This window comes from Spermophilus citellus (genome assembly GCF_964194105.1).
Source record: "Spermophilus citellus genome assembly, chromosome: 8".
Taxonomy (NCBI): domain Eukaryota; kingdom Metazoa; phylum Chordata; class Mammalia; order Rodentia; family Sciuridae; genus Spermophilus; species Spermophilus citellus.
Window position 1 is genome coordinate 72,428,847 of NC_138189.1, and position 72,089 is coordinate 72,500,935.

The window sequence follows — 72,089 nt, forward strand, 5'->3', positions numbered from 1 at the left end:
TTTGTAAATATGTATATAATTAAGGACAAAATCACATAATCATCTCAATATGTGCTTTGGGTTTCTCATGCACAAGTTTTATGATGTTGAGCTAAGTTATTTCTATCCCTAGTTTCTTCAGATTTCTTAACAGAAATGCATAACTACATTTAGTTAGTCTTTTTATACATTTATTGAGATTATCATATTACTTTTGTCCTTAATTCTATTTATTTGCTATATTGTATTTATTGATTTTCACATGTTGAACAATACTTGCATCCCTACAGTGAAACCCACTTGATTAAGGTGTAGTATCTTCTGAATATGTTTCTGAAAACAGTTTGCTAATATTGTATTAAAGGTTTTTGGTATCAATGTTCAATAGGGATATTAATCTGTACTTTCCTTGTAACATCTTTACCTATTTTTGGCATCAGGTGATATGGCTTCAAAGAGTGAATTTGGGGGTCTTCTTTATCTTTCTATTTTATGGAATCATTCAAGAAGAATTGACATGAGTTCTTTAAAAGACTGGTAGAATTCAGCTAAGAATTCATCTGGTCCTGGGCTTTTCTACTACTACTTCAATAGTTTTGCTTGAGATTGGTTTAGGTTTTTTTATATCCTCCTAGTAGGGTACAAAAATTGTGGTAGGTCCTATATGTCTAGGAATTTATCAATATCTTCTAGATTCTCCAATTTAGTGGAGTATGTGTTTCCAAAATACTATTTAATAATCCTCTGAATTTCAGAGATATCTGTGGTAATATCTCAGTTTTCTTCTCTCATTTTATTAATTTGGATATTCTCTTTCCTTGTTTTGATTAATTTGGCTAATCAAAACAAGGAAACAGATAACCAGGTTGCCAAGTAGAGCAGCCTGGAACTGAAGCTGTTTGAAATAGTTCTTAGCTTCCCTTCTCTCCAGTATAAATCAGAATAGAATGTGAAGTACTGTCCACAGGGGTTTAGTCCAGACAGACTAGATTGATGTACACCTAGGGTGGAGCTGATGCAAATTTCTAAGTGGTAATTTCCAACAGTTGGGGTTAAGCTCTGATCAGACCTTTGAAATTTTGTCAGGTGCTATCTCCTAGGACCAAGCAGATTTCTATCTCTGCTGAATGTCTCAATCTCAGAGGCCTCTTGAGAACTCCACTCACAGGATGAGATAACCAAATTTCTACAACTCTTACAGACTTCACCACCCATAAACATGGCCTTCCCAGGCTCAGATCCTATTGTAATCATGCCTGCCTGTTTAGCTTCCCAACTCTCTTCAGCTGGTTACATAAACCAGCCGGATTCAGAGGGAAAATGAGCCACATTCCCCTCCATATCCCTAACCTGAGTCCCCTTGGGAACAATCTTCTCTAGGCCAGTTTCAATCCCACTCCAATGGACACACCCTAGGCCACACTCTAGGTACTTGCCAGCACAGTATTGCAATATTTGCTATGACCTGGGTTCCTGTGGCAGCATGCTGCAACATGACATCTTCAAGATGACTGCCTACCTCAGCTCTTCCAGTTGAGAAACACAGAGCACTTTTAAACACCAGCTCTGGGAGTTTGGCTAAGTTCAGACTGCTTTGGTTTTCCACAGTTTTTCTCATGCTGAATTTGTGTGCCTCACTTCTGTCTTTCTGTTTGTGTTTTCCCTCCACTCTGTGGGGAACTCACTGTGCTGCCACCACTGCCTTGGCTCTAATGCACACTTTCTTGTCCTCTGTTACAAGAAACAAAATTTCTGGATTTTTATGATTCTCTGACTTTCCAGTATCAAATTTCAGTGAATTCCTTTTGTCACAGAGCTTTGTGAGGAGCAGAACTCCTGCTTCTTGAAGCCCAAGCTATGGAGCAACTAAAAAGTGCAACCCTCTTCTAATCCACCATCTTTGATCTCTCTCTGGCATGATTCCAGACTCATGCTTATATTAAAATTTCACTCCTTTTTCTGGCTGAAAAATATGCCATTATATGTCTATACCACTAGGTTTTTCCAATCTTTTTTTTTATGTCTTCCCTCTTTACAGTTCTTCAAATTCCAACTTTAACATGACCATGAGTCTGCCATGACTGTCTAGAAGTGCCAAAGATATGCCCAGTTAATATTCCACACCTTCTATGCTCAGGTTGCTGACTTCAGTGTTTATATAATAAAGAAGAAAATATTTAATGTGAGATCATGTCCTTTTCAAGGATGAAGAAATATTCATGGTTGCCACTTGGTCACTATGAAATGTTAAAAATTGTCCCTCAAAAAGGGACCCACAAATGCAAAGAAGTCAATCCATTATTAAATGTTGATGTCTATGCTACCTGCCTTTGCACATTGAGATATAATGAAACAGTTATAGAAAACCAGCACTATTCCATAGACCAAGGTCTTTTTAGCACCTAGTTTGGACTGGAGTCTCTGAAAAGACATCCCTGTATAGGTTCATTCCTGTTGAAAATTGTTGTCATATACTTAGAACTTAAACTTATTTAATAAGAGAAAAGATGTTTCTAATATTTTAGACAAAACTTAGAACTTCTTTTATCTTTTTTTCAAAGTTCCCATACATGCAAAAAACAAAATAGAACAAAAGAAAACTAGCCAGCATCAGAATTCTGTCTCCTGTATGAAGGAGTTAGTAGTTAGTAAAGGAGAGGACTCCTATGATAATTCATTGATAGGGCTTTTAGTGTATGTGGGCAGAGTTATCTCTAGTTAATTACTGTTTGATAAAATCAGAAATTGAAATGATTTATGAAAACCTGACCCTGGAAATACAAATCCACTTTTATCTCACTTTGAGTGATGAAAATATTAGATTTTTGAACATATGCAATTCTGGTAATTCTTTAAAATTTTTTGTTTTTCTTTTAAGAAATTCAAATTTTCAGATCCAGAGTAACCATTGTAAAAAAATGAGTTATCCTGGTTTACCCAGATTGTACATGGATTCACAGAGCCACATCAATTAATAATAATTGTTTTTCATATTAATCGAAGGGAAATAACAGGTAGAAAGAAAACATATTATCCTTCCAGAAGACTTCAATTGCTGTCAAAAGTAGCAAGACTTTTTCAATAATATTGACATTTTTATTATTTGGCAGCTCTCCACAACTGCCACAACTGCCTGAAATGTGAAATCATCTTTAAGAAATGTTACATTAACAGCTGGGTATTCTTCAGTATTGTATTCTGATGTTTTGCTTTGTTTTTATATCTTCTCTCAGTTCTGCATCTTTTGGTATATCAACTTGGCAGAGTTTAGGAAGTTAATAAAGTTTCAGAACCACTGTATTTTACTACATTTGTACTTCATTCTTGAGTATGTACACTATTGTTTATAGTGTGGTGATATAGGTTCCATGTTTATAAATGAGCATCTTTTTTTCTCACACTTTACTTCCCATCATGGCAAAGAGCAGACAAAATTGATTTTAAAAAATTCATGTTATTTTCCATTGCAGACCTTAATCAAATATTATCTTTATGGTCTTTAATTTATCCATTTAAGTGTGTTTAATAAAAAAAAATTAGAGCAAGTACAAATTTATAATTACCCCAAATAGTACTTTATCTCAATAATAGAATATTCCCACATGCTTTTTTTTAACTTTAATGTCAGCACCTTCACAGTCACTCACTAGCATAAAACTTTGTGTATTTTCTCTGTACTGTGGATTGGACCCTTAGGCATTCTACCTCCAAGCCACAACCCCTATCTTATTTATATATTTATTTGACAGGATCTTGCTAAATTTCTCATGCTTTCCTTAAACTTTTGATCCTCCTTCCTTAGCTTCCTGAGTAACTGGGTTTATATGCATGTGTCAACAAGCCTACCTATAGCTAATTTTTAACCCTCTGAAATGTCCTCTCCCTTTTACATTTTAAAGAAACACTAGGGGAAGTTTAATTCTTTGTTACCCTGTAACATTGGTAGTATTAGGACTTGGAGACACCGGAATGTATCTTAAAGAGCCACAATCCAGGAACTGAGAGTCCTTCAGTGGATCCTTCAGTTGACCCTGGCCTTCTAGTTTTCAGTTTATCAGTCCCCTACATGAGGAACATAACTGTGGTGACTTGAACTGCTCAAATGAGGTCTCATTTGAATGTTGTGCCTTAATAGGCAGAACCTTCCAGGTTATTCAATTCGTTTTATCAGATCAAATATCACAACATGAAAATAAAACCTTGTTTTTTATATTAAAATAATTTTATACTACTGCACAAGAAGAGATTGCTTTTCTTGAAGTCCTCACATAAAGATAGATGATAGATATATAATTGATAGATGGATAGATGAATGATAGATAATAGATAAGATATAGAAGCTACTTTCAATACAAAAATCATTTTTTAGCCAATGAGAAGCAAACTGTAGGGTGCATTCATCCCATCCTCCATTTAAAAATAACCCACAGGGGTGTGAAATGACTGAGATAGAAATGACTACCACCACACACAGAGGAAAAGACCTCCTAGTACAGAGACACTTATGTGACACTTGCATTATTGAATGGGGAGTAAGTAGGCAAGCTTCATCTTGCCACCATTTTGAAATCCTGTCTCAGCCCCTGTCTGCTATTAAAAGCCTGCTCAGATGACCCACCCTTTAACCATTTCAGCAGAGACATGGGTATGCATCAATTAGCAATTTGGAAACCAATATAAAATGTTAGGTGCCTCTGTTGGGAAAGAGAAGTTGGACAACATTCCAACTGAAATTATCAGTCCTGAAAATGGAGCCTTTGGCCAGGAACTTATATGTATTCTATGTTCTGTTCTCATATCTGCTATAGAATATTAAGATTCTCCCTTAATTGATAAAGATTTATTAGTCTTTCAGAATAAGATATCCCTAATGTTCAAATAGATACTCCACCATTATATCTCCATAAATATTTTATATTGTGTATACTATATATTATAATATATAATGTATACTATACTTATATCATACAGTGTGAGACGTGGTAGATGCTGAGGATACCATGGCAAATAAAGCAGATCCTAACCCCACTGTGATGATGATTCTATGAACTTGTGGAGAAATGTCACTAAATACACCACTCTAGAGTTATAAGGCACAATTACATGTCATTGGGGTAATTATTGGTCAGTGCCTAGGAAGGCTTGTTGTTCATGATGGTGAGATAAAAAGAGCTTCAAGGAATGTGATTATTCCGGTAAAGGGGATCGAAACTGGCCACTTCCCTTGTCTCCAATCTGTAGGTGGGAATCTTCATTATATAGTAAAGAAATGTACTCATAAAACATCTGAAGAAATTGATCTGCCACAAAGTGGGAATTCAGTCTCTCATATATATCACACAAATGATAGCTAATCTAGGAGAGAGAGAAAGATTGTAGCAGAAAATGGAGTCCCATTAAATCCATCTAAAATTGGGAAGGACTACTTCAGTTCTCCTGTGAACAGATTTGGGTAGAATTAATACAAACAAGAGTGGAGGAAAAGAAAATAGATAAGCAACCTAATGCCACTATGGTACAATCTGGAAGCAACTACCCATATCTTCCAAGAAGGAAAAGAAAGAGGAGATAGTCATGAATAAAAAAATAACTCCTGCTCCCCAAAGAGGCAAAGACAAATTCCTGCTATTAAGAGGTATAATAGGGGCTGGGGATGTGGCTGAAGCAGTAGCACGCTTGCCTGGCATGCCTGGGCCACTGGGTTCAATCCTCAGCACCACATAAAGATGTTATGTCCGCAGAAAACTAAAAAGTAAATATTAAAAAAATTCTCTCTCTCTTTAAAAAAAAATAAAATTTAAAAAGAGTTATAATAAAAGCACCATGAACTTGCCTGATGAATTTTTGGCTGTTTGCTTAAAGGATGAGTAAGTTGGGGGTCAAGGTTCAGGCATCTGAATTGTGTATCTGGACTGGAGGCCATATATAAAATTAGCAGTACATTGGTCTTCAAAAATATTGAAATTAACAGTATTGGTGGATATGGAAGCTGAATATGCATTGATATACTATATTCCTGACAAAGTCTTGGGCAAGTTAACTGCTATTGATGGGTGTGATGGGAAAAACAGTAAGGGTTCAAGCTGTCAACAAATATGCTTCAGTTTAGACACCTGCTGCCTAACCACTACCTGGTGTTCATAGCTCCCATTTTTTAATATGTAATTGATATCCTTATCTTATGGGTATATTTCCATAAAACATAGTAAGGGAGTTTCATTTTATTGTCAAGAGATTAAACATGTGAGCTGTAAAGCCAATATTAAGGAGGCATGCTAAACACTCAACCATTTTCCTGAGCTTCTCTGTATAGTCACCACTAAACAGTGCCAGCTCACAAATTGTTATCAAGAGATAAGGGACACCAAACATGAATTGACTAAAATAAACTGTGCTCAACCCACAGGCCTTAACTACCCTATGTGGCCAATAAGAAATCTGGACAGGACTTGGTGCATCTCAATTGGTCTCTAGAAGGAAAACAAATCCTCTGATTAAAACAGAATGTATTTTGCCAGTGTAATAAGTCAAAATGGCATCAATTTTGCAATTCCTAAAGGATTGTTATATGAATCATCTATAGGTTTTTTCTTTGATGAACTGATATTTTTAATGATTCTAGGGATTTAACCCAGGTCCTTGAGCATTCTGTGTAAATACTCTACAACTAAGCTTCATTCCCAGCTCAACTGCTGGTTCTTGTACTAACTAAAGGATATATTAATATTATTGGGCCACAGATACACTCAAGATGAAATTAAGGTGACTATTAGAATTTTATTACACAATATTAGCACTACAAAGACAAGGGCATTTCATTGAAATATTGGTATTAGCCACTTGTGCTGTATGCATTCAGAGGATTGAAAAAAAGGGAATATATGCCACTTTTCACTATGAACCAACAAATGCCATAATGATTGGGACTCAGTAAGTTACCCAGAAAATTAAAGGATTATGGTTAAGAGTTGTTATCAAAAATAAGCTATGTACCTTTTGTAAGTTACACTTAAAAGCTCTCAAGTGGTTTAGAAAACTAAAAAGCTTTGAGAAATGCAATGTACATTAACCATTGGAGGCAGTGTTCCCAGAAAATCTAATGCCTATGAACTTCAACTCTAAAGAGATGTAGTGAATGAATTAATGCTATGAATATAAATTTACTACTAATCCTAGTCACTCTTGTAGTTAAATATAAGCATACTGCATAATAGAATATGCAACTGCAAATAAAGTTGTTATTTTTGTCTATTATCTTAGTCCAGACTTTTTTAGAAAAAAATAATTTAGAAAGACATTTGAAATAACATGTTCTAATGGCTCTTCTTTACCTGAAGAAAACACATTTGTTTTCCACTAAATCAAAGTATAAGATTATAAAGGTTTCAAAAGCAAATTTCCATGTCTCAATTTGAATCCCAACTAAAACTATTTTTAGTAAAGCCATAGTAAATGACCTATTTTATCTTGATAGTTTATTTGCATATGACCAAGCAAATTTTCCAAAGTCTTTAAGTAAACTAAACAGTTTCTTGGTCAGTTACTCTGTTTTCTACCTCTAAGATTTCTAGGAAAATGCATCCTGTGCATTAACAAAAACAAAATTCTCTACTGGATATTGAACCCTCATTTAGTCTAGGGAAGTGCTCTACAATTGAATTAATCCTCAGCCTTTTTTTAAGACAGGTTTAAGATAGGTTTCCCAGCTGGCCCTGGAAATTGTAATCCTCTTGCTTGTCTTCCCAATAATTGTGATTACAGTTGTGCACCCCATGCCTGGCTAATGATTTCGATTTTTGTTGGATGTAGTGTCATGTGTTTCTCATATCAAACCCAATAAATATTTTAGCCATTTTATCTTATGCACTGCTATTATATTTTCCTCTCCATTTGTATACTGTTCCATTACTGTAATTTCTCCCAAAATGGGCCCCTCTGATGATTTTGGATATGTAGAAAAATATTTTGTTTGTGTTATAATTAAAGAGGTTTTACTACTATAAGTAAGTGAATTTATACTATAATATAGGATCTTGTCTTTCTTTATATATTACTAATGTAGTATTCATGTCTTAATTATTACAGTATATTTCTTCTGTATTATGTAAATCCAGTAAGTTGTTCTGATATTTGTGTAGTATTTACTAGTATGAAGCCACCATATTTTACTTATGCATTCCTATAGTGAATGTTTGGTTCTATTGCCATCATTTCAAAATCTTTGCATGAACATAATTCCCTTGTTAACTTTTCATGTGTTCCTCTCTGGATGTATGATAAGGGTTTGAGTAATAAGAGTGAAGTGAATAAATATTTTACCCAGGACTATCAGGCTGCCCACCAGAATGACTGCCCAGGATAATCTAATTATGTGCACTAGGACTCCAGTTTAAGCCATAACCTCACCAGCACTGGTACCATATACTTCCTGATAGAATGAGTTGAGATTGAGCCCTTTTATTCCCTGATTCCTGGTAACATTGAATATATACTCTAGAGTTGTTACATAATTGAGTTTCCCTTTCTGTATATTTCTGATTCAAACCTTTAAAATTTTATATTTTGACTTAATGGGAAATGAGTATGTTTTGTTCATTGCCTGTTTTTTCAGTTAGGTTGATTACAGTTTTGCACCCCATGCCTGGCTAAAAGATGCATTTGAATGAATTAATGCTATGAATATAAATTTTATTATTAATCCTAGTCAGTCTTGTAGTTAAATATAAGCATACTGCAAGCTCTATTGGTTTAATGTAGATATTTGCAAAGTTATACAAAGGAATAGATAGTGTTATGTTTTGTATGAGAGGTGCCCCCCCCGCAACCAAGCTCACATTTGAGACAATGCAAGAAGTTTCAGAGGAGAAACGATTGGGTTGTAAGAGTCTTAAGCCAATCGGTAATTTAATCCAATGATAGGGATAAACTGAGTGGTAACTGAAGTGGTAGGAGTGTGGCTGGAGGAGGTGGGAATTGGGGTGTGGCTTTGGGTGTATATTTGTATCTTGTGAGTAGAGTCTTTTTCTCTGCCTCCTGGTCACTGTGATGTGAGCTGCCTTTCTCCACTATCCTTTCCCATCATCATGTTCAGGCTTAGGTTGAGCCTTGAGGAATGGAGCCAGCCTTCTATGGACTAAGAGCTCTGAAAGTGTGAGCCCTCAAATAAACTTTTTCTCCTCCACAATTGTTCTGGTCAAATCCTTTAGTCACAGCAGCAAAAAAAAAAAAAAATTACTGAAACAGATAGTAAATACTTAGGCTTTATTGGTGACAATGGTCTTTGTCATAACTATTTTGCCATGAAAGGTCAAAAACAGATAATACAAAAACATTTCTGCAAAGTTAATGCCTGTATTAGGACCTAAAGCCCAAGACATGATCACCACTTATGTTAGGGACGATCACTCAACTATTGCACACTATCATCTTGACACCCATTTGCTGAATCATCTGCTCTCCTACAATGTCATAAACATACCAAGAGCCCAGCATCAGCTCCTGCTGCTGACAGCTCTAGCACCAGCAGTGCTGTCAGTACCTCAGCCTTTGTGACAGCCCCAGCTGTTGTAGGACCAGTTGAGAGCTCCATTCCTGCCACCTTGAAGATTTTCTTCTAATGCCTACTGAGCAAGCACTGGAATAGTGAAAAACATTTCATAAATGAGTAATCCCACTTTTCCAATGTATATTTGCTATGGATGTTAATAAAATTCAAATCTAAATATATATAGGATGACTTCAAAGGCAGGAGAAGAAGAATATATTCTTCTTTAACATCCCTCTCCAAACTACTCACTTTTTCTCCCCTTTTTTCCTCCCTCCCCAACTTACCAAGTAGCCTTCCATAGCCACAGGCTTTTTATAATCTTGGTTGACTGTCTGAAAAAGTAATTGGAGTATAAATAGAAACAGAAATTCATTTATTTCCATGGTTCCTTTTAGTTTAAACCAAATTAATTGGTCCTATCCATTATAGATTAATTCCGACATCCAAGAACAAAAAAACATTTTATAAAGATTATAGTCATATTCTTAAATATCCAAAACTAACATTTTTCTTTCTACTTCATAGAAAAATAAATTCATAATTTAAAAATGCACCATAATTAAAATATAGAGATGATAAATTTTATGTTATATGTTTCTTATCACAATGAAACACTATACAAAAAGTCAATAATAATGCAAAAGGGTGATAAACATAATAATTTATTTGTAGATGCTATTAAGTTCTTATTAAAATGTATATGTTAGTAATTTTGACTGTTCTCTTTCTTCTGGAAGTTATATTTTGAGCACAAGGTATAGATATGCATTTCTCTGTATAATAAGGAAGTCTGTACTTAGTAAAACATAGTTACATAAAAAGCTGGAATTGTAGTCAACACCCAAAAAATTCATTGGCCTTGATGTTCACATAGTAACAAGAATATGACATTATTGGTAGAATGAAGATGGTATGTGGAAATCAATGAGGTATATAGGGGGATCCTGTGTAGGCCCAGATATAACAGTCATTGAATCATAATTCCAAAGTTTTCTGAGCTGAAAGGACCTTGGAAATGACCAAATCCAGCCCTGGTGTTTTTCAGGGAGTTGGCTCTGCATGTGTTGCTGTGGTGTGGCAAGCAGGGTCAGGCATCTGTGTCTTAACAAGAGCTCTCAGGAGAATCTGATGCATATACCACTGACTCAACCAGGGAAGTAAAGTGACTTCTGAGTAGAGTGTCTCAGAAATGGCACAGGAGTTACATCCCCAAACCTTTGGTCTCTATTCTAACTATGATCCAAAGCCCCCAGCTGAGACTCCTGAGGTTTTACAATTTCACTAGAGAAGTATCACTAACTTCCAACATCATCAATAACCTCATCAAGATGTGTTTTTATATCATCATAGATTTTTGTCCCCTAGAAATAACACAGGTTATTACAACACATTTTAGATTTCATATTTTAATACAGCATTAATATATATATATATATATGTTATTTATTGTAGAATGGCAGATCATGGACTCATCACCTATTAAAACTAGAGGTCTACTAACCTCCCATGCATTTTGAAGGTGAGAAAACTCATACTAGAGATATTATTAACTTTCTAAGCGTTTCAGTAATTTAATTCTACTTTTCAGATCAATAAATTAGACTGGACTTCTTTACTGTTTGATGAGATGAGCTAATATAACAGGTCAGTTGTTTTGGCTTGGGTTCTTTCACGTGTAATTCAGTTTGTTGTGATTTTTGTGAATATTTTCTATTAAAAATATATATTTTTTTCTGAACAACAGTATGCAGGCTACTGAGCAATGGCAAAAATATCTGCATTGGTGAAATAAATTACAGTGTTCCTTTTTAATATTAGGGTAATTCATGGTAAATTAAAGGGGATTTTAAGAATCTTTTTTTTAAGAAGTAACAATTTTAGGTAGGTAATTTCAAGAAGGATAGTAGTTATACAAGCCAAAGCCAGGTGATTCTTCCACAAGCTCCACGGAGATGGATCAATGCCTTGGAGTGTCAAGTATTCTTCACCAGTACATCTAAAATTCAACACAAAATTTCTGATTACATTTGTAGCATCTGTCATGGTTTACTCAATATATTCACTATTTCTTTCTTAGAAGCCAATAAGTAACCAAATAGTATGAAATCATCACTTCATATATAATACTTATCATGGAGTGCTTAAAATTTTTCTAAATACTGTGCTAAGCACCTTGCACTAGTAAGTTAAGGAATTCCTAAAATAACCCAAGGGGATATAGGTATTACACATATTTCAAAGAGGAGGATCCATTAATAAGGATTAATGAAGTTGGCCAAGTTTACAGTCACACAATGAACCAAGTTCTAGTCTCCTCAGATTCATTCCATTTCAAATTTATAATGCTACTCTTCTCAAAGGAAGTATTGATGAAGGAACTTTTCACCACTCCTAGTGGGTAAAAGCTCAGCTTTAACTGATGACACCTATAGACCCTACTGAGAGCATCAAAAGTTCCTTCTGGTTTGGCTCACCCACAGAATAGTTATCCAAAAAACACAGGCAAGAATTCTACAAATACAGATAGAGGGAACAAATGCTTCTAGGCAGTCAGGATCTGTCAGCTCTTGTACCATGATGGTAATAATCATCACAGACACTCCACTACAGAAAGATACCCAGGAATCAGACTTAGGTAGCACCTGGAACAGAGCAAGATGGAGAATTCCTTCCACATGGTAGAAAAGTGGCTCTTAATAAAAAAACACCTTGTGCAGTCATAATTATTGCCTGCTGCCATTCTTGTGCATCTCTTGGAATTCAGCCATTTCAAAAATATCCTTGACCTCTCTGTGCTATTAGAGGAGCTTCTTATTTTCTCTTATGTGAAGGAGGCTTCTGTGAGCATGAAGCCTGTGGTAGCTTCTCCTTATGTGGTCTAATGTTTCCCATCCATTTTATCCTAACTAATAACCTGGCACTAACTTTTTGTCACAAAGACTATGCCCAGCTCAAAACAAAAAGAGTGGGTAAGGAAAACTCCTCTAAGTAGAGGCTTTATCAATCATTAACAATAGGGTTTGTGTTTTTACAAAGACTAAATTCTATATATTTGAAAAATCTAGGAGAGATTGAACATGCCAGATTCTCTTTTCCCTTGGTAATTTATCTGTTAAAGTCAAAGATAACAGCAATCATAGAAAACAAAAGTAGTATTAAAAATTAAAAATGAGATGTTATAAATTGATTGAAATTTGCACTTCAGTTTTAATGACATTATGCAAAAATAAATTTTCTTGTCAACAAACTGAAATATGTATTTCTTTCTCTAGAGGATATAGCCTTTGATAAGGAGTATACTGAGTCAATGTATAGACATGTACACACACAAACACACACACAACTGTGCAGGCTTTGATTTCCCATAAGTGTGAACAAAGAGAAGGGCCGGGATCTCAACAAAGCAATGCTAACCACTTTTATGCTACTGCTGCTCTTTGAGCTATTACTAATCTCCAAGGGATGGGCTCACTGGTAGCACAGACTCCAAGTGATCAGAGACTATTATCCTTCACTAAACTGTCAAAGCAATTAATTTCAAAATCAGTAGTTCTGAAAAAATAATAACTGAATCCCACAACTAAAACATCAAAACAATTTCTCAAAAGTCTCAAAACAAATGTCTCCACATTAAACTTAAACACAATTTTATGTTCAATACAGGAATTGTATGGGTGTTGATATATATTACTCTACAAGGACTCATATTTCAAGTGATACAACTTAGAATCAGGAAGTTTTGTTAGCCTTGAAAGGACTCAAATCAGCTTTAAACCTGGGGGCCTTTCTTAATCACATCATAGGAGTAATCAAACCCTTTGTGACATTGAACACAAACTTACATCACATAGGTGGAACAGCCACTGCTTTTTGTTGTATTGAGTCCTGGACAGAAGTTTTGTCCCCAAAATTCATTATACTGCAAAGCCTACAACAAGGGGGAACAGAAGTGAAACAGACCTGGATTCCAAAAGTTTTCCAGAAATTATCCCAATGATGTGAATTCTAATCTTAATTTTGTATTTACAACATGCTAAAGTCTCATATTCACAGTCTATTTCCCACAAAATACCTTATTTTCCCTGGAAATCAAGAGGCCTAAGCTTGGGATGTTGCTTTCCATTGGCCAAGAAGTCATTCCTTCATCTCTTCCCAATTTTATAGTCCCATAAACACTACAACTAAAATAATACAGTGGTGATCAAAGGTAATGTTGATTTATGATAATTATGTTTTCCTCAAAACTAGTTGTAATTATGTGAGTTAGAAATTTAGTTATACATGGATGTACAGTCACTTTGGAGTTGATTGGTTTGCTGAAGCCAATACAGTTAAGAGTGTATTATGGTCTTATTTTTGCTTCTTCTACTTTCCCTAATTTCTCTACAACCTTCATCTTCCTCAAACAATGAGGTGATTGGGGAAAATCCCATGTGACTCCTGGCGTTTGTACTAACTGAGGCTAATAGGAGATTCTCAGTCATGAAAGGTAACTCCTGGATAGGACTCCTTCACTGCTCATGGTTAAAGCAATATGGATAGGCATTGTTTTTGTTGCATCCAGCTTGAGAATATATTTTTCTATGACAGATGAGGACAACTTACCATATAACCATAGTGAGGGATACTTAAGTACTGAATCCATGACAGCCAAGGGGAAAAGTTTCCAAAATCCAGTGAAAAATTTATCAAAATCTACCAAAAAAAAAAAAAAAAGCAAAAACCATGAATCGGACCAAGTCCAGTGATTTTACGAGAAATTCTAGATAAGTCTCTCCAAGAACTCAAGAATTTTCTATACACTTCTGCTAGGACCAACTCTTTCTTAAAATTTCTTCAACTTATTCTAGACAGTAAGCTTCATCCTTCATCCCTTGCATATCTATACCTCCACACAGCTAAGATAGTTTATATATTAAAGGAAGGACAATATACCTATGCCGCAGTCTGGCTGGGCACAAAATCATGAGACACTCAAGCAGGAACAAACTTTATTTTTTTAAAACTGCCGCTAATGCCCCATACCGCCCGGGAAGATTGCCGACCCACTCCCGCGGAGTTCTCAGAACCCCAGAGGAAGTTCCTCCCCTGGAATTCCCTCCTACTGCACTTCCCCAACCAATGGGAACTCTCCAGGAGTCCTGTAGCAGGCCAAGGTGAACAGCAGGAGTCTAATATCCATATGAATGCAAATCTTAACATAATCATATCATCTCAATGGCTAGCTGGCCAAAAATGCCTTGCATCATATTACTTGGCTATGGCTCTTAGCATACCTATAGTCTGTATTATACATTCATTTATTTGGGAGATTCAGGACAAAATTATCTATATTATATTTTCCACTTATTTGGAAGATTTGTAATTATCAAGACTAAGTCCTCTAATTTTTCTGTAACTGCACATAAAAGAATACCAAGAAGTACAGTTATCCTTTGGTAGCCCAACAGTATTGGTTCCAGGATATCTAGTCCACAGATACCAAAAATCTGCAGATGCTCAAGTCCCTTATTTTTAAAATGGCATAATATTTTCATGTAACCCACATACATTCTTTATGCATAAATAAAAATATGTGTTTTTAAAATCATTTTAATATTTCTTGATGCCTAATACAACATAAATACTATGCAAATAGTTCATATGAATAGAGCAAAATGACAAAGAAATAAGCACATATACTCATTGTAGACATAATCTTTGCTTTGCATAGTATTGATCTGCAGTTGGTTGGATCTTTGAATGTGGATCCCATGGACATGAAGAGCTGATTTTACTGACTATTCAAATTATACTAAATCATATGTACCCAGTAAGGAACCTGACAGTCTAAGAACAATCCTAAGCATCACATGCCCTTTTCTACTTTCATACAACAGGTAATTTGTTATTCACAAGGGTCGACACTATATATCCATTACATTAGGAATCACCTGGAGCTCAGAAAGGAGGCCTTAGAAAACCCAAACCCTAGACCTGATAAACAACATAGTGTGGTGAAATACAGCAGGAAACATAGTCAATCCCTCCATTTAAAGCTACCAGAAAGCAGTGTGGCAATGAAGATGCCAGGAAGGACTGCTGGAGACACACAAGAGACAGCTGTGAGGTGCACATAATGCTTGTCCTAACTGGCGTGAGGTACCCTGGGATATTCAGAACAATGACAATGTTGTGGTTTTGTCTGCATGTGTTAAAACTGGACCTAACCAACTGCTTAGTATATAAGTCAGCATCTCCGAGTAAAATGTGATCCTGGGACTGATTTTTAAATTTCTAAGTAGAAAACCTTACATAATAATTAATCATATCTTTTATTTGTTGTATGACAGTGTAGAAACTATAAACAAGACATTGCTTTCTCAGTGATATACATTGATTTTTGCTAAATTTATACATGAAAGAATTAAACTTTGGCAAGAGCTTATGCTAATTATGTATCTTTGAAAGACAACTCCTCCTACTATAGAAGAAAGGATGTGTGTATTAATAGGAGAACCACTCCTATTTGATGTCATTGTGTGGCAAAGGGTGGTAACTAGTTTCTGCTGATTCATTATTGTGAGTGCAAAATTAAAGGCATAAAAGATTAAAACTAAGGAATCATTAAAAGCAAAAGTAAGCAGAAAAATATTGATATAAAAAGCATCAGGAACCCATTAATAGGGTGACCTTGTACTATGAGTTTGGGATTTCCAGTGTTTTTATAAGTGCCAGGAGGAAAGTGGTACATTCTCTAATATAAACAGGATCTTAGTCCATGGCCTCCTGAAGGCATCTTAGGTCTATGCACAGAATCCTCAAAGCAGGTTTTAAAGGACAGGTGAAAGAGTGGGAAGGAACAAGGGGAAAAATTCCCTCTCAAACAATCACAGTTCACACTCACCATCATCAATAGAAAATATAATCCCAGAATTGCTGCTGTGAAAAAAATACTGTGAACTCCAATAGCAAGGATCAGGGAACCAGTTGAATAAGCCACCATCAAAATGGTAAGCATCGTTATGAAGAAAGCCTTCACCCCTGGTTTCAATCCTTTGAAAGAAAAGAAAGGGTCAGTCAACCTGCCTAGGTTCCCATGTATTTGACACTTTTGTGTGTGTATGTGTGTGTGTGTGTGTGTGTGTGTGTGTGTGTGTTTGTGTGTATATACACCTGTGCACAAATGACAGTATAATACTCTGAAAAATAATAGTATCAAGATAAAAAGTTGTCATCCAAGACCGAAATACCCAGGGACATTAATTGCATCGTGTCCACCACTGTATAACGTTACCACACAGATTTATTACACTTTCTACCAAAGCATTTTCCCATATAACACTGATGTTGCCCTATGTGTAATTTTGACCAATTCAGAATTGGTGAGGTGGACACAGGCAACATATCTAGCCAAATTATACTGCCTTCTCCTATTAAAGGAAACTCATCAACAGTACATCCATGTACCCAGATATCTCTACATTACTCACTGTCTGCTATAATGCATTTGTCAGAAAAAAAAAACCTGGGATCACAATTCTATAACAATGGTTTTAATATATGGGAAGGAAAGATAAAGAATCCATACGCTGAATCCCCCTAGACAAATCCTATTTCTCTGATTCAGATTGGAGCCAAATGAAGTTTCTTCGACCACCTTATGAACTCTAATGAGTTAATGCTCACCATCAGTCTTACAATGTTGCAATTGCTGCAGGAACACCAATCAGGACTGTGGGGGAGGGGTTATATTACATAATTAATTTTTTATGAAACAACTTTTATTTCTAAACTGGAAGGTTTACACTTTCTCAGTGGTTCTTACTCTGCAGTGTATTGTCAAAAATAGATATTTCTGTGATGTGTGTATGTGTGCATATGAGTGCACGAGAGAGAAAGAAATACATTTACATTCTTACAGCATGAGCCTGGGAAGAAGTCTGAGCATAATGCACGAATGAATGTGTCTATAGCCATTAAACAAGTATTCTTGTTAAAGACCTGAATCCAAAAGTCATCATCTTTCTTTAAATAGGGAAAAGGAGAAGGAGAATAAATATGTGTATGTGTGTGTGTGTGTGTGTGCACGCATGCGTACGTGTGTGCATATGTGTATGTGTGTATGTTGATTTTTTAGCTCTCTCTTTGTATCTCTAATACCTATTTATAGTTTTTCCATTTATATTTTATCTTTATGTAGAGGTATATGTACAGAGACTCAGAGAAAAATTGAAAAGCAATAAATATCCCATTATCTCCAGCATAGTCTCAAATATGAAGGGATTCTTTACATGTTTTTGTATGAATCACAGCATTTTACTGACATAAAATGTATTTATAGCTTTGAAAGTTCAGTTGAGTCCAGTACGGTGCCATACACCTGTTATCCCAGGAATTGGGTTGACCAAGAAAGGAGGAATCCAAGCTTAAGGCAAGCATGAGCAAATTAGCAAAACCCTATCTCAAAATAGAAGTGTAAAATAGGGCTGGAGATGTAACTCAATGGTAGATCACTTGTATAGCATGTGAGTGGCTCCAGGTTCAATCCTCAGTACTGCACACACACACAAGTAACAAATAAAAATAAAAGAATTTGTGTAGAACAGTATTGACAACTGAACTACCATTTTAGAAAGTGAGGAATGAATACTTGCTCTCCTGGCTTATGACTTGATCTTTTATTTTGGAAACCATAAATATGTTTACAAAGCGAAATTAGTTTCCTTTCATTTGTAAGACTACGGACACATCCTCTTTATCTTGTTACTTACCTAACATGAAGTATACTGTACCAGTAAATAGAATAATTGTTAACAAACTCCTGGGTAGAAAATCAGATAACAGTTTTCCAAAGAAGTAAGAAGACACTCTGTAGTATCCACTGATGTACTCTTGTCTGCAGAACAAAAACACATACCATACATCCCAGATTAGTCCAGGAAGGCACAGCCCAGAGGAGACTCTGCTGTGCAGACTCCTGCTGCCACCAGGTCTGACACTGCAGATGTCCAAGGTTTGTAGGCTGATCCCCACCCCCACATCATTCTCCACTTCAGGTGCAGCCTCCCTGGAGCATCAGCCCACCAAGGCTCTTGCCGGGATCCTCTCATGACAGCACTCCTCCTGTGCTGCCCACTCTGGCCCACATCACCCCTCCAGGGACAGAGTCTGCATCTCCTCACTTTCCTCAGAGGCTATATTTCTCCTCTGAGCTGCACTTTGCTTGAAGAGCAAAATGTTGGGCTAATCTCAGTGATAGCAGAGGCTTTTCTTCTTCCCACTTATGACTATGACAAAGGTGGCTTTATTACTCTTCAAGGCCCTACAAGCAGGTGCAGTTTCCTAAACTCCTTTTACTTTATTTATTTTTAATTTTAATTTTTTTAGTTGTAGTTGGACACATTACCTTTATTTTATTTATTCATTTTTATGTGGTGCTGAGGATGGAACCCAGGGCCTGGCATGTGCTAGGAGAGTGCTCTAGCGCTGAGCTACAATCCCAGCCCTCTCCTTTTACTTTTGCTACTCTCATAATAAAAAAAGAAGAAAAAAGACTTTTTCTTTCAATGATCATGTCTTTCAACAATACACCCTTTCAGATACTAAATCCTCATCTTTCCTCTTCTTCACATGGATTTCCTGTATTTTCAAACTGTTCCACCAGTATCTTCATTCCTTCCCTCTCTGATGATTGCTATCCTTGGTGCATATGTAAGCATGGGCAAATCTCCTTTATATTTGAAAATCTCAAGAGAAAAACTGAACCTTTTCTTCTTTTCCTTTGATTCATTCCATTCTTAAATCCACTGAAGGCTGCACACCTTCAATTCTTTGTCAGCTTTATCTACTACTGCTAATTTGCTGATTAACCCACCACTAAAATTCTACCTAGCTCCTCAAAATGTTCTTGCTAGAGTCATCTTGATTTGTTATTTTCTAGAAACAAAGATAATTTCAGCCCCTCTATTACTTGCTTTCTCTACAGCACTGGAATTTGCTGACTACACCTCACCCCAAAACTCACTCTTCCTTTGGCAAGAGGCCCCATACACTTGACTTTCTACCCTGTTCATTTTTTTTTTCAGTTAATACTGGTTATCTCTGCACATACTTTGAAAGCTCATACTGTACATAATAGGTATATATGATTTGCATTCATCCTTTAAACAAATCAACATATGAAAGAAAAGAAAAATACTGATATTCTCCCAATCAGATCCTTGGTCCAATTATGGATATCACCAATTTAGTCAACAGACATCAAGCTCCTTCCTAAAATAGAGATCTACTCACATAAAGAGCTTCTTCTCAAGTGCAAAGGTCTCCTTTGCTGACAGGTTGGGTAAACACTGAAAGCCAATTAGCAGACAGAGTGTCCAGGTCCTGCCAGGACAGAACAGAAACAAAAGAACCATAGTTTTTTTCCATAAAAAAAGAAAGAAAGGAAGAAGAAAAAATTACTATTCTGGTTAAAAGAGAGAGGAAGAATGACCCCATGAGATCTCTCCCAGTGTAGGGTATAGAAATTCTGTGTGGGAAGTCAAAAAAAAAAAAAAAAACATTCTGGGGTTGGATATTGGCTATAGTTGCACAATGAGCAGGTGCTTGATGCACTGAACAGTAACTGTACATTCAATAAGGGTTAAAAGGGTAAAATTTATGATGTATCCAGTTCAACAATAGATGCAAATATATATGAAAAATAAAATTAATTTTCCACTCATTTTTCAATGCATGAACACATCCTACCCACAATGAATATAATGTTTACTAAATACTTATACTCAAAAAAATATGAAATGGATTTTTCCAAGCTTGAAAAAAATCACAGCATTGATTGAAATTTACTTACTTAATCTGGATTTCGGTGCAATCATTTTTTAGGTGAAGAAGAATAGAACTTGTAACCAGTCCACCTATGATTGTGGTAATGATCTTTTTAAAAAAGGAAAATGAAAAAGATAAAGGAAATAGTTTCAATTAGAAGTGAAAAATGTACACCATTTATGATAAAATATACAGCTTCATAATCAGATTTCACCACTGAGATAAACAATTTACATGGCTTGGCCAAAGTCTCTGAGAGAATCAGAATACAGTGCACACTATTACACTACTTTCTAAATTAAGTTGAACACTAACCTGTTTTTTTTTGAATTGAGAGAATAACAGAGCAGATTATTGGAATGGCCAAGACTCCTCTCAGTGTCTACCAAGTATTCCCAGTTCAGGGCCCAGTTCAGGAGCGGGACCTATGAATGTCCTACAACATAGTAGCAAAGCAATGCAGGCACCTGGCAAAGTTGATCTGGGAACAAATTAAAGACCATGCAGCTAAGAGGGATGACTTCAACTGAGCTCTCAACTCTTCTGCCAGGAAACATGCACATTTTCCACCTGCCCATTTCCCATAATCAGGATTGCAACCAGGATCTCACATATGCAAGGCAAATATGCTCATACTGAGCCACATCCCCAGCACTTTTTGTTTTGCATAGGGTCTTGCTACATTGCCCAGGTTTGTCTCTAACTTGTGATCCTCCTACCTTAGCCTCTTGAGTAGCTGGGAATACAGGCATGTACCAACATATTAGGCAACTATTTTATACTTTAAGAAGTTTCAAGTGAAAATTCTTACATTAGAAATAAGAAAAAGAAAAAAATACTCATAATTCTTAAGTAGACTATATCAGACCCAATTGCTCCCACATAAGAATCTCACAGCAAAATTAAAAGAATCTTTCAGATTACCCTCTCTATAGAGGTCCTGTAATTAGGCAGCAAGGTTTTGAATGAACGCCAGGAAATCCATCTGAGTTGGTGACAGAAGGAGGTGACATAGGTGGTTTCCATGAAGGCTGGTCTCCTCTTCTTAAGACCACCTGAGAGTTCTTCTAATTCAGCTTTTGTGTCTTTGTACAGGGAGGAGTTAGCATAAAACTCAGCTAATGTTTTTGTAACTGTTTTTTTTCTCTTAGGAAGTTCTTCATTGTGGCTGACTTTAGAAGAAAAATAGATAAAGAAGGGAAATATTATTAGCAGACAAGAACTGACTTAACCCAATTTTCTGTGACTCATTTATGAGACAACAATTTTATTCTAAAGCTATCATGAGTGTTGTCATTGATGTAAACATTAGTAAACACAGCTAATTGGCCAGATTCTGCCATAATCATATGGATAGAAAAAACTCACTCGACCTTTCCCTAACAATTTGGATCTCACTTCTTGAAATAGACTTCTTACCAAAAAGAGTTATATTTCTTAGTATAAAACCTTGTCCTTATTTTCTACTAGGAGAAAATACATAAAGTACCAAATTTTTATTATAAAAGTACAATAAATAATAAGCAAATTTATTTTTAGTGAATTTTCCTCTTACAATAACAGCATCATATAATTGCTCATTCATAAATTGAATATAAAACACAGCACTCATTGACAGTAAAGTCTATCTATTGGCTGGCATCAGAACATGGCATAAACGTGAATTCACAAAGCTAAGTTTTAATGAGCCACCACATTGCTAAGCTTTGGTCAAACCAATTAGGCAAATATCTGTGAATTTAAAAGATTCACATACCTTCATGGACTTCTTCCTCTCTGTTTAATACCACAGCAGAAGAAATTCCATAAATGACATCCAGGAAGAAGTCAGCAGGGTCATTGTGGGGCTCACAGGAATAACCTGTAAAAGGAGATACCCCAAGAACTCAGCGTGATGGTCTTGGAATGTAAACAGGTCTCATTTCCAGATGGTGATGGAGGGAAGACAGAATCTTAAAATTTCTCCCTCCTCTTCTTGCTCTCTTCGCACCTCACAAATTTGTACTTTCTTTCATCCTATTCATTCATGCAGACTTTCAACAATATACTATCTGCCAGCAATACATGTGTGGGTATCATAAATCATGAAACTCGAACAGCTATCAATATGCTCTGGTGCTTCCCAATACTAAGCTTAGTACTTCCCAGTAAACTTAGTACTTCCCAGTACTAAACTTTAGTACTTCCCAGTACTAAAACTAGGTCCAGAAAAAAAGTATTAAAGGCCTGGGTACAGTATGTTTTTGAGTTCACGTAGGGACTGCTGAAACTTCTCTGTGCATGCAGCAATGACTGCTTCTCTGCCTACTGAATTTGGAGGTGCAAATGATCACCTCACATGCTGCCATATTCCAAATATGGAGCAGCATTCTTGAGAACATGACCAGCAGGTTATACCTGAACTGCCACCTCAGCTTCTTTTGGCACAATCATCTGAAGAGAGCCTGAAGTCTGACTCTCAAATTCATCTCCACTGGACTCTCCAGACTCATACATGCTTGGTTAGATTTATTTTATTTTATTTTTCAAATAGTTTGTTAGTTGTTGATGGACTTTTATTTTATTTATTCATTTACTTATGATGCTGAGAATTGAACTCCATGCCTAACACACTCTACCACTGAGGCACAACCTAAGCCCAGGTTATATTTAAATGACAGAGATTAAAATAAACAAATAAAAAATTAGCTAGTGAGTATTCAGTACTGCATTTGGAGTCATGGAGAAACACGTATGATCATCTCCAAATGTCTTTAAGTAGATTTTTGGAGCCATTTTTAAAAAACACATAATTCAATATGAAATAGAACCAGGCAGCTCAGAAACATTGGTTCATTAAAAATGAATTTAGAACCACACATTCTATTGACTATTATTCACACCCATTCAATTCATAAAAATCAAATATAATGTTCCTAGAAAGTGGTGTAGCATCTTCATGAGCCCTTATCAAGGCAGAGCAAGATCACTGCCAAGTCAACATAGAAAACCCACAATTGATTCTATGATCAAGAAGAAAGTAATACTGGTACTTTCCAAAAATATTGAAATGACAGAATAACTAGATGACAGTACAACCAGTTAAATAATGAACTTTCAGGAAAAGAGCACTGTAATGGTTTGGATTTGAAGTATCTCCTTCCCCAGATTCATATGTTTAGAACTTGGTCCCCAATGTAGCAATGTTGGGAGGTGGGGCTTTTAGAAAATGATTGGCTCATGAGGACTATAATCTCCTTAGTGAATTAATACATGTGATTAATTAAAAATATGAATAAATTACTGGGAGATGGGACCTAGATGGAGGAAGTTGGTGAGTGGGGCATCTCCTTAAAGGTTTTATGTTTCCCTTGCCCCCCCTCTCTCATTCTACTTCCTGGATGTCTTGAGCTAAGCAGCTTTCCTGTGCCATGTCCTTCTGCCATGAGGTTCTGCCTTATCACAGTCCCAAAGTAATGGAACCAACTGAAGGTGAACTGAAACCTCTGGAATCATTAGTCAAAATAAATCTTTCCTCATCAAAGTTGATTTTCTCATGTATTTATCACAGTGATGAAAAGTCGATTATCAGAAAATATGTACCAAGAAGAGGAGTCATTGCTGTGACTGTGCCTACCCATGTGGTTAAGAAGCCTTTGGAAGTCATTTGCAGGAGAAATCTGGAAAGGTTTGGTGATGACAGCTACAGAAGCCTTAAGATATTTTAAACAGAGCTTATTGAACAATTCTGGTGGGAGGTCAGAAGACTAGAATGACCATAGGAATGCAGACAGTAAAGATTACATTCATGAGTTTCAGATGGAAGTGAGGACTCTTTGGGGAACCAGACTGGAGGCCATTAGTAATACATCCTGGAAAAGAACATATGTACACTTTTCCATGTCCTTAGGCTTTGTATGAAGTTGAATTTAAATGTGATGGATTAATTAATCTGGTAGAGGAAATTTCAGTGCAGCACAGCATTTTGATCTGTTTGACCATCTTTATAATAAAAAATCAGGACTAAATATCAGAGCAGAAAGATTTTGAAAATTTTGTAGTTTGGCCAGAATTTAGCATGACTAAAAGCAAAACAAGTATTTCTCATAGAGACAATAGGAGAGATGCCTTGAGGGCATTCAGGAATTGACCAACCTGCATAACAGGCTCAAGTGTGTAAAAATGAAAACATGTTGAAAGACTTTAAGAAGAGTCCTTGAGAGACTTTAAGAAGATTCCTTCTTAGGGGTGCCTAAGAAGTTCTTTCCCTAGGATTCCTTTCACCCTGTGTTATGGTTTGGATGTGAGGTATCCCCCAAAGGCTTACATGTGAGATAATGCAACAAGATTCAGAGGAGAAATGTTGGGTTGTAAGAGTGTTAACTCAATCAGTGATTAATCCCCTGATAGGGATTAACTGAGAGTAAGTGAAGTGGTAGGGAGTTGCTGGAAGAGGTGGGAACTGGAGGCGTGGCTTTTCTATCTGGCATGTGAAGACCTGTATCCGCTTACTGATCATCATGTGAACTGGTTCCCTCTGCCACACTCTTCTGATGTTCTGCCTCATCTTGAGCCCGTAGGAAAGGAGCCTGCTGTCTATCCATTGAGACCTCTGAAACTGTGAGTCCAAAATAAACTTTTCCTCCTCTACAATTGTGCTGATTAGGTCTTTTAGTTGCAGTGGTGAAAAAGCTAACTAAAACACCCTGCTTAGCTGCGCATGCATTCAGAACTGCTGCAACCATGGTTCAAAAGGTCCAGAAGAGAGCTGTGGCTGGCTGTACAGTTTGCTATGATCCACATGATGCTGGTTTTGCAGGAATGCAGGATGCTAGAGTTAGAGAAGTCTCTCAGACTTCAACAGAGAGTTCAAATGAAGGCCTGAGAGCCAGATAGTGTGTTTCAGAGTTGGAATCCCTGAAGGTGAACCCTGAGAAGACAAAGTGTGAAACTTTGAGAGTGAAGCAAATGATGCAGTGGAATTCCAGGAATTAAGAGATCCCTAGAATGTAGAATGTCTCCCAAGGAAAGCTGCAGACTAGGAGCAGAACCAGAAGAAGGAGCCACAGGGGTTACAACCAGTAAGGACAGAGGCGGAGGGGCTTCCCCAGCCCTAAGAGCCCAGATCTTGCTACCATTGTCTCAGAAGCTAAACATGGACCTACAGAATTTAATGTTTTCACTGCTTTGGTCCAATCCCTTCATTCTATGTGCCTATTTCTCCCTTTTAGAATGGGAAGGTTTACTCTGTCATTATATGTTGGAAGCATAGAACTTTTTTTTTTTTATATATAAGAGTGTACAGCTAAGGTTTTGTCTTGAATCTTAGAGGAGATATTGAAATTAGACTTTTGAGACCTGGTAGAACTGTTAAGGCTATGGGGATTCTTGGGATTGAATGCATTTTGCATTATGAGATAGGCATGAGTTTCTTGGAACCAGGGTAGAAATTTATGGTTGGCATATGAAGTGTCCCACAAAGATTACTGTGTACAAGGCTTGGTCCTCAGTGGAAAAATGTCCAGAGGTGGGGCTTTTAAGAAACAATTGGATATAAAAGTTCTAACTTCATGTGGATTAATCCATTTGATGTATTAATAATTCCAATTATCCCTACTGGGAGGTGGGACCTAGTTGGAGGAAATAGGTCACTGGGAGCATGCCATGGGAGGATTTGAAATTCCATTCCCTTCCCCTCCCCTCCCCACCTCTCCCCTCCTCTCTAGTCATCATTATCCCCCTCCTCCTCTTCCTCCTCCTCCTCCTCCTCCTCCTCTTCCCTCTCCCTCTCCCTCTCCCTCTCCCTCTCCTTCTCCCTCTCCCTTTCCCTCTCCCTCTTCTTCTTCCTCTCCCTCTCCCTTTCTCTCTCTCCCTCTTTCTCTCTCCCTTTCTGCTTCCTAGCAGCCATGAACTGAGCAACTTTCCTCTACCATATTCTTCCTCATGAGATTCTTCCTTGTCTCAGCTGAGTTCCAAAGCAATGGAGCCAGCTGACCATGGACAGAAGTCTCTGAAACTGTGAGCCAAAATAAATTATCTTTTTATAAGTTGTTTTTCTCAGGTGTTTTGTCACAACAATGGAAATCTGACTACCAATCAATGATAACTGAGAATCATAACAGACAGGTCCAGTAAAAATACTCAGATGCACACACACATGCATACTCAGATAGGAGAGGAAAAAGAAAGAGACCTAAAAAACAAACAAGCACTGCCAAAATGAAGAAAAATTCTGGCACCAAAGTAACCAAAGATGTTTTAGGGAGGTGGAATCCCAGGTACCTCTATATTATCAAACAGCACTCCTGTGGACTTCTCTGTTCTCTCCCAACACAGGATGAATGAAGGATCAAGTACATGCAAAAAGTCTACTACACCTGCTGATGAGAAGTATTCCAAAGCCTTCTGTGCAGGACCATGGTACATTAATTTTCCTGAAGCCAAGATGGTGAGGCTGTCAAATAGCTTGAAGATGAAATAGTGAGGTCTATGAATAGAGAAGATAACCGTTCGTCCCTGCTGAGAAATCCTAAGTTAAAAGGGAAAACAATGAATCATTAAATATATGAATCCTGAACTTCTTGGTAAAATATTTTATTCTTGCTATTAGACCATTTGTTCCCAGTTCCACTTGATTTTCTCTTATGGAGTTCTCATCTCATTTTATATTATCTACATGATTACTGGGGAAATGAAATTCAATATTTTTATTAAAAACACTAGGACATGGGCTGGGGATGTGGCTCAAGCGGTAGCTCACCTGGCATGTGCAGGGTGCTGGGTTCGAACCTCAGCACCACATAAAAATAAAGATGTTCTGTCCACCGAAAACTAAATAAATAAATATTAAAATTCTCTCTCTCTCTCTCTCTCTCTCTCTCTCTCTCTCTCTCTCTCTCTCAAAAAAAAAAAAAAAAAAAAACCTGGACTTCTTAAAGGATTGTGAATCAACAGTCTGGAATCTACTATAAAGATTCCTGGATAGTCTTCCCAGATTTTGAATTAAGATCTAGGGGTGGGTACAGGGATTAATTTTTATTTATTTATTTATTTTTTTTGTACCTGGGATTGAATCCAGGGGTGCTTAACCAGTTAGCCCTCTTTTATTTTGTACTTAGAGACAGGGTCTTATTAAGTTGTTTTGGGCCTTGCTAAGTTGCTGAGGCTGGTGTTGAATTGTTATCCTCCTGCTTCAGCCACCTGAGCTGCTGGGATTACAGGCATGGGCCACTGCACCTGGCAGGAGTCCATATTTTTAAGAAGCATCCCAGGTAATCTGTAAGTACACTTGAGTTTGAAAACGGGTTATAGAGTAAATATTATTAAAGGTGTCATATGGTAAATTATCCTTGATCATTTATATCTTTTAGGTTTAATTTTCATTCTTCTAACCTGATAAAACAATTAACATTACTATGTGTTTGCTAAATGCTTTAGAAACAGCCATGTTTTCATGTTCACAATATTGTTATAAGGCAGTTCTGATATAATTATTTTCTTCTTTTTACATTTCAGGCTTAACGTTCAAGCAGATGATCAAAGGGTCATCAAATGCTAGGGAAAAAACTTTGAATTTAATTTCTGGTTTAATTCTACAGTATAAGCAGTGCTATACTTCCTTTACACAGGAGTTATAGCTTATGGGTAGAAGACACAATGACAAAATCACTGTTGAAAAACTATATTTGAAATACTTTAGGGACCGGGCATAAAGGTGCATGCTTTTAAACCTAGGTATTCAGGAGGGTAAGGAAGGAGGATTGCAAATTTGAGGCAAACCTGGGAAATTGAGTGAGATCCTGTCTTTAAAAAAAAAGAAAACAAAAATTAAAAGAACTGGAGATATAGTTCAGTGGTAGAGCACCCCAAGGTTCAAACTTTAGTACTAAAAAAATTATGAGAATGGTGGTTCCATTCCCAGCTTTCCAAGAAATCTCCATACTGCTTTCCAAATTGGCTGCACCAATTTGCAGTCCCACCAACAATGAACAGGTGTACCCTTTTCCCCAAATCCTCTCCAGCACTTGTTGTTGTTGGACTTCATAATGGCTGCCAATCTTACTGGAGTGAGATGGTATCTTAGGGTGGTTTTGATTTGCATTTCTCTGACTGCTAGCGATGGTGAGCATTTTTTCATGTACTTATTGATTGATTGTATGTCCTCCTCTGAGAAGTGTCTGTTCAGGTCCTTGGCCCATTTGTTGATTGGGTTATTTGTTATCTTATTGTCTAATTTTTTGAGTTCTTTGTATACTCTGGATATTAGGGCTCTATCTGAAGTGTGTGGAGTAAAGATTTGTTCCCAGGATGTAGGCTCCCTGTTTACCTCTCTTATTGTTTCTTTTGCTGAGAAAAAAACTTTTTAGTTTGAGTAGGTCCCATTTGTTGATTCTAATTGTTAACTCTTGCGCTATGGGTGTCCTATTGAGGAATTTGGAGCCCGACCCCACAGGATGTAGATCATAGCCAACTTTTTCTTCTATCAGATGCCATGTCTCTGATTTAATATTGTGGTGAGCTATTTTGCTGTGCTGCCTTGTGTGGGCGTGAGCCTAATTCTTGGGCTGAGACCCAGTTCTTTGTTTTCAGCCACTCCCTAGAATGGAATGTATCAATTGTCCAGCTCCTGGAACAAACTGTCTTCAAGAAGTGCTCGTTGTTTTGCACAAGCTGGAACTGGGTGTCTCTTGCCTTGTGTGCAAGTGCTGGGTCTATCATTCTATTGGCTGCTGCTGTGTTGCTATGCGCTCTTTGTCCAATGGTGTACGAGCAGGGCTGTAGTTGAAGTATATAAGGGGTGGTTTTCTCGGGCTCAGGGTCTTTCCTCTCATCTATACCTAATGGATGCTCCCAATAAAGCGTGTTAAAGAAGAATCCTGTTGTTGTCGTCATTCCTGCTGGCGGGTAGACGCGACATAATATCAAGCTCCTTGATCCATTTTGAGTTAACTTTTGTGCATGGTGAGAGAAAGGGATTCAGTTTCATTTTGATGCAAATGGATTTCCAGTTTTCCCAGCACCATTTGTTGAAGATGCTATCCTTCCTCCATTGCATGCTTTTAGCCCTTTTATCAAATATAAGATAGTTGTAGTTTTGTGGATTGGTTACTGTGTCCTCTATTCTGTACCATTGGTCCACCCGCCTGTTTTGGTACCAGTACCATGCTGTTTTTGTTACTATTGCTCTGTAGTATAGTTTGAAGTCTGGTATCACTATATCGCCTGATTCACACTTCCTCCTTAGCATTCAGCCAATTTGGAAAGCAGTATGGAGATTTCTTGGAAAGCTGGGAATGGAACCACCATTTGACCCAGCTATTCCCCTTCTAGGTCTATTCCCTAAAGACCTAATAAGAGCATGCATGCTACAGGGACACTGCTACATCAATGTTCATAGCAGCAGAATTCACGATAGCAAGATTGTGGAACCAACCTAGATGCCCTTCAATAGATGAATGGATAAAAAAAATGTGGCATTTATACACAATGGAGTATTACTCTGCATTAAAAAATGACAAAATCATAGAATTTGGAGGGAAATGGATGGTATTAGAGCAGATTATGCTAAGTGAAGCTAGCCAATCCTTAAAAAACAAATGCCAAATGACTGCTTTGATATAAGGGGAGTAACCAAGGACAGGGTAGGGATGAAGAGCTTGAGATGAAGATTAACATTAAACAGGGATGAGATGTGGGAGGGAAAGGGAGTGAGAAGGGAAATTGCATGGAAATGGAAGGTGATCCTCAGGGTTTTACAAAATTATATATAAGAGGAAATGAGGGGTAAGAGAAGAATAATACAAGTGGAAGAAATGATTTACAGTAGAGGGGGTAGAGAGAGAAAAGGGGAAGGGAGGGGGATAAGAGAATAGGATAGACAGCAGGCAGAATACATCAGACACTAGAATGGCAATATGTAAATCAATGGAAGTGTAACTGATGTGATACAGCAATCTGTATACGGGGTAAAAATGGGAGTTCATAACCCACTTGAATCAAACTGTGAAATATGATATATTAAGAACTATGTAATGTTTTGAATGACCAACAATAAAAAAAAATATGAGAAAACAGCTTGAATATGCATACTTGAGAAGCACCTAGTATATGTTAACTGTGTGTGGAAAGATGCTTTGCCTCAAAGATAGTCAGGCCAGAAGGCCAATAATTTCAGTACAATGGGAAACAGAATTAGATGAGGGTTCCATTTAAGCAAAATAGGAGACTTACATCCCATTATGAAGATAATACTAGTAGAACATCAAAAGTCTCAACAGGAGTGATCTAAGAATAGAAGACAGCTCATTCTTGGAGAAAAAAATAAACAAAGCATGAAATTTTAAAAAATGCTTATTTTGGAAACTAAAAGAAGCTCTTTTTTTACAAAGCAGGACTTATGTGTGTGTATGTGTTTGATAGTGAGATATTAGATGTTGGATAAAGAAAATAACTAAAGAGATCCCCCAAAAAAGGGATGATTAAGTCTTCACTCAAAAAACACAACTGTAGCCAGCAGGTAATAGGGAGCTGGACTAGAAGCAGGAAGCATAATTGCATGACAGCCCTGCTTCCCAAAATGTTGTCTGAGGACCAGTGGCAATGTTATCAGAATCCCCTGTTTGATTCTCCTGTGGAGAATCTTAGGCTCTATCTCAGACTAAAGAAATAGAATATGCATTATAACTAGACCATTGATGATAAGAATACACATAAGTCATTTAGAATGACCAATTGGAGCTCCCTGAAGTAGGCAGCATGCTTGTGTGCTACGTACTGCAAAGCATAAAGAAAGCAGCTATATATTTTGTATCAATCCATCATTTGCTAATAGACATCATTAACATATTTCTAAATAATAAAAATATCTTGGGTATATTCTGAAATGGTACCAGAAGGCTAGACCCATAACTTGGCATCTACACTTGTATGTGCACTTTACATTTCAAAATGAACATGTTTAATTATCCATCTTTGCATATTTCTGTTTCTTCTCTGCTAGCACAGAACCTTGCTTATGGGGGCATGGGCACCAGAGGAAGTGACATAGTGATAGAGAGGGTGAGCCATGAAGGTGGTGTGTCTGGCAGCTTAATATATGAGGCAGAGGGGTTCCAGAGGTGGTAGACCAAAGCAACTGGGATACTGATTGCATTAAACAATTAAATTACTTAACTGAGAAAATAAGCAAATATATTGAGATAATGGGCCATATTTCTCACTGTCTAAAGTGACTTGCAAAGATTGAAAGGACAAAATTTCAAATAACACTGAAGGAGGCTAGGGCTGTAGCTCTGTGGCAGAGCACTTGCCCAGCATGAGTGAGGCACTGGGTTTGATCCTTAGCACCACATAAAAATAAACAAATAAAATAAAGTATAGCTGTCCATCTACAACTAAAAAAATATTTTAAAATACACTGAATTGTTAGATTGGAATTAGGAATATTATTATGAATTCATGGGATTTTAATAACATTAAATGCTAAAAGAAATATCAACATTTGCAGATGTATGTTTATTTGTGACTATCAGAAATTCACATGTAGGTGTTGGTAATGTTGCTCAGTGTCAGATTGGGTACATACAATGTGCAAATCACACAGAGACTCATAAATGCACATGTAAGTATATTTATAATTATTATCTGAACAAATAAAATATAGAATCAGATTTCTACTTTATATGTGTGTACACACACACACACTTACACATGTATATTTCCTAGATTTGTCTACTAAAGGCAATACCACTAGAAGCTAAGCCACTCCAATAGTAGTAAGTGCACTAAACAACCAGATCTTGGTTTCTAACCAAGGGCACCTTCTACAAATGGCTGATATAGTACAACATGAGCATGGAACATCATAATGACCACAAAGGAAAGAAATGCTGGACAAATGATTAGGGAGAAGTCAAAGGAACACAAAAGCCACATTGAATGAACTCTAATAGGCCCAATCAGGATCAACTTGATCACTAAAACAGGGAGTAATAGAGATTCTGACTCACTGAATCATATGGGAAATGAATAGGGAAGATGAAACACCTCTTTCTTAGATATGCTGTCAATAATTACATGTTAGGCAGCTACCACAAGAGCAGGAGATTTGGGTGCATCTACAATTGGTGGGGGACATTTGATGAGGAATAGAATTTGGCACTAAATAGTCTATTTTATTTCCCAATAATATACTAATCTATTCCAGTGTGGGGAAAACAGTAATTTATCAGAAGAGAAGTCCAGCAGACACCAATGTGATCAGATGATGGAGGTGTACACCAGCTGTGGTGGGTGAAGCTCAGGTGTGTTATACTGGGAACTCAGCATGGTTTCATGCCTGAGTCAGCCTAAACAACTGTAATAGACCATCTGAAGGTCACTCATGAAATGTCCTAACTCAACCACAGAGAAAGACTGAGCATCTCTTCCAGATTAGAGGGGGAAAATGAAACATCCAGAAAATATGTGTTTCTTCAGAATCCTGAGAGAGAAAGAAAGCAGGGTGAGCTTGTGACATCTGACTGGAGTTGAAGGACTCAATAATTGTGAAGCTGTCATTGTTAAGTTCCTCACTGGGAGGTTGATATGGTATAGTGTCTTTATATCTTGGAGTTTAAACTAAGGAGTATTAAGTAGTGATAGAGGATGATGTAAAGTAAAAAAATCTATGTAATGGTGAGCAGAGACATGGAGGGCAAGAAAATGCAGTAAAATGTAACAATTGGAGAGTCTAGGGGAGAAGAGTGGATTTTATTTGTGATATTCTTGGAGCCATCTTATAATTTTGAAATTATTTTTTATACTTTCAAATGAATTTAAAAGTTAACTTTTGAAATGTTGTTTCCTATAAACTTTCCTTTCACAGTCTTGCATTTTTTTTTCTTTTTGTTATTGGGAATTGAACTCAAGGGCACTTAACCACTGAGCCACATCCCTAGTCCCTTTTTGTATTATATTTAGAGACAGGTCTCACTGAGTTGCTTAGAGCCTCACTAAATTGCTGAGGTTGGCTTTGAACTCATGACCCTCCTGCCTCAGCATCCAAGCTGCTAGGATTACAGACATATGCCACCATGCCCAGCTCCACAGTTCTCTCTTCTTTTTTTTTAAGAGAGAGAGAGAGAGAGAGAGAGAGAGAGAGAGAGAGAGAGAGAGAGAATTTTAATATTTATTTTTTAGTTCTCGGCGGACACAACATCTTTGTTTGTATGTGGTGCTGAGGATCGAACCCGGGCCGCACGCATGCCAGGTGAGCACGCTGCCACTTGAGCCACATCCCCAGCCCCAGTTCTTACTTCTTAATAAAAGCTATTGTCATTTATTTTGCTTAATTCTTCCTCTTAATAGGCCCCAAATCTCAGGCATCATTCTCTCAATTCTCAAAGCCCAGGTCCACTTCCCAAACTGATTGTTTTTTCCAGCCTCAAACAGATTCAGAACCTGTGCTCCTCACCACTGCAGCATGGGCACCTTAGTCCAGACCCCATCCTGCCTCAACAGTTCCTTCTTAGAGTCTTTCACTCATCCTATCCAAACTTCACAGCCTTCCCTATAGCCATTGCCCTGCTCTAATATGCTCAAAATGCTTCCATGAGTCTTTTGTGTTAAGTGCAAGGTAATCAAACTAGATTTAAATGGGTCTGTTTTCCAAAATCAGATTCTCAGTAACCAATCATAAGAGCTCTATATTACCTGAGTTGCATTACAAGGAAGACCCCTCTGTTTAACCCCTTAAGGAAAGTAACTTTCTAATAACCTCTCTGCTATATGTTCTCTTCATTCTTCTGCCCTTTTCTTCCTATAAAGCCAACCCTCTTTGCTCAGTTCATTGAACATTCATTGTTCCCAATTCTAGAATGGCAAATGAAAGCTTATTGTATCTTTAATAAGACAAAAAATGACCCCATGTCCCTAGCAAAAAGAATAGAAAGCCATATATTTAACACTGGCCTAGGAGAGCTAGGCCAGCCCAACTTCATCTCACAGCATTTCTAACTGTGAATGGATGAATTCTGGCTTCCCCAAAACTCACATGTTAAAGTCCTAACCCCCAGTTTCTCAAAATGTGGCTACTTTTGGAGATAAGTGTCTTCCAATTGGTCATTACGATTGCATGAGAACCTTGAAGGTCCTCACTCACTGGTGTCCAGTTAAGAGGAGATTAGAAACTGGCACAGAGGGAGAAGATGATCATCTACAAGCCAATAAGAGAGGCCTTGGAAAAACAACCTTGTGGAACATCTTGATATCAACTTTCAGCCTCTAGAACTAGAAGGAAATTAATTTCTGTTGTTTGCCTCCAGTCTGTGGTATTCTGTTTTTACACCAAAATCACCCAGTTTCCATTCCCCTTATCTACTAGGTTCTGTCTCTGTGGTCTCTCTGATGTTCCACACACACCAGGAATGCTCTTGCTCAGGGCCACTGGCTGCTCCTTCCACCCAGAACTCTTTTCTGCAAATACATCAGGTCTCACTCCAGCTCACCTGTCACATGCTTGTGGTCTTCCCTGACCCTCCTACTATTTAAAACAGCTTCCCAACCCCATTATCACTTTCCTTCCCTACATTCTTATTTCATCAATCTCGATAACATTTCTTTGTTTGTTTATAATTTCCCTCTAACAAAGAAGTAAGAAAGCCTGTGATGTACTCTGATTTCCCTGAACCAAGAATATATGGTAAACAGAAGTAATCATATATTGAATAAATGAAAGAACTTTACCTTTTCAGGAGCAAAAGAACAGCATTTGTAGTGCTCAAATCTAAACCAGTTGTTGGTTTATCCAAAAACAAGATGGGAGGATCTGTGATCAGCTCCATTGCTATCCTGGTCCTTTTTCTTTCTCCTCTAGATAAAACCTAAAGCACAGATTATTACATTATCAGCAAGAATGGCACAGTCAGTATGATTGTTGAACAGTCCTGACAGAAATACTTTATCTCATTGTCCTAATTATTGTGAGCAACAAATAAATGAACATGGGGGAGAAGAAAGAAGTTTCTCTTAAAAGTGAATAAACTGAGGGTCAGAGCAGAGCTGCTAAGTAAGTGCCAAGACTGGATATGAAGCCCATGCTTTGAACAGTCCTGCATGTTTTTAAGTATATTTAGGTTTAAGATAGTCTATTAGAACATGAAGAGTCATTGCCCTGACATAGTGAAATTAGAGCCTAAAATGGGAGAGAAAAATCGGAGAGGAAAAGGGGAAAACTTTATGGTGATTTATTAGACTTCTAACAACTTCCCACACTGTTTTCACCAAAATTCCCCAAGTGGACTTACCAAAAATAGGAACATTTAGAGCCAGGAAATGTTCACTATCTACCATACCACACTGGCACCTTTTCAGTTTCTACAAGGTTTTCCATACTGACATTGTCCATGCCCTAACTGAATGCAGAATTTCTACTTTACCTTTTCAGACTTAAAAGAAGACAGGTTATTCAACAGGGCAACGGGCTCACTCATTTGAATGAGTCAATGTCATTCTGTGTGTGAGTAGAGAAGGAAGGTTTTAGGTAGGCAGAAAGTTAGAAGCAATTATGAAATTCAGAGTTCCCAAAGAGTCTCTTAACAGGATTCAAACAAGGGTGCTATTGACAATTGAACCATAAAAGACATTTGGACACAATCTAGAAAATGTGTCCAAATTAATATGAACTCCATATAGATGATGATGTAAATACATTACTCATTGTGTTAGTTGATAATGGTATTAAAACAAGGAAGGCAACGTTCTGGTTTGTTGGAGATGCATAACAAGAGGTAAAATATTATATATATATATATATATATATATATATATATATATATATATATATAATTTATATAAAATACTTCAGTAAGAAATAGCTATAGTAACTAAGGAAGAAGATATTAACAACTGAGAAATCTAAGGGAATAGAATTAGGAATTTACTCTTCTATTAATGATTCAATGATCACATTATAGTAAGGAGGCTATCTTTTCTGTTTTTAATTAACTTTTTAAAATTTATATATACAGCAGAATGCATTAAAATTCTTCTTAAACATATAGAGCACAATTTTTCATATCTCTGGTTGTATACAAAGTATATTCACACCAATTTGTGTCTTTATACATGTACTTTGGATAATAATGTCTATCACATTCCACCATCATTTCTAACCCCATTCTCCCTTCCTTCCCCTCCCACCCCTCTGCCCTATCTGGAATTTGTCTATTCCTCCCATGCTTCCCCTCCCTACCCCATTATGAATCAGCCTCCTTATATCAGATAAAACATTTGGCTTTTGTTTTGAGGGGATTGGATAACTTCACTTAGCATTATCTTCTCTAACTCTATCCATTTATCTGCAAATGCCAAAAGTAAAAAAAAAAAAATTGAACTATGGAATTCAATTAGATTATTTGAATATAGGCAGTCAGTGACTACCTCTGCATATTTTTCCAGCAAACATAAGCAAGAAATTTAAGGCTGCGAGTGCTTAATGTTAAAGAAAAGAGTAGAATCCCACAGAAGAAACTCAAAAGTCAAGTCAATAAACAGATGAAAAGCAAAGACAACTCAATCACTAAGTACACAAAAAATAAATGGTAAATAGTGTCATCCTAGGGTTATTCTTCCATAACAAATATATTTCACATGCAAGAATATCCACAATAATACAGGAAGCATCAGCCAGTAGAACCCCAACTTTCATTGCTTCTAAGTCGGGGAGTTCTTAAGGAGGTGAACCATTTACAGTCTAAGTAGCTCATTATCACACACAGCTTCAAATGTCTGCTCAGCAATCCCTGCCTACAGACTGTTCAACTGTTCAATAGTGTTAAGTTGATGCATTCCACTCAATTTTTCTTTCTGATGCCTAAGTAGGCATTAACTGTTTGTCACACTTCACTTTGTCACACTGTTCACAACTGTACCTCTCAAACATAAAGAAGCCTGGAATATAGATCTGGAAATAGGACTGGCAAAGGAAAGGAAAGAAAGGAGAGAGTGAGCTGGGGATAAGAAAACTGACAAAGAAAGGCTCCAAAAATTATTGGTGACTATATGAATTAAAAGTAAATTATAATTTGACAAAATACAATTTTGAAAGAAAAATTAAACATACAAAGCAATAATCCTTGGATTCTTGTCATTTATTGATTCCAGAAATTCACCTCAAAAAAGTCATGGAACAAAGGTCCCAGGAGGAAGAGAAAGAAAACAGCAGTTAATAGCAGGAAGAGAAACAGGAAGAAGAAGGGCTAGTTCAAACACACCAAATGAGCCATGACTTAACAATGAGGGTGGAAAGGGTCCTGTGAGGAACACTCCCCACACCAGACCACACTCCATTCCTAGGATACAACCATTATTAAGAGTATTTTTCCACTTAATTTCCACCTTCATAGTATGTAAGTAGTCATCATTCTCATCATTACAAAAAGCAGCCACTTTTGACCCCACACATTTTGGGGAACACACATTTAGGTCATAGCATCTACACAGGAGGGCATCTTTCATGGATATGATACTATCAGGTTTTTTCACACTACCTTGGAATTTGCTACTTTATCCAGGTCTAAATCTTCAATGACTTTATTGATCCTTTCATTTTTTTCATGATTTGTCATAGCCGTTGGAAGCCGAAGAGCCGCTGAGAACAGTAAGTTTTCTCTCACTGTCAGGGTGCCCATCACGATATCATCCTAAATGCATTTTTTTTAATTTTTTAAATCAAGAATCAACATTTTCCTTTTACCAAAAAATGTTTTATTTTTACTTTCCATTAGGAAATTGCCAAACATATTCAAAAATAGACAGAATAATATAATAAACTCCACATCTTCAAAATTCAATTTCAGTAATTATAAACTCATGATCAGTGTTGTCTCATCTATAATTTGAAGAAAATTCCAGACATCATAGTACATAGTTCTATGTGTATATAAAACGTAACCACAATATGATTATCATACCTAAAATTTGTTAGTGATAATATTTAATATCATTAGATTTCCATTCAGTTTTCCCTATTTCATACTTATTTCTTTACTCTGTAATGATTTTAGATGCTTAATCATAAATCTGCTCCAGGCTGGACTGACTTCTCTCTGGGACTTTTTTTCACTAATTTTCTAAGTTGAGTATAATTTTCCCTGTACATGTGTCTTCTTCTGTCTCATTTTAATCTCCTCAGTCATATTTCAGTATATGTAACTTAATCCATGATCTATAAAAATAACATAATCAAGGTAAAGTTCAAGCTAATAGTAAACTTTCAACTATACCAATTGCAGTGACCCACATAAAGATAGCTGCAGAGTCCAAGGAAGTCATTTTCATTCTCAATCCGCACACCAGGTTTGAGCCCAGGTAATCATGCCCACTAGAACCAGATACAGCCAGGTTGCTTTGTACAAGGATTTGCAAACACATCTTCTAGGGAAAGGAAAAAATGCTAGAAGGGTAAAAAGGACAACTGTGGACACTTGTAAATTATACACAAGCCAGAATTGATAACATTGTCCAACAGGATCATTTTCCAAGTCCTTGTTGCTTTTCCATTTAACTGTTGAGATGGAAGATTATGAAAGCTGGTGGAATGAATATTGGTTATGTGAGTATGTCACATAAACAACTAGAAGCATAATAAGCTGTAAGTAAAGAGTATGCTCGTACAGATGAAACAAAAAAGGCAATTTTACGAATTCTTACCTGAACCACATAACCCAAATTACATTTGAAATTATCAGATTGAGGTGCTCCATTGATCAAAACATCTCCAGATAATCCAGATGCATCTCTCCTTGCAGCTAAGATATTTAGCAACCTATAAAAGGACATGTATGTTACAGATTTCTCTCCTCCATTATAGGCCATATCTCTCATATTCTGCTAAACTTAGAAAATTTACTACTCCAGAAATATGAGGTTTAACTAAAATTATTTATATGTTTAAATTATCATCATCTTTTTGTTGTTGTTGTTGTTGTTACAAGAAAACCCAAAGGTATATAAGCGAAGCCATGTTGGCTGATCCAGCACAGTCTTCCCAAATGAGTTTCTAGCTGTCTGAATTTGGTGGATCCAGCTCAGGCAATGTGCTTCTTTACCAAAAAAAAAAAAAAAAAAAAAAAAAAAAAAGAATTCTTGTCTTCAATTATTCTTTCAGCTCCATCCTCCCACTTTTATCATTATTCCCTTTCTCCCCTCTCCAATCACTTCTAATATGGCCAACATCACCATATCAATTGTTTAGTTATGCCCTAGTAAACTTTAAAAAGTCATCTTTAAAAATCACACAACAACTACACAGAAGTGGTTGAGACATATTTTCTGTTATACTCACAAAGATTTCCCTCTACTTTGGTGTGCCAGAATAGCATTGAGACCAGGTTTCATGATTCCACTGTAAACACAAAAGCATGATGATTTATCGTTCTACTTTAGATGCAGTACTATTTATTTAGACTCTGCAATGATACACTCAAGGAAGACTGAAGAAATTGCAGACAGAAAACAAGCACCAAATCAAAGAAAAAAGACTTATTGGTTAACAGAAGTCTAGTCTATGAAGGATGTTATTATTAGTCAATATTTATAAGAAAGATGGATCAGGTCCCTCTAAATTCCTTTCAATTATTATTTAAACCATGATCCTTTTTGGACAACTATTCCATTTACAATAACCTCAAAAATAAAATAAAGTACTGGGAATTAAATTAACCAAGGAGGGGAGAGACCTCTACAATGATAACTACACAATGTTGAATAAAGAAACTGAAGAACTTAGAAAATAGAAAGACATCCCATATTCTTGGATAGGCAGAATTAATATTGTCCAAATGGCTATACTACCAAATGCAACAGACATATTCAATGTGTGTAGGTACCTGCATACATACACTCCCTAGGTCTGTCCATTTAGAAGGCACAGGAGCAATGACACCCGAATAGCAATGAGTGTTCAAATCACCCAGATCATGTTTTCTCAATATCATTCTCCAAAAATGAACACTGGAGGATTCTAGGACTGGGAAGGCAAGTATACAATAAATTTGGAACTTCTTGCTATGCCAAAGAATAATATTGGTGGGATGAGTTAAAAAATAAAAAATTAACCTGTCTTGAAAAATTTCCTACTGACTAAATCAGTATCAATAGGAGTATGAAGATAAATAACACTAATGAAGCATTACAATTGAGTGTTATTGTATAGAATACAAATCCATACTAGACACTGTGGTGCACTATTGTAATCCAAAGACTCCTTATGCAGATGCAGGAGGATTGCAAGTTCGAAGCCAGTCTGGAAAACTTAGCAAGATACTGTCTCAAATCAAAATATAAAAGGACTGGGGAAGTAGCTTAGTGGTATAGTAACTCTTAGTTCAGTCCCCAGTAAAGGAAATTTAAAAAAAAATACAATCCATGAGTCTATACAGTAATTAAAAGGAGAAATGATGAATGAAGATTTTTCCTATAATTGGAATGCAAATTATGAGACAATGAAAATAGGAACTCACCCTTTATCAATGATCATAGTGGTGGCTGATCCACACAGGAGTCACCACAGTAGAATGAAACTCAAGTTTAATAAACAACAAGATTCTGGAGTAATATCAGAGTATCACCATTCATATTAATCAAGTACAAAGAGGAAAATGGTGATCTGATGGTGAAGTTTGACAGACAGCAACATAACCAGGTGATCAGTTTTAACATCACCTGGAGTGGGATGGGACTAGAAAGTACCAGGATGGACAAGACTGCAGAGACACGATGTGGTGGTTAGTCACTTATGTGAGGAACACAGTGAAGAGTGATCCTCAGGACCTCTCCTGCCTTCACTCTGAGGATACATCATTTCTTGGTTGCTACCAGAAAACAATTGAGTGATTATACAGGACAGGAATCATCTTTCTAGAAAGTAGTACTAAAAGAACTAGGGATAAAGGTGTATCATGTGGATAGTGTGCTCTCAAGTGACTCACAAAAATCAGTAGTAACAATGGACACAAATGAGACAGAGTGATGGGAGCAAACAGTGCAGTGTGGACAGTTAAGAAATCTGGTGAAAGGGTTATGCACATGCAGCTTTACATCTCAAATTATTTCAAAATAAATAACCAGACCAATCTCTCAAACAGGGTGAAGAATTTTCCTCACAATTATAGGATATCCACACATCTGCTGGAATGGAGAATTTTTTTTCATAATATTTTTTTTAGTGGCCAATGGACCTTTATTCTTTACTGATTTATATTTAGTGCTGAGAATTGATCCCAGTGCCTCATGCATGCAAGGCAAGCACTCTACCATTGAGCTACATACTCAGCCCTTTTTTGATAATTTTAGCATTGGTAAGAGAAAGCTCAAATGCTAGATATGGATAAAAACTAAGCAAAATAAAATTCTAAGAAAGTAGGAAAAATTAATAAATTCTCATGATCAATTTTTGTCTTATTGTCTTCTTAAACAATGAACAGAAAAGCAAAAATCCAAAGAAAAACCAAGATTCTCATGACCTTTTCTTGAAATATTGTCATCATCTTCAATAATGATAGTGTTATCCAACACAAACCAAAAATAAGATAATGAGAGTGACCCTTCACACATCAGAGATTATTTGAGTCCAGCAGATAGGAGAAAGTTTGGAAACACTTTTTATTCTCATGAATAAAAAACCAGAAATGTGAATAAGCATGAAAACCAATGCTTGCTATGTTTGTAACAGTAAAAACAAAATAAAAGCTTCAAAACTTACTACATTTTATAAGCCTAACAAAGCACAAAACAATGGCCTCCTCCTTTGTAGAGATGCAGACCACTAAGCCATAAACTCAGTGTGAACTCTTGAATAGAGGAGACCCTTAGTATATTGAGTCAATAGTCTACCAGGTAAAAAAAGATAAGCAAGAGGAATTGGAAGTGTAGCTCAGGGGGAGAATGATGACCCAGGGAGCACAAAGCCCTGGGTAAAGTCTGTAATCCACACTCCTCCACGCTCCAACAAAAAAAAAGGGGGGGGGGAGGGATAAAGTGAAGGGCAAGGTAAATATATATACCCACAGTATGTTTGAACAACTATTCAATATGCATGTGGTCAATGACATTACTTTCTACAAAAAATCTTGTCAGCATTTCATGAATCAATTTTAATGAGTCAATTTTAATTCACTAAATGGAATCATTTTAGTCCTAGTTTAGTCAAAAGGAATGAAAGCATGTGTCTATACACCAGCACAAAGACAGAAACACAAATGCTCACAGTAACTTATTGGTATTAGGCAAAGCTTGTGATGCCTGAGATAGGTCATTAAAGTGGTCTTTTAAAAAGTTCATATACATACTTGATATTTGATAGTAATTTTTTCTCAACTGTTTTCCTACAAAATAGAAAGCCACTCTTCACTTTTTCCCGATAGCAGATGTTATGGAAACTTAACACAGCCCCTTCAGGAAATGTCTTCAGATTACTGGAGGTCATCTCAGGGAGGTCACAGTTGTTTCTTTGTAAAAATGGAATATAATCCTGGTCATTACTGGAAGACATTTTGACATATTCTGCCTTTCTGTAGAAGAGGAAACAATGTAAGTTGATAGTCCATATAAATGTGATTGTAAACCCTTGCTACTATATTTAAATCAATTCTGTTTTAAATCTAGTGTGCTGCACTAGATTCCTTTCTAATAGTCAGCCCACATCACTATGATGAGAACAATCTTTGAACCCATAATGGAAGGAAAAACAACTTTGAATCCTCAATTAGATGAAACACTCAAAATTAGATGCCAAATAATTTCCTGATAATTAAAAAGTACCCAAAACTCATAATGGAGGGAAAAGACAGGTGAGAGTTTTAAGTGCCTGGCATAGTACTTGAAAACATAGTATGACACAACTTACATTGAGGGATAGCCTACACCATCATCATGTGCCACATTTTTTTTTAGTTTATAACATTGTTATTATGAATACAACCTTAGTCAAGCAGTCAAGCACAGGAGAAAGCTCTCTGAATTTATAATTCTAGACTTTATATTTCTGGTTGTTATGCACCTTCAATCAGCTGAGAAAGTAAACTTCATCATAATTTTTCACAATGGCAAGTCATTTCCTTAATGGTAATTTAAATTCTAGCAAAATTTTAAATTAACTATGAAAATTATTAAGTAAATCAAGCCAAGAGTTAAGAAGCTCCATACTTTAAAGCAAAAACTGAATATTACATTCATAAAGTAGATTTACAACATTTCACTAAATAAGTTGCAAATGCCCATTAAAATATTTAATTAGAGTAAGACATTAATTCAAACTGGTCTTGTGCAAGAGGTTTGAAATGTTACCTGCAAAAAACCTAGCTTTGTTTTTGAAAAGACAATGTCATCCATGAAGAAATTTCTCTCTGCCCCTAATTTTTTCAAAAATAACAAAATTCTAAAAAAGAATTAAGTAGGAAAAAGAGGTAGCACACTCAGTCCTTAAGACTATGGGATCAGCGAACATCAGGAAACAGAAGACTGAGAAAAGCAAAGTTATAAAGCTAACTATCAATGATGCACAGGCATACATATTAATATTGTACTTTCCTCTAACACAGTGCTAAGGGCTTTCCTAAATTAAAGAGGAGAAAGGCATGTGGAAACTAGTCACTGGAATAAACCATGATAACCATTTCATTACTAGCATATTAAAATTATATCACAGAACAGAGACCTAATATGATAATGAGACAGGTAGCACATGAAGACTACTTCTTCTATGATGCAAAGAGCCCAGGTGGGCTCTAAGACTGCATCTCTATATGAAATGACATCACTGAGTTTCTGCCTGCCTATATATGCAATTAAACACACACACACAAAAAAAACCCAACAACAAACTGTGTATTTCTCTTTCTTATTGAATGACTGTTAATCCCATTCCCACCTGCTGCCTTCCCTATATTAGAGCTTAAGAATCAAAGCCTTGTTCCTGCCAAACAGTATTCCTGCCTGATTTTACTTTGGGGGAACACAGGAACCTGCAGTACTGGTAACAAAAATGGTGTGTACTTCAGTTTGAAAATATTAAATGTGCAAAATTAGAAAGTGTGGGAAAAATCTAAAAGAAAATGCTCCTACTGCCTTCTATTAGCTAAATGCAATCCATTTCTTCAAGCAAAACAAAAGAGATTCATCCAAAGAATTAAATCTGATCTCTAAAGATAATCACATTATTTTTCATCAAAACATAACATCTTCATTCCTGAAGTGAGTTTCATATTTTTGTATTCCAAATTTCCAATAGCAATGGTAGATAAAGAAAACAAGAAGACAAAACAAGAACAATTCCAATACCTATAACCTTTCCAGGAATTCCCACCCTTAGGCCTTTCCTAGAAAATTCCCAAAGATTCCTAAGCATGTATGCCAGTATTTAGATTATGATTCCATTTAGCATTAAAATGGTCTTTGAGTTCAGTCATAGAGTATGAACTTTTGCCTCTTTGCTCTAGCCTGTCTCCTCTATTTAAAGTAAATAAAATAATAATATTAACAGAAATATCTCCTTTAGCTTTTTATTGCAAAACCACAATTTCTAAAAATCATATTTGTATTTGAAAATTAATTGCATTTGAAAATTGAATTTTCACTTAATATCATAATATCTAGTTATTTCAGCCCTTTGGATCTCCTCACACCCTATTCTCAAAGATTCATATAGAATAAAAGACTAATGAACCACAACTACTATGAACACAATGAACCACAACTACTATAGTCACTAGCAAGAAGTCAGGAGCAATCACCTTAAGAATTAGATTTGTAGAACTTCTCTAGGGATGATAGATTATTGTAGTGTTTTTCTTCCTAGGTATGGAAGCTCATCCCATGGAAAATCAATGTTTAAGAGATGGTTTTATTCAGAGTTCAAAAAATAAAGAAGGGGAATATTTACTCATAAATCAGTTTCTGGACTCTAGAGGTTACAAATATAGGATACAAATAATGAGGAACGGGGACAGGTTACTAAAAACGAGGAATATCCATATATTTTCTGGGAATAGGAAAGATCTTCAACAAACTCAAATCCCACCTCTTTTCACTCTTTTTATGAAACCCCCAGGGAAAGTCATTGTTAGAGATTAAGGCCATCTATGGAGCCAAAATTCCTCTAGATGTCTTTGGTCACTTGTTCTTTGTGATCATGCTGGAAAGATTTCAGAGGAGTTGCTCAGAATAGCTAAGGCATGAGTTTATTAGAATAGACAGGGAAAAAAGGAGACAATGGATCTTCTCAAAGAAGAGAGGGAAGGTGCAGCCCTCCTGACCTCTAGTTTTATTGGGGATCCAGGGAAGTTTCCAGAGTCACACCAGGTCCACATCTTGACTTCTCACTGATAGAAGGATTGCATTAGACTATCAAGTCACCACTGCAAATGGTCTTTTGCCATGAGAAGACATTTTAATATTATAACAATATGTTAAAAATCCAAAGCAACTCTGAGTCACTTTGGCCCATGCTGTCCAGTTTTAATTAGAACTTGTTCTTACAAATTTTATTGATAGTGTGCTTTGCTTTTAATTTTTCTGTCTCTTTTTTTTAAGAAGTGTCATTTAAGATCACATTTTCTTTTTTTAAATTTATTTGTTCTTTTTATATAAACATAACAAAGAATGTACTTTGGCATATTATACATACAGGGACTATAACTTATTTTAATTAGGATCCTATTCTTGAGGTTGAACATGATGTGGAGTTACCGTGATTGTGTATTCAAATAAAAGGCTAAGAAAGTATGTCTCATTAATTCTATTGTCCTTGATATTTCCCTCCCTACTCCCTTCCCTGCATTTTCCATTGTCTAATCAATGGATTTCTATTCTTCCCTTCCCCATTCTCCCTTGTTGTGGATTAATACCCACATATCAGAGAGAATGTTTGGCCTTGGGTTTGGAGAGACTGGCTTATTTAACTTAGTATGATATTCTCCAGTTCCATCCATTTACCTGCAAATGCCAAAATGTCATTCTTCTTTATGGCTGTGTAATACTCCATTATTCTGTCTCATTGAGTCCTGGAATCTGCCCTGTATAAAAGTCACAAAATCCCTCCTTCAGAGAACTGTGTTCTTTTTATTAACAGAAAGGAGTCTTTGGCCCTGCATTTCTCCAGCAGATAAAATGTTGTTTACTGATGAATCTTAGGCAAGAAAGCACGTGGGGGTTAGCACAGTTTATAGAATTGCCCCCCTGAACCCCATGTTTCCACCACTCACATCTGTTATCCATCATCATCTTCTCTTCTCCTTTCTCTTCTCCTTTACTAAGGTTGGCCTCACTAATCTGCACTGTAACAAGATGACCAACAGCAAAGAGGGATGATTAGAAATTTGTAGAATCAGGAGATCCAAGGGGAAAACAAGAGGAATAGGCTAAGATCAAGCTGAATACTTGAGTTAGAATTTACCAGAAGCTTTACATCACAGGATCTAAACCCAGTCCTTCTGAAACAGAGAGCTCCTAAATTTCACATGAGAACAAAAACTCGCACAGGCTGAAGATAGATGTCACGAAAATTAAAACTGACACAGTCTCTGGTTAAACACAGCCTAGTTATACTTATATCGCTTACCTATCTTTTCTATAAATGTTAACCTCTTTTGGCACCAGCATAAAAGCAATATAGCTACTTCTCCACAGTTTGATCAAAGTGCATAAAATACATTTTTTTTCTTTTTACATCACTTGCCTTTTATAAAAGAGTAAGCAGCCTAATCTGGTCTGCAAGGATTATGTGTGTCTCATTATGTGTGCAGGACTAGAATTGCTAGTATCAATAACATCAGTGCTCTTATGACTAAAATAAATATGGATTTAAACTTTAAATGAGTTCATTTATCACTGTGTATTCAGTCAGCAGATACTGAAATTAAAACTAAAATAGAGGTAGTATCCCAAATGTTTTGGATATTAAGGCATATTTTGAGCATGCAAGAAGAGCATGGGAGCCAAAAAATTTGCCTAAAATCTTTATTTCTGGAATGAGGACCCAGACTCACAGGCTTGCCCCAATATGACAGAGAGGGAGTAAATATCATAATTCATTTGAGAATATTTTAAACATCTCAAGAACAGGATTTTTTTTTTTTATATCTTCCCTTCACATACAGTCAATTATTAGTCAAGATGAAGTTTAATCAAGCTCGTAAGCTAATAAAATGTTCTGGGCTTCTTACTAGTGACAAATAAACAGCTCATGTGTACACTGATTGTTCTGTTAACACTTACAAGTCATCATTTGAGATAAGCTGGGAACTTTTAAAAATTCCAAAGTGCTAGCAAATTGATCTCCTTACCCTTAAAAGGCTGAATCCAAATTGCCAACTACAATCAGGTCCTATGTAGTGGATAAAATTTAAGGTAATACCAGCCAGACAGAGCTTCAGGTAAATTGCTTTCAAAAAGAAAGCATGTGGGGGTCAACACAGTTTATAGAATTGCCCCCTGAACCCCATGTTTCCACCACTCACATCTGCTATCCGTCATGATCACTCTTTCTCTTTTCCTTTCCCAAGGTTGGCCTCACCAATCTGGCACTGTGACAAGATGACCAACAGCAGAGAGGGGTGATGTACTTAGTAGTCACAAATCTATTACACACAAATGTCACAGGGCAAGTCTGAAAGAAGAGGTTTTAGTGGCAAAAGCCGATGCAATGTGAACAGCAAATCAAATAAAGGTAATAATGGATTGCAACCCATAAAACAAAATAAATACCCATGAGTCAATACTAATATAAATTTGAATAAAAGAAGGAAAGGGGAAATTCTTCCTTACAGGAAAATATAAAAGTGTAGAAGAAATGAACCATTTTTTAAAAACCCATCCTGAGATTGACATAATATCATTTACAACATGTTCCAAAAGTAGATGCCAAAATTCATCAGAGGAAGTTTAAGAACAAACAGGATATTTACATAACACAAGTTTTTCTCCCAAGATATGTCTTCATTACAAGGGGAAGATTATGACTCCTGGCCAACATCACCTCCACCAAGGCTGACATCATTAGCAATGAGAGGCACCAAAATCACACAGCCCTGATATGATGCCTGGGAAGGCCATTCACTGCTGTGGTATTTTTCTCAGAAGGCAGGACCTCAAGGTGATCATGAGAAAACATCAAACAAATAAAATGTGGTGCTTCTACCCATAAACTAATTGGTATCTTCAACAGTATCAAGATCTTAGGGGAAAAAAAGGCTGAAAAATTATTATAGGGAAGAGAAAACTAGATCTATAGCAATGAACTATAATGTGAAAAACTGGATTGGATCCTGAAGAGAAAAAGGGTAGTAGAGGGACAATAAATCTTGGAATAAAGTATATAACTAATGTATTACAAATAATTTAATTAGTGATATGAATCTAATTAATAATACTATAGTAGTCTGCAATGGATATTTATTAGTTTTGATGATTGTACTCTAATTATGCAAGATGTTATGAAGATTTTCCACTTTTTTAAACTTTTCATTAAGTCAAAAATTATTTCAAAATTAAATAAACTCGGCCACGTAGTGAGGCTCTGAGTAACTTAATGAGGCTCTGTTTTTTAAAAAGGAGATAAAATGGTTGACCCAGCTATCCCTCTCCTTGGTCTATATCCCCAAAGTCTTTAAAAACAGCATGCTATAGGGACACAGTCACATCAATGTTTATAGCAGCACAATTCACAATAGCTAAATATGGAACCAACTTAGATGCCCTTCAACAGATGAATGGATAAAAATATGTGGCTTATATACACAATGGAATATTACTCAGCAATAAAAGAGAATAAAATCATGGCATTTGCAGGTAAATGGATAGAGTTAGAGAAGTAATGCTAAGTGAAGTTAGCCAATTCCAAAAAACCAAATGCTGAATATTTTCTTTGGTATAGGAGGCTGATTTATAGTGCAATAGGGAGAAAAAGCATTGGAGGAATAGAGGAACTCTAGATAGGGTAGAGGGGCTGGAGGGGAAGAGAGGGGGCATGGAGTTATTAATGATGGTGGAATGTGATAATCATTATTATCCAAAGTACAGGTATGCAGACATGAATTGGTGTGAATATACTGTGTATACAACCAGAGATGTGAAAAATTGTGCTCTATATGTGTAATAAGAATTGTAATGCATTCTGCTGTCATACATAATTTTTTAAGTAAATAAAATGGGCTGGGTATGTGGCTCAGTGATTAGCTTTCCTGAGTTCAATCTCTGGTACCACCTCCTTAATAAAATAAAATTAAATATAAAACAAGTAACATTTTTCAATATTTGTATTAGAAGTGTAGTATTGGACTTAATCTACCATCATTGTTCCTGAAGTTTTCCTTATCAAAATCTATACAGCCCAGTCAAAGTGAAGAATGACATAGCAAAAATCTCCCTTCCTGGTTAATATGGCATGTTTGTAATTAACTGATATTCAAATGACATGAACAATGAGATTCCTCTAGAAATCAGGCTTGTGGAGATGTCTCTGGCACACTGAGAAAGGACACAGAGCAGGAAGCTTATCGTTTCCTCCTCCTTGTTGGCCTTCAACATGAGCTGCTCTATGAACAACTAGGGGAGATATAAACTCACTACCAGGTTAGGGCAAGGGAAGAAGAGAAGGAAGGAAGAAAATAAAAGAGGATGATAGGAACAAAGTGAGACACGGAGGAATAAAGACATAGCGATGGACAGACAGACATGGTGCACATTAACAAAGTTCAGCAGTATTTTGTTACCAATGAACTCTCACCTTCCTTATCTATTAATACTGCACCATAACACCTACCAGGAAAAACTTTACCCAAGCTGTATGTGTGTGTGGGGGGGAGGGGGTACACACACACACATGCACACAGACAAGGTAGGGACAGAACCAGGGCAACGTACATACTGAGCATGTGCTCTACCACTGAGCTCTGCTTTTATCTCCTAACTTGTCCCAGCTTTGAGTGACCCTAGGAATTCTCAAATTCCTCCTATACATATGTGATGACTAAAATTCCTACCTGGAAGCTAAGAGTGAACATGGGAATGATTATAAATGACAAATGCACATAGTAGCATTCAGTTGCTCATTAATGGCCACTTCCTTCTATCATGTGAAAGACTTAAAGAATTTTTTTTTAAAAAATTTTCAACATTTTTATTGGTACATTATAGTAATACATAATGGTGGGGTTTTGTTATGTATCCATACATGAAAACAATATAACAATATTATTTGGCCAATATAAGATCTAAAGATTTTAAGCCATCTCAAACTCATGGAAAGGGTAAGGTAAAGTATAATGTTTTCTTCTTCCTTCTCAATATTCTGCCGTCCCTTCTCCCCACCCTAAAGTACAAGCAAGGTGGGCATGATTGAGGTAGTGCTGTTGGAAAAGGGAAGCAGAAGGAATTGACCTCTAGCTGAAGATATGATAAGTTTGGGTATCTCTCAGACTGCCTTCCTATATTTCCTCATTTTTTTTTTCTACTGGGAATTGAAACCAAGGACTCACAAATGCTAGGCTCCCCCGCCATTTGTTTTTATTTTGAGACAGAGTCTTACTAAATTGCTCAGGCTGTCCTTGAACGTGAAATCAGGCTGCTTCTATCTTGAATAGCTAGGATTACTAGTATGCACCACCAGGCCTGGGTAGTCCTTTCTCTTTCTTTGTAAGTCACTAACTTCCAATGGACCCAGAGGGAGATTCAAAGCCTTATTAACTTTCTAGACACTTCTGGCATTAACTTTTGAAGACATCTTGTGTGTGTCACATGGGAACATAGAGGAGACTGAGTAACCATAATGGGAACATCCTCGGTGCTATCCTATAATGCATAAAACACTGAATGATCTAAGTGAGCTTCTTAAGACGGTTTATTGTAGTTGCAATTTTTCTTGTCAGAATCCTAAATCTGACAACTGACTGACTTTGTGTCCCAATCAATCAAGTCTGGGCACTTGCCTCAAAAACCAAACAGAAAAAAGTAATAGCAAAAAGCAGGTATTCGGCAGGAATTTAGGGACATCAAGATTATGGAGGCAAAGTATAAGAAAAATGCCACTGGGGGACAATACAGGGAGATGAGGCATCTTGTCCCTATTTATAAGTCCAATTATCATGCCATCTCCCACCATGGAGGTCTTATGGCCATGAAAACTTATGTCACAGGATTGGTCTTCTAAAACAACCAATGGGAGTAAGGTGGACAGTGTTCTAATTAGGTTTTCTAAAGTAATATTGAACACTATTCTAATCGGTGGTTATAAAATAACCAGTAGAAGCAAATGGGGTAAGGAACACAATGCCCCACAGCTCAGTATGCAAGACACTAATTTTTACTCACTCGGGTCTTGAGCTTCCCTCTTTTGCTGTGTCCACTCCACTCTACCTTACAGAGTGCCATTTCCACCCTCACCTCAACAAATCTGTGCTTTGCCTGCTACTCCTGTGTGTGTTGCTCAGTTCTTTGTTCAGGACATGAAGAACTTGGACCCCAACTGGACTACACTGATTAAAGTTATACCTCAATCAGTATAGCTATACCAAGAAACAAAGGAGACCACATTTCAGCATTGTCTTTGGGTGTATTAACTATGAGCCTTCAGATCACAAGTAGACAAAGGGAGAGCAGGAGTCTTGGGAAAGCTGTGGTCTGGGGGATCATTATGTCAGAATTTATCAGGGGGAGGTCTTTTGTCAGATTAGAAAATCGGGGATGCTTATTTATACTTTTAGAAATTCAGAACCTGAATATTTGTCTTATATTTTTCTGTATTATTTGTGTTTTTTAGTACTGATTTCAATGTGCATTGTAATAAGCTGGTTAATTTTTAAAGTTAGTTATTAAAACTCAATATTCACAACTATTCACAGAAAAATTACAAACAGGAGCTCACTAACTCTTCAGCAAATCATCCAAACTTATGGAGAAACTTTGTGTCTTGGGAATAAGTAAAAGACAGAATACATTTGTCAATACTTTTCAAATAATGTTAATGAATTTCTCTTCCATCCATAGTAACGCCCATGCTCAGTAAGTTTTTGTCCATCCAATATCAACCCTATGTTTGGACACAGGTAAGGTTTTTCCTGAACCAAGACACACCTAACACATGACAAGACCCAGAGTCAGTTGCACCACCACATCATTTTCTGAAAAGGCATCCCACAAACCTTTAATTGTCAGTTTGTATTTCATGCTGACTTTCAAGTGAAACTGGCAGGTGTTACAAATGTAACAAGGACCCAGACTTCACTGGAACCTACAAATACCCAATGGGTAACTAAACATAGAATTTTTTTTAAAAAATGTATTCTCTGCCTCCTTTTTTCATCTTTCTCCTTTGTTCTGAGTCAACTTGGATTCTAGGATCAACATGTCTGATGGATAAACATCTTGTGGAGAATAAGAACTGCCACCCAGGCAACAGCAACTTTACTGTCTCCAACAAGACTCCACCCGATTAGTCCTGACCTAATGATCATCCAGGCCACATTTGGATCAAGAAAGATGGACTATGCTTTTTTCTGATCCACTTGTCTGTAGATCCTAGAAGTTCTTGTCAATATCCCGAAGACAATGCTGGAGACACTGGTCCCCTTTGTCTTTCTCATGTAGCTGCACTGATTAAAGTTCCTTTCCTGCTTTTAATAATTAATTTTTCCATTTGATTTTGGGGGCAAGTGATCACACCTCATTTGTTGGGACTCCCAGAGTTGAAGCTCTGCTCTAGGACTCTAGCAATACAAACTCAGTCATCTCATTCTAGCTGTGTGCTATTTTCTCACAAAAAAAGAGCACATAATATCGATCTTCCTTTCCTGCCACACAAATTTGCTCACTTGACTTAATAATGGTTCAAGCGACCAAGAGCTTAGGTCTCAGGATGGATGTGCTCAGAAACAGAGCATCAACAGTCTTTAAATAAACTTTCAAAGGAGTAAGCTGGACCTTCCAAACAGACCCAAAGAAGTAGTTTCCTGTCAGCAATGATGTCAAGCATCTGTGTTGTGCAATTCCTGAAGGGATTTCCCCAAATATCATTGGCTCCCTTCCAGGTCTGCTCCCTTCCAGTGTGTCCCAGAGACAGTTGGGAATCCCCATGAAAAACCACCCCCTTAAGACTAAGAGAGTAGGAACTATGAGAGGGGAAATGAGACAGTCAGACCCAACCCCAGCCCTCCACCCCAGCTAGAGGAAAGGCACACCCAGGACCTTAACTTACAGTCTGTCTGCCATTAAAAGTGTGGTGTGTGTTCCTTCCTGCTGCTCACCCTCTCAAGCAATCTTATGGACCTCAAACCCAGATACATCATTAAAGCCTGGATGCCTTCTCCTAATATGTCTGAGGATAAACTAGATAAAGAATGAAACTGTTGGGGAATCTCTGCAAAGGGTAAAGGCAAACTCCCAGGGCCTTTCTTTAACTTGTTACTGTACATGATTTGTTCTTTCCCCATGTTGTGTTCTCTTAACAACTGCCAGGACTCCTCCTATCACAAGGCAAGGATTTCTTACAAGATAGCACCAATACAAGGAGCAAACATGCTCCTGGGCTCCAAACTGACAGTCTACTAGTCCAGGCAGAAGTGCTTGCATACAAAAACAGCACTCATGCTTTGAAAATGTACACCCAACCAATGAAAAATCCCTGCACTCTAGTCCATGCCTACAACAGGTACATGTGAAAAAGAACCAGTCCCTGTCTTTTCTCAAGCAACCAGCCAGCCTAACAGGGTCAGAGCTGGGCCTCCCTTCTGGCTACAGAAGAAGTGCAATACAGCTTCACTAGTTTCACTTTCGTTTTGCCAACAACGACAGAAATTCCTGTCTCACAATCCCTTAGTGGTGGCCTGCGGGCTGCCCTTCCCTCCTAAGTTCTGAGGACAGTGCAGTCTGTGGACCCAGGAATACAGCCAACAGCTGCAGCAGAGACCCTTCCAGATCAAGGACCAGATGACTCCACCAGGGCCCTGACCTGGGGGCCAGACACTCACCGCCAGCGGCTGCCTGGGAAGATGAGAAGCTTCCCCATTCAGGGCTGCAGGGGGCTAGGAAGCGGCTTGGAGGCCATGAGGAGGCAGAGTGGACCCCGTGGATGCGGCTTTGCCACGTGGGGCACGGGTCCCAGGCCAGGGCGCAGGTGGCCTCTCCCTGGTTGGCCAAGGGACAGAAAGAGGAAGGCACAGCACCACCTGCCAGTCAGCAATAAACATCCAGGGACCTGACAGCCAGATTCAAGAAGAGTGCCCAACCCAAAACTTGTTTTTCTTTTTTTCTTTTTCTTTTCTTTCCGCCTCCCCTTTCCCCTGCCCCTCCTCCTCCCGCCTCCCCCTCCTTCTCTCCCCTGCCCCTCCTCCTCCCTCCTCCCCCTCCTTCTCTCCCCTGCCCCTCTTCCTCCCTCCTCCGCCTCCATTCCCTCCTTTTTACAAACAGAAAATGGGTATATGATTAAAATAGAGACGGACACAGAGTGTGTCTATGTTGTAATGGAGGATAAGACCCACGGATGCCAGGATAGGGCCACCTTGGTTCATATAATTTGCTTTATACAGCAGATAGTGAACAACTAAGAAATAACTCATTTGAGCTTGGTCTGGTGGTGCAGGCCAGTAATCCCAGCTACTGAGAAGGCTTTCAAATCTGCCTTTTGAATATGAGGTGAGCCAAGAGAAGTTAGGAGATCCTATCTGAAAATATGAAATAAAATGAAATGGGCTGTAACTCAATAATAGAATGCTTTCCTACTATGTGCCAGGACCTGGGTTCAATCCTTAGCAGTTCTAAATAAACAAAAATAATTCATTTGGTTATAAGGTTAACAACTACATCCAGTGAATACATTGAGAAAAACAAATACTGATGTTGGTAATTTACTTGGAGAGTCACATAATACAGCAGCAGATATAACAATAGTCTCTGCTTCATAGGCTGAAATGTTAAATGGTGAGAGTTCAACATAATAAAATTTCAATACAATCAATCAGCAAGTACATGAAAAAATGCTCTCCATCTCTAGCAGTCAGAGAAATGCAAATCAAAACCACCCTAAGATACCATCTCACTCCAGTAAGATTGGCAGCCACTATGAAGTCAAACAACAACAAGTGCTGGCGAGGATGTGGAGAAAAGGGTACACTTGTACATTGCTGGTGGGACTGCAAATTGGTGCGGCCAATTTGGAAAGCAGTATGGAGATTCCTGAGAAAGCTGGGAATGGAACCACCATTTGACCCTGCTATTGCCCTTCTTGGACTATTCCCTGAAGACCTTAAAAGAGCATACTACAGGGATACTGCCACATCGATGTTCATAGCAGCACAATTCACAATAGCTAGACTGTGGAACCAACCCAGATGCCCTTCAATAGATGAATGGATAAAAAAATGTGGCATTTATACACCATGGAGTATTACGCAGCACTAAAAAATGACAAAATCATGGAATTTGCAGGGAAATGGATGGCACTAGAGCAGATTATGCTTAGTGAAGCTAGCCAATCCCTAAAAAACAAATACCAAATGTCTTCTTTGATATAATGAGAGCAACTATGAACAGAGCAGGGAGGAAGAGCAGGGAGAAAAGATTAACATTAAACAGAGTCATGAGATGGGAGGGAAAGGGAGAGAAAAGGGAAATTGCATGGAAATAAAGGGAGACCCTCATTGCTATACAAAATTACATATAAGAGGTTGTGAAGGGAATGGGAAAATAAACAAGGAGAGAAATGAATTACAGTAGATGGGGTAGAGAGAGAAGATGTGAGGGAAGGGGAGGGGGAATAGTAGGGGATAGGAAAGGTAGCAGAATACAACAGTTACTAATAGGGCATTATGTAAAATTGTGGATGTGTAACCGACGTGATTCTGCAATCTGCATTTGGGGTAAAAATTGGGAGTTCATAACCCACTTCAATCTAATGTATGAAATATGATATGTCAAGAGCTTTGTAATGTTGTGAACAACCAATAAAAATAAATAAATTTAAAAAAAGATAAATATAAGAAAAAAATAAAATAAAATAAAATTTCAATACTCATACAAGTATTTTATTTACATATATTTTTATGCAAGTAAAATGTGCCTATAAAGTAAAGTACAGAAAATCTCAGTAGACAGCTTAATGTATATTTGCAATGTGTATATCTGTATATCTGCTACCCCAATTTTCAAAAGGGCCTTAATAATACCTCAGAAGCTTCTCTTACACTCCATCCTAGCCATTATCTTTTACGGAGGTTACCACTGTGCATTATACATTAGTTTTTGTCTGTTTTACATTGTTTAATATTTATTTATTTAAATATTAGTGCTTTAGATGGTGCTGTGGATTGAACCCAGGGCCTTACTCATACACTAACTCCATTACTGAGATATATCCACATCCTGTGAGGATTCAAATAACTTTCTTCATTCTCTTGTTGATTCTGCAGTCTTTCCTCCGTCCCTCACATAGGTCCTCAACAAAGTCACTGAGGATCTCTTCATTGCCAAATTCTCTGGGCTTTTTTCAGGTTCTCTGGCATTTGATCTCATGCCATTTGATAGTCAAGAAATTTTCCTTTTTGGATTCTCTCACTCTTCCTGGGTTTCTCCTTGCCATATTCGCTTTCATCATTTTCTTTCTTAAATTTGTTTAGACAATGTATTCTCTATGACTAGGTCCTTAGCTTTCTCTTAGATGATCTTTCCAATAGCAAAGCATCAACTAGTACTGGTATGTGATGACTTCCAAGTCTTTCACCTCTTTCATGAGCTGGACACCTTGTGCCAGATTCTACCTGACATCCTGATGGGATGTCTCACAGGCATCTTATCCCTAATAGTCCTAAACCTGTCTCATCATTCCCCCCATCCAAACATGACTCAGTCACAATCTCTACCTGAATGAATGTTACCATCACCTGCCTGAACACCTTATCTCAAACCTGAGTGGCATCTGAAAAGTCTTCCCTTATCCTTCTTATAACATCCTTCTACTTCCTTACGACTTCTCACTTCTGAGAGGTCTTCTGTTATATGGTATTCTTATTAGTAGTTAAGCCCTCATCTTCTCTTTCCTGAGTTACTCTTTTTTTTTTTCACTAATTTGATTGTTTAGGAACAATTAGTTGTGAATGTATTCAGGCCTGGCCCTTAAGTGTGGTGGGTGATATGAAAGAAATGGAGTGGGATAATGCCTTCTTCCTTTGACTTCCCTTTCTTCACATTTTCTCAGCAATTGTAATACACACACTTGATTCTGTAACAACATTTCCTGGCCAAGCAAGGAAAAGAAACATATTCGATTTCTCAGTAAATTCAGACAAAAATATGGTAATAAACGTGGGTACCCCTTCAAAGGGAGACTTTGGAGGAGATTGAAGCTGGGTCTATAAGATCTTTAAGTTGAGATGTCACTGATGTTTATGTTCAATCTAGGTCATGATTATTTTACCATGTCATATTGAAAATGTCACCACTGTCTGGAAGTAGTAGTAGATCAGATTAGTTCAGCAATAAATATGTGAAACCTTTTGAAGAAAAAAAAAGAAAGAATATGACTGGGGAAGATGGTTCCCCTATAGGGAAAAGGCTTTGAAACCTGAAGCAAGAATGGGAACCATTCAGAGGAGGACAGAACTGCAGGAATGAATGTTCTAAGGCAGAAAAACCTTCAGAACATTCCAGAAGTTGAGTGAAGCCAGTTATCACACAGTGCCAGCAGATGAAAATGGAAAGGTGATGGGGGCCAGATCCTGTAAGTCCTGTGAACTTTGATAAGGGGCTTATGATGGGAAGCTGGGGTTTAAGTATGGTGTGATACAATTTATTAAAATGTTAAGACTCTGAAAACCATGGGAACCACAGTTGGATGGTAGCCATTCCTCTTTGTAGTTCAGCATCCTCATGTGGGTGTCCAGCACTACTGCTTCTGACAGCTGATTAATGCAGGTTGTTCTTCCAGCTGACATGCTGTAGTCACCTCACCTTAAAGAGGAAACCTGGATAACAGACTAGAATTCCACTATATGATCTTTGTTTACTTATTCAGAACTGCTAACCCCAATAAATACCTGGTACTTCAACTCATCAATTTTGATCCTCAAAAAGATCTCCAGGCATACTACTACATTCCTGTTTGTTTGTTTAGTTCCTATTGATAAAGAAAAAAATAATCAGCAATAAGTTTTAAGACCCCATAAGGTACACTTTACTCAGGACCATAGTGATATGTATGGGGAAAATGCAACAGGATCTTGCAGTGGACAGAGAGACTGAGCTGGACTCTGAATGCAGCATGAACATTCAGAGAATGTGAAATTATAGTCAGGATGTAAGGTGGAATCAGGGGATGGAAAGTTACTAAGAGGAAACATCAAGGGCTAGGGGGATTCTGGCTAATCCCACCTGACAGGATTGTTGTTGAAGATTGACCAGAGTGATCAAACATAACCTGAGTGATGTCACTCAGGTAAGGAATCTGAACAAACAGTCATCTTGATAAAGTGATTTAGCCAAGTTCTTTGTTAAAGCTGGACTTTACAAGGAAGTGCACAGATGGGCCTAAGAGCAGCTTCAGGAGACTGACTACAGTAAAGACTCTTTGTCACCTGTCATTCTTAAAGATCAGTTCAGGACCAGATCCAGGGAGAAGGTTTATTGCTGTGCAAATGAAGCAGCCCCTTCTGAGGTTTACTGATGTTCTGGGCATTTCATGCATCCTCAGGCGGGATTGTCGTACTGGTTCATGCACTCATCACCCTCACAGGGAGGGAGGAAAGGACTCCATCATGCACATGGCAGTGTTGGCACATGGAGCTTCTCACTTATGGTTGGCAACATTGCCCCTTTCCCTCTTGTTCACCAGTATTTATCTTTCACTGGTGCACAGAGCCTTCCTTGAGGTTAATGACAAGTAAATCAATTCCAGGATAATAATTATTTGGTTTATATATGTTACTTCTATTTTTTGTAATCTCTTCAAATATATGTTCTTTTTTCCTTTCTTTCTATTTTTTTTTTTCTGGTACTGAAGATTGGACATGCTAGGCAAATGCTCTATCGATTGACTAACATTCCCAGCCCCCTCTCCCCTTTTTTGATACAGATCTCATAAAGTTTCTCAGGCTGACTCAAACTTGCCATACCCTGCCTCAGTCTCCTGAATAGCTGGCTTACAGGTGTGAACCATTATGCCCAATCCATATGCCCTTATTTCATCTCTATGATAGCATTGTAAGAATACAGTGTGACATAGAGCTAGCAAAGTATTTAGGTTCCCTATGAAAGTGGCACCTTCACTTTGTGGCATATGGACTGTAATCTGGGACCAAAGAAGACCTCTTGGTTCTACTCTCTTTATATCTGATATAGTTATATTTTTTATGGCACTTTGATATCTTCTTTGAAAATAAATAAATTTGTAAGTAGCTTAACTTTTTTATGTTATGCTAGTTTATCCTTCTGTTAATTAGTTTTCAGAATTAATGGCTTATGAAATGTTGCCTGTGTTTAGATTGTTCATGATTTGTTTCTTGTTTAATCTTAGGGAGAGAGATTTCTTACATTGTTTTATAGCTTGGAGCAATATATGTTTATTTTATAAGAATTCTGGAGCTAGAAGTCCAAAATCAAAGTGTGGGAGGGCTATGCTAACTCTGAAAATGTGGGGATCCTTCCTTGCTTCTTCTAGTCTCTGGTGGTAGCAGAAACTCTTGCCCTCCTTGGTGTAGCTATATTATTCTGATCCTCTGTCCTCACGTGGTGTCCTCACTCTGTCTCTCTGTCTATAAGGACACATAAATGACAAGTCCTTTATAAGGACACCTGCCCCATTAATTTTTCATTTTATGTATTTGCTGATGGGACAACATAAAGGGAGAAGAGAAGGAAAAGGGGAAACACTGGGGTAAATATAGGCCAAATAACAGTATTATATTGCATGTATTTATGAATATATGATGACAAATCCCACCATTATGTAAGACTGTAATGTACCGACAAAAATTTATGGGAACAATTTGAACAAAAATAATATTTTAGTACAACTATATTTCTGTTGTGAACTTTGCTAAAACATGGAAGAAAAAAGGCCACAAAACCATAGAATGTATACAGCTACTATGCTAGAATTTCTATAAAGAGTTAAGATAAATGTTAGGTATTATATTTTTCTTATCATTTTCTCATAATTAATGTCTATGAGAATAGCTGTGTAGCTTCATTTTCATATTATTTTAGCTCTCTAAATGAACTGAGAAAACCAACAGAGTTCAATTATAAGATAAAATGGTGTCTATAAACAAAAACATTGGAAGAAACTTAAAAATGTCACTTTTTCAATATCTTGTTTAATATAAAAAGTACTCCATTTATTTTCTTTCCCATGTGTCTCAATTAATTTGCAACTGAATTTAATTTTATACTAATAAAATAGAACTGATTTACTTTTTAATATGTAATAAAATATTTAATTTAGCAAATATTAATTGTAAGCAAGATTTTAAAGAAATTTCATAAGCCATTATAAAACTAAAGTTGTGGTTTTACACTGTTTCAAGAATATAATTCTCTTCTGAGAAGTGTCTGTTCAGTTCTTTTGCCCATTTATTGGTTGGGTTATTTGTTTTTTTATGATAAGGTTTTTGAATGTTTTATGTATCCTAGAAATTTGTGCTTTATTTGATGTGCTTGTGGTAAAGATTTGCTCCCATTCTGTAACCTCACAGATTGTTTATTTTGCTGAGAAGAAGCTTATTAATTTGAATCCATTCCATTTATTGATTCTTGGTTTTAATTCTTGTTGTATTAGAAAGTTGGGGACTAATCTGATATGATGGAGATTTGAGCCTGCTTTTTCTTCAATTAGATGCAAGGTCTCTGGCTTAATTCCTAAATCCTTCATCCACTTTGAGGTGAACAGACACTTCTCAGAAGATATACAATCGATCAACAAACAGGAGAAAATGTCCAACATATCTAGCAATAAGACAAATGCAAATCAAACTACTCTAAGATTTCATCTCACTCCAGTCAGAATGGCAGCTATCAAGAATACAAACAACAATAAGCGTTGGTGAGGATGTGGGGGAAAAGGCACATTCATACATTGCTGGTGGGACTGCAAATTGGTACAGCCAATCTGGAAAGCAGTATGGAGATTCCTTGGAAAATTTGGAATGGACCCACTATTTGACCCAGCTATCCCACTCCTGGGTTTATACCCAAAGGGATTAAAAACAGCATACTACAGGGACACAGCCACATCAATGTTTATAGCAGCTCAATTCACAATAGCTAAATGCCCTTCAGTAGATGAATGGACAGGGAAACTTTGGTATATATACACAATGGAACATTATTCAGCATTAAAAGAGAATGAAATCATGGCATTTGCAGGTAAATGGATGAAGTTGGAGAATGTAATGCTAAGTGAAGCAAGCCAATTCCCCAAAAAACAAAGGCCAAATGTTTTCTTTGATATGAGGATACTGACTCATAAGGGAGATGAGGGGAATGGAGCATGGGCGGAATGGAGGAACTTTAGATAGGACAGAGGGGAGGGAGGGAAAAGGAGTGGGTATGGGGGTAGGAATGATGATGGAATGAGTTAAATATCATTACTCTAAGGACATGTATGAAGGCAAGAATGGTAGTGAAAATACTTTGTGTACAATCAGAGACTTGAAAAATCATGCTCTATATGTGTAATATGAAATGAATTGCATTCTGTGATTATGTATAATAGATAAGAATAAATAAATAATTTAATAAAAAGATAAACAAAACAATATAGTTCTCAAATACTGCTGATCTTTTATTCAAGACTAGACTTTATTATCCATTTGAAGTTTAATTTAATTAAAAGGAGTCTATAGTTTGAAAGTTTATGCATTATCAGTAAATATCAGCCAAATTTTGAGTTACCAGCTATTTTTCCAATAGGAGAGTGTCTCCCCCAATTTACATGGGGAAATTTATTTCTCAATAAAAGATAAAAACATTATTTTTCAATAATGTTCAGTAATGTGACCTTTAGAAAGTGAAAATGACAAATAGGATACAGTGTTTTTTTGTTAAATTATTTATTTTGGGGTTGGAGTTGTGGCTCAGCAGTAGAGTGCTCATCTAGCTTCTGCAAGGCCCTGGGTTCGATCCTCAGCACCACATAAAAATAAATACATAACATATAGGTATTGTGTTCAACTACAACTAAAAAAATTTTAAAAAATTAAAAATTTATTTATTTACTTATTATTTGTCCTAATTGTACAGTTTGTATTATCAACTCACTTCATATTATATCATGAATCTACCATGGCATCCTGATTTTTGTTAATGGCTATAGAACATTAATATATATTAAAGAAATATGATGTCTAGATATAAAAAAAATGATAAGCTTTAAACTTATGATTCATATGAAATTACTGAAAAATATCAATGTCATCCCTGGCATTGGATATTTAAATGGTTCCAGATTTCATTATTATATATAATGCTATCAATAACAAACATCAATATTTCTTTCATATTTTTGGCTATTCAAATTGAAGAGGCAAATAAAAGGGACTAATATTACCAGATAATAAAAGCTGACTTAGAATTTCTTTACAGAATTCTTTATAAAACTGTGTGGAAATTTACTAATTAGGTCAGTAAGTGTCAACTCATGGTTTAGATGCCACTTGCCAAACGATTTTCCAAAATGTTTATACCCATTCATAAAAGGAAAAAAAAAATCACATGGTTCCTATCTGCCCACCTGCAAATATAGCAGATGTTTAGAAAATTATTTATTTGTGTTTTATTTAAATAAAATTTTATACACGAATAGGAATAAATTTCAGAACCTCAGATGTTGCCTCACAAAAGACAGAATTCCCTAAAACCTCTTCCAGAATTTAAAAAGAAAGGGACATATTTAAAATTTTAAGGCAGGGATTTCTTTATAGTGGATAAAAAATTTCCAGAGAATAAAACACAATCAATAATTTTTTAAAAAATCACAGTCCACCACCGATATCTAAAAGGGGGAAAGAAACTTCTCTAAATAAAAAAGAATATTTTTAATCAGTGAATATGCCAAAATGGCATCAAATTTACAATTCCTTAAGGTTTTGGATTTTTTCATGCAAATCATTTATATTTTTTTTCTTTTATGAACTGTTGATTCTACTGACTCTAGAAAATATTTAATACTTTTTGGGGAAAGGTAGACCCAAGGTGTGATTAAAACACTAACTTTTATCACAAAAATCACTGTGAAGACAAGGCAAATTTTCATTGAAATTGTGCTATTAGCCACTTGAGCCATATAGTTCACCCAGAGGATGGAAAAAATGACTGTATGGCTCCTTTCACTATGAAACTTCCAAAGAGAGTAATCACTGGATATTGTTCACCCAAGAAAATGGAAGGATCATGGCAAGAGCTGTCTTGAAAATAAAGCTCCCTGGCAGAGCGTCACTGAGTTCAATTTCCAGTATCACCAAAAATAAAAAAAAATATAAAACTACAAAGACAATTGTAAAAGAAAAGGGAGATAAAGACAGTAGTATATATTCTTATTAAATTCATATTTTAAAAGTAGAAATGGATTAAAAAATGTGGCATATATAAACAATGGAATATTATTCAGCAATAAAAGAGAATAAAATCATAGTATTTGCAGGTAAATGAATGGAGTAGGAGAAGATAATGCTAAGTGAAGTTAGACAATCCCAAAAAACTAATCCTGAATGCTTTCTCTGATATAAGGTGGCTGACTCATAGTGGGGTAGGAAAGGGGAGCATGGGAAGAATAGATGAACTCTAGATAGGGCAGAGGTGTGGGAGGGGAAGAGAGGAGGTAGGAGATTAGCAAGGATGGTGGAATGTGATGGACATCATTATCCAAAGTACATGTATGAAGATATGAATTGGTGTGAACATACTTTATATACAGAGATATGAAAAATTGTGCTCTATATGTGTAATAAGAATTGTAATGCATTCCACTGTCATCTATTTTTAAAATAAAGTTAATTTTTAAAAAGTGTAGGTATTGTATTTTTGACTGTTTTGCTTGTTCTGGTTGGCCTAGTGTGAGCGTAAGGTATACGTGTACATATATGGAAGCATGTACACAATGAGGAAGGCACAGGTAGAACAGTATAAAACACAGGAAAAATTTATTCACCTTGACATTCACATAATAACCAGGAAAACTACATTATAAGTTTTGAGAAGAATACTTAGTCAAATCATAAGAAGAAATTTTTTTTTCTTAAAATTTAAATATAAAAATACAAATCTTTGTCTTCAGACACATGTTGCAACAACATGACAGGCAGCATAGATGGGCTAAATGATATAAGAGGATGACCAGTAACTAGGGATCTCTGCTCACTAGCTTCCAAATTGCTTGATTCCTATAAGTATTTTGCTTTTAGGAAGGGTAGCTGGATGGACTGTGACCTCCTGAACTGCAGCCTGGAACAGTGAAACAATGATGGTAGAAAAGTGGTGAAATCTGAACAGAGTGTGAAGTTGAATCAACAGCAATGTCTTGATGTTAATTCTTAGCCTGACACTGTACCTTGTTTTATAGGAACATATAAAATATTAACACTAAATGAATCTGGGCAAAGGGCACATGAGAATTTCCTACACTATCTTTTCAACTTTTCTATAAATCTAAGATTATTTGAAAATTAAAAGTTTACTAATTGTGGGAAGGAGATTTAACTATGTAGCTATGCACACAAGACCACAAACCTGAGCTGTAGTGATGTTCTGATAACAGCAATGGAGATGATTGCACATGTGTCATTTCAAAAACAACCCATGGAGAAAAGAGGAAGTAGTGGTTGGGAGAGGGGCACCTGGGCCTCCCAGTTCTGGTCATGTTTTACTTCTTGACCTAAACTGGAGGTTGCACACATGTCTTCATTTTTTTGGTAATTCACTGAACTGTACTTTTGGTTAATTACCCTTCAGTAAAAGAAAGGATTTAAAATACTTCAGTATACTTGTAAATACTTTTCCATTCCTGGTAAAGGGGAGAATGATCACAGTATATGGAAATAAAAGAGGTGTACAAGTAGGGGGATCCTGTGTGGACCCAGATCCAATGGTCATTAGACTATAAATCTAAAGCTTTTAGAGCTAATGGACCTTGTACATGGCCAAATCCAGTCCTGGCAAGTTCTTCAAGAAGGCAGGTTTGCAGGTGCTGCTGTGTTGGACAGACAGGGCCAGACACATAAATGCAACCGAGACATCTGGGGAGAGAAGTGACTTCAGAGGCCAAATGTGCCCAAAATGCACAAGAACTGTATTCACAGACCCCTGGACCTCTACCAAATCTCAAAGCCCACAGCCAAGACTACTGAAACTGTATAATTCCAATAGAGAACTACAGTAAGTTCCACAATCTTAATAGACTTATCATAAACATGTTTTTCTATCATCATTTTTTTTTCTTTTTTTCTTTATTTCTTACATACATGACAATAGTGGAGTGCATTACATTCATAATTATCCATTCACAGCACAATTTTTTGTAACTCTGTATATAAAGTATGCTCACACCAAATTGTGCCATTATACATGAACTCTCTTTTTTTGCATACAATTCTTATTATTCTTATTATAAAGGTGTATTAAGAATTGTATATTTTTTTACCCTGGATATATCTCTGTTTTTTCAGCCTATATTACATTTCATTCTACCATTATAGCATTAATATATTAACATATGTTATTTATTAAGTAATAGCAAATCTATTAAAACCGAAGGGCTACTAATCAACGTATTAATTTTGAAAATGAGAAAACTGATTCCAGAGATATTAGTAACTAGACAAGAATATCCAGAATTCAATTTTTTTTCTGAACAATAAATTCAACTGGATTTCTTCCCCACAATTACTGTCTAATGACAATATACAATAGTTTTTGGCTTAGATTCTTTTTTGTGTAATTCCATTACTTGTGTTTTTTTTCTGAAAATATTTTCTATTGAAAATAATTTGACAGTATGTTTGGCAATCATGCACAAGAAAACAAAAATCTTCATTGGATACTTAAATTAAGGTGCTTCTTATTAATGTAAGAGTTAATTCATAGTATATTAAAGGGGAGCTTAATAACTTCTTTTGAGAAATCATAATTTTAGGTAGACAATTATGAGAAAGCAAAAGCCACATGATTCTTCCATAAACTCCAAGGTGAGAGATTGATGCCCTTGTTTGTCAAGGGTTCTTCACAAGTACATCTGAAATTCAACACAAAAATATATGACTATATTCTAAGAATCTTTCAAATTTTACTCAATATAGTTGCTATTCCTAAAGAAGTCTATAGGTCACCTAAATCTTCAGTAGTTGCCATTTCATATATAATAGGTGACAGTTGTTGAATATTTAACATTTGGCTAGATATACTAAGCATCTTGTGCCTGACAGCTTAGTTAATTCCTAAAACAATCTAAAGAAATATAAATATTATACACATTTCAAAAAAGAAGTGATGCAAGCTTAACTTACTTGGCCATGTTTACACAGTCATACTGTGAACCAATTTCCTAGGCTCCTCAGATTCACTTGTCTTCAAATCTATAATGCTGCTCTCCTCAAAGGAAATACTGTTGGAGTAATTTCATTTACACATGGTTGGGAAACCTCAGTTTACCTGATGTCACCTGTGGCTCCTGCCCATATGATCAAAGCTCCTTATAGTTCTGCTTACACACAAGACAGTCAATCCAAAAAAAGGCTAAGAATTCTAAAACCAGGATCAGAGGGGAGAAAGGGCTTCTGAACAAAATCATGTTCTATCAGCTCTTGCACCAAGCCTGTAATGAGCATTGCAGATAATCAGTTATGGGAAGATACCAGGAGGCCCAGGATCAGGCTCGAACCTTAGGTAGCAGCTGGAGCACAACAGGATAGAGTAAGTATCTGTTACAGGTCAGAAGCACCTGGGTAGGGCTCATCCAATAATCCACAGGTTCAAAGTCTATAAGCCCTTGCTAAACCATTAAAACAGTCTATTACAAATTCAAAAGTTTCTGAAAAAGAACTCATTTTTTCACATTAGATAATATTTTACTGTTAAGAGAACAAGAATCACACGGCATGATCACATACACTAGTGTACAACACTCACTTTACAAGTGAGAAAACATAGGCTGAGAAAAGCTTATTGGCTGTGAAAGAATCCTTACCAGCTCTAAGCCCAGAGATCTTTCCACATCATACTATGATAGTAAGCAATTCCAATGTGACACTGAATGCAAACTTATATCACATAGTTGGAACAGCTACTGCTTTCTGTTGTATTGAGTTCTGGACAGTAGTTTCATCCCCAAAATTCATTGTGCTGAATAGCCTAAAACACAAAGGGGAGCAGGGCAAGATAAATAGTTCCAAGGCATTATCACAAGGGGGCGAGGTAAATAGTGCCAAGGGATTATCACAATTATGTCCTCAGGTTTAATCTTTATTATTATTATTTCTAAAAATATTCTCTTTCCCTTTAATGTCTTTGCCACACCAAAGTAATTAAAATTATTTTTCCTGGAATTCAAGTGGCCTAGGGTTGTGATGTTGCTTCCCATTGGTTGAGAAAGGAGAACTCTGAATAGATTAGACTGTGGTTATTTTCTGCTCTCCCAATTTTATACCTCAAACATTATAATTAAAATGATACAATGGAGCACAATAATATTGCTGATTTACAGTAACAATCTTTTCTTGTTGTTTTTTCAAATCTAGTTGTAATTATGGGAGCTGGAAACAGTCATACTGTATTGACACAGGTTATTCTGGTGTAGAGCAGTTCACTAAAGCCAATATGGTTCTTTGTGTCTCTTCTAACTTTCCTTTTGATATCAACTATGAATATAATTATATGATTGTTTCTCTTCTAATTTTCCTTTTGATATCAACTATAAATATAATTATATGGTCTTTGTTTCTCTTCTAATTTTCCTTTTGATATCAACTATAAATTCTAATCCCCCATCCTCTCATTTATTTCCTTACATAATTAAAGCACAACATGCTTATCATCATTAGTTAATCTTTCCATGTTACTATAATATTTCTCAACAACTTTCCTCTTCCTCAAACAATAGGTGAGTGGGGAAAACCCCCCATGTCTCCAGGAACATGTGCTAACTGACATTAACAGTAGAGTTTCATTCATTGCTCTTGAAAGGAGAGTCCCAAATGGGGGACATTCACAGATCATGGCTGAGGAAATGAGCCAGTCAGGTTTTATTTTGATTTTGTCACAGATTGGGAACCCACTTACCGTAACAAATGAAGACATCCTACCATATACCCATCATGAAGGATACTGATGTACTCAAGCCATGAGAGCCAAGGCAGAATAGGAATGGAATTCAGTAGCATCATACATAAACCCTACAAAGGCAAAAATACATGAATCAAAATCCAACAAGTGATTCTAAGATGATTTCTAGATAAGACCCTTTTCAAGAACCCTACAACTTTCCAAACATTTCTGCTAGGAACAATTCTCTTCAAATTCCCTCCAGTTACTCTAAACAATAATATTCATCGTTTGAATATGTATACCTCTGAATATCTGACGTTGTTTGTGGTATGGAAGGAGCAACCACATACCTATATCTATATTATATATTTTAATTATTTAGAAGATCCCAAATGATTAAGACCATGTCCTCAACATTCTCTGTTACTGCACACAATGGAAGTTTAAGAAGAAGTAATCTGTTGGTATGCAAGGGGCATTGGTTGCAGAACCCCAGTCCAAAGATACAAAATCTAAAGTTACTCAAGTCCCTTCTTTTTAATGGAATAATATTTGCACAAATGTAACTCATGTACATCCTTTTTGCTTTAAAATTATATCCTGTATATTTCCAATCATTTCTCTATTTCTTAACAATACTTACTACAATGTAAATGCTATATAAATAGTTTATATTGTATACTTTATGGCATAATGACCAAAAAATGACATTAAGAATAATTTGGAGTTCAAAATGCAGGCTTTAGATGACCCAAAGTCTAGAACTGATAAACAGAATAATATAATGAAGCATAGCAGAAAATGTGGTTAATCTTCCCAATTCAAGCTACCAGAAATCAGTATCACAATGGAGATGCCAGGAAGGACTTCTCAGAACACAAGGGACAGCTAAATGGTGCAGTCCTAAGTGACACCAAGTGCACTAGGATAACAAAACAATGACAATGTTATGTGTCTGCACACATTTAGACTTGACCTAACCAAGTCAAGCCTAAAACATACCATCTCTGAGTAAAATGTGGTTTCATGACTGTGGTTTTAAGGTTCTACAAAGAAACCCTTACATAGTAATCAGCCGAAGCATCCAATAAATCAAAGAAATCATCTGTATTTATTAAAAGATATTTTATTTATTAGATGAAATATAAACAAGAACATCACTTTCCCAATGCAATACATTGTAGTTGACAAAGTCAGAAATGCAAGAATTAAACTATGACAAGAGCTTATGCTAATTATGTATCACTGAAAGACATTTATTATACCAGAGATGATATGTGCATTGATTGCCTAAGCATTCCTGTTTAGTCCACGTCATGGGGCAAAAATGAGGGAACTCATTCTGCTCATCTGTTGATTCACCATGTGCATACAAACATTAGGGCCTTGTGAGATTATAACTAAGTAACCATTATAAAGAAAAGATGAGCAGAAATATTTGATATAAGAGATTCTTAGGAACACAGAAAGGAAGTGACCTAGTTCTATGGACTTTGGAATTTTACAGTATACTTAAAAAACTGCTTTTCAAAATACATGGAGGACCCAGATAAGACACTCCCTCTCCATGCCACACACTATAACACTTCTCAAGGGGCTTCATGTTTACCTTGGAGAGCAATGAATCCAATTGTTAAACAGCTGGCAGTTCTATATAACACCAGCATGAAAAGTAGGCAGAAAAACTACTGTTCTTGTTACATGGGTTTTAAAGTTCAAGATATTATTCAATATTATCAAGAAGAGTCTTTTAAAAATTCACTAGTAAAGGAATTTATACTAACTACATTAGAATAGTGGCAAAATAAGGTTGGATAAAGTTGAGAAGGTGAGCTGAAATATTCTCTAGACTGTATCAATCTATGTCCTCATGGAGCACCAAAATCCCATGTTTAGAATCCTAAAAATATGTTTTAAATGACAGGAAAAGGTGCAGGAAGAACAAGGGGAAATTTCCCTCTCAGAGAAGCACAGTTCTTACTCACCAGTATTAACAGATAATAGGGCTCCATAATTTTTGCTATGGACAAATGTTCATGTGCTCCTATATCTAGTATCAGGAAACTAGTTGAATAGAATACCATCAAAAGAGTAAGCATCATGATTGAGAAAGCTCTTGCCTCCAAGTTCAATCCTTAGAAAGAAAAAAATTGTTTAGCCCTGCTGCTAGGACAATATGTATTCAAGATCATTTACCATGCAAATGTTAATAATTCCGAGAAATTAATACCTGAATGAAAAAAGTTATCCATATCCAACTACCATGGGCCAGCAATTTCAATGTCCACCTGTATATAACTGCATAGAGTTATCATACAGATTTTTTTTGGTACACTTAAATACCAAATCACTTTTCCATATAGCACCTGTGTTTCCCTATGTGGAATTATGACTAACTTCAGAACTGCTTAGATGGAGAGATACAGGCAACATAATTGTCCAAATTTTATTGATTTTTTTCTGTACTCAGACACATTGCTCACGGTTTGTTGTCACTGCATTAGTGAAGAAAGACAGGGATCAGGTTCCACAACCTCAGTGGATTAATACCTGGGGGAAGGAAAGGTATCTCCATAACCTAAGTCTCCTAGACAAACCATCATGTGGCTCTGTGATAGAGAATAGAATAAGATAAGCATCACAAATGACTTTAAAAACTGTAATGAGCTAACACTATGGGTCATACAGTTTAATGATTTTGGAACAGCTGCAAGAACAGGAGTCTGGAGTATATATTCCATCACCAATTCTTTATAACATAACTCTTATATATAAAATGGAAATTTTACACTTTATAAGTGGTTCTTATCCTATAGTGTGTTTTCATAAATATATATTTCTGGTGCATGTAAAAGAGAGAAACATAAAAATTCAGAAACAATTACCCTGTGGTGAAGGCTGAGAATAATGTAACAATTATCTATGAAATCAATAAACCCCAAAGTCACCATCTTCCTCTCATTAATAAGGAGAGAAGGAAAGAATACATGTGTACACAGTTTCCTTATCTTTCTGTATATCTCTGTATATGTTATTGATAAGCTTACCAATCAAATTTTATCTGTATATAGAAATATCTGTTGAGAGATAACAGAAAAAATATCAATAGATAGGAAATAAGTATCACAGATCCTCCAGCATAGTCTCAAAGTGTTTTATAAATTCTTTCCATGTTTGAATATGATACATGGCATCTCAATAAAACATAGTTTTTTATATTGAAAGTTCTGTTTATCAGGGCACAGGGCACATGTGTGCAGCCCCAGTTATTGGTGGGGTAAGGCAAGATGATTTAAGACCAGCCTGAGAAGCTTAGAAAGACCCTGTCTTAAGATAAAATTTTTAAAAAACTGTTGGGGATATAGCACAAGTGTAGAGCATTTTTTTTCTATCATCCATTATACCCAGCACAGCATCAAAAACAAAAACAAAAATCTTCACCTAGAAAAGTCTTGCCAAGAAAGCAAAAATGAATGGCTATTTTAAAGAGTGCACAGTGGATACA

General features: G+C 36.5%; 1 protein-coding gene and 1 long non-coding RNA gene across 2 annotated transcripts; both read right to left on the reverse strand.

The window, feature by feature from the left end:
• Positions 1-11,359: 11,359 nt before the first annotated feature.
• On the reverse strand, positions 11,360-17,141 carry LOC308654924. The gene is made up of 4 exons (XR_014023345.1): positions 16,413-17,141; positions 14,132-14,221; positions 13,369-13,454; positions 11,360-11,522 (listed from the first exon to the last, which is right to left on the reverse strand). It is a non-coding gene; the product is annotated as an uncharacterized lncRNA (long non-coding RNA).
• A 3,215-nt stretch (positions 17,142-20,356) lies between these two features.
• Positions 20,357-54,537, reverse strand: LOC308654695 (broad substrate specificity ATP-binding cassette transporter ABCG2-like; the record flags this gene model as incomplete). The annotated part of the gene is made up of 10 exons (XM_081304368.1): positions 54,313-54,537; positions 42,643-42,864; positions 39,639-39,698; positions 39,005-39,119; positions 37,843-37,995; positions 35,039-35,175; positions 26,692-26,843; positions 22,092-22,196; positions 21,260-21,507; positions 20,357-20,443 (listed from the first exon to the last, which is right to left on the reverse strand). Exons 1-10 carry the CDS (start codon positions 54,348-54,350, stop codon positions 20,357-20,359), a joined length of 1,317 nt encoding a protein of 438 aa, XP_081160494.1. The 5' UTR covers positions 54,351-54,537.
• Between the last annotated feature and the right edge of the window lie 17,552 nt (positions 54,538-72,089).